General features: G+C 35.7%; 2 protein-coding genes across 2 annotated transcripts; both read right to left on the bottom strand.

The window, feature by feature from the left end:
- Nucleotides 1-37,052: 37,052 nt before the first annotated feature.
- LOC143630754 (geranylgeranyl pyrophosphate synthase, chloroplastic-like) lies at nt 37,053-47,269 on the bottom strand. Its single transcript, XM_077099678.1, has 2 exons — nt 46,610-47,269; nt 37,053-37,466 (listed from the first exon to the last, which is right to left on the bottom strand). The coding sequence occupies exons 1-2, from the start codon at nt 47,267-47,269 to the stop codon at nt 37,053-37,055; spliced, it is 1,074 nt and encodes a 357-aa protein (XP_076955793.1).
- Nucleotides 47,270-56,772: 9,503 nt separating this feature from the next.
- LOC143630749 (G-box-binding factor 1-like) lies at nt 56,773-60,438 on the bottom strand. Its single transcript, XM_077099674.1, has 8 exons — nt 60,355-60,438; nt 60,115-60,266; nt 59,187-59,241; nt 58,636-58,675; nt 58,372-58,538; nt 58,195-58,275; nt 57,579-57,704; nt 56,773-57,078 (listed from the first exon to the last, which is right to left on the bottom strand). The coding sequence occupies exons 1-8, from the start codon at nt 60,436-60,438 to the stop codon at nt 56,992-56,994; spliced, it is 792 nt and encodes a 263-aa protein (XP_076955789.1). The 3' UTR covers nt 56,773-56,991.
- Nucleotides 60,439-72,089: the final 11,651 nt, after the last annotated feature.

Consider the following 72,089-nt stretch of genomic DNA (forward strand, 5'->3'; position numbering starts at 1 on the left):
TACATCTATATATTTGTGTTTCGATTACAATTGTTCATCCTATTATTAATTGTCAATTGAATCAAACTCTCCACATTCATCCACTAAATATTTCAAGAGCGAATACATGTTGTAGATCGATCCTAGATCCGAGCTCGTTTATCACCATTTCACAACTTTCCACACCGGGGCTCGATTCTATCAGTAAATATATCATACACATCTGAGTTAGTTTTGAGCTAGTTTTTATTTAACATTACTCCTAAGTGGCTCATATTTTAATTTTAAAAGGTTTATAAGGTAGAGTGTTAGTTCATGATTTGTTGCCCACAACTGATAGAATAGGCTAGGGGTAGTTTAGTCTTTATCTTTAATGTAAAATGGCTAATTCGCTAAGCATGTTTAGCGAATGAGGTCCATTCATTAGACTAGACGCATTCCGTTGAGTTAGAGAGCTCATTAGTTACTAAAGTGTAGCGAATGAAAGCTCATTTGTTAATGTAATGTCCGTTTACTAAGAGTGTTTAGCGAATGGAGGACATTTGCTATGGGAAACCTCATTCGTTAGGTATGTCTAACGAATGAGAGGCCTCATTTGTTAGATGTGTTTAACGAACGAGTGCTACCTATATATAGGTCTTCCATAAAGAATGTGCATAGAGATCTATGCGGTATTTATTTCTAATGTAACGTTACCATGCCGGATTCTCTGTAGGCTTAATGTATTCATCATGTAATGTTTTCATCAATAAAGTATCGATCAACCTTTAGCATATATCGTCTCGTTTACGAATTGACGTATCCTATTGTGACTAGATCTTTGGCTGTTCATAACGTATTTACAACTGGTATCAGACCAGACGGCTGCTCATGATACGTCAGTTCGTTGTTCTTCGTGTTTGGTTGATGTTTGATCAAAATTTGGAAGATTCAGTGGATGTTATTGTAAATTGATTATTGATTCATGATCATAGATGAAATCCGTAGCTTCCTGTGTAATTTGGTGGTTAATTATGATGATTTTATGATTTCGCCATTAAAGCATATTGAATTTGTAGATTCCGACGAAGAAAACCGTTTTTCACGCGATGTAACTGATTTTTTCGGTGATTCGCGATTTTCCTATGGCTATAGTAACAGCCCATTCGTTGTGAATGCTTAACGTACAACTTCATTCGTTAACATGTTTAACGAATGTGGAATGTTTAACGAATGAGACCTCATTTGTTTACTATTCCAACGAACGAGGGTGTTTAACGTATAAGCTCATTCTTTACTGGGATTAACGAATGAGAATACATATAGTGAATGAGACCCATTCGTTCAATATGTAATGAATGTGGACTGTTTTAACGTATGTGCTCATTCGTTCAGTGGATAATGTATGAAGATACTGTTTAAGCGAATGAGAGTGTCTGGTTAACGAATGTGACCAGTTTAATGTATGAGGATAAAAAACAGAAGAGTATTTTGGAAAAATTTTCTTAAACGAAATTTTTCTGGGATATTCCAAATATGCAGGGCATTCTTCTTGAAAAAATTGGCGACATATTTTTCGCCCGACATTTCACGCGTATTGATGGCCGGGGTGGAACCCGATTTATTTAAAGAGGAAGTTATTAGAGATTTTTGAATATTTGTTCAAGACTTTGCCGAATTTGTCAAGAAAAAATGGGAGATAAAAATTTTCAGGAATTTATTTGGCTGGTATCTTCCTATGTTTGTAAGGGTTTCTTGAAAACATTACTACAATTCGGGTGATAATACATGCTTACCTACGTTTGACTGAGTTCAAGACTGCAATTGCTTTTCAATTGTTGATTGATTCGTTCGAGATTGAAACCTGACTATGTGGGATACGACTGTCTGTCTGGGATACGACTTTCTGATGGACATTGATCCTGACATGTTGGCTACGAGTACTCGGCGGATTACTTCTGTTGAAGGGTAAATGTCACACCCTGCCATGGGAGCAATTGGTACCAATGAAAGCAGCAGAATATTATTAATAAAGATAAGCTACAATGTTTGTACTATGCATTTAAAATAAGGTGTAACTATACAACTATCTCTTCTCTAACACTGCTACAATATGTGTCGGGTTCTACTAATCTCCTTGGCATCTAATCTTCATTGTTCTTGTTCGGCATACGCCTTTATCCTTAGGCATACTCATTACAAGGCTAATCCAAATTGCTATCCACGAGGTACCTGAATACATGCTAAAAAGTGTCAACTAAAAAGTTGGTGAGTCCGTGAGTTTAGCTCACATACACATAAAAGAGTTAATTTATGAAGGCGCGCAAGTTTGCGTGTATGTAAGTTAAAGAATGGTGCACATCAATCAAGTCCATAATCAATCCTGCATTCGATCATAAGCTTCCCGTCGACTTACAACCGAACGGCACCTGTCCCAGATTATTACGCTGCCAAGCAATAATCCAAACGTTAGGTCATATGCCGCAACGTTACGCAGACCTTAGTGTGGCTTACCGGACATAGGGTCACTGTGCGTGGGGTCTCCCAAATAGTACTACCCATACGAGCCATAGGCTCACTCCCTGAGTTATTGATTTTGTAATTTAAAGTGGGACAAAAACATGGCAGAAAACAATTCTTGATAAACATCACACCATAAGTAAAACCAGCATGCATCCAGCCCAAAAGGTTAAAGTAAAAGGGCAGCACGAAACTCACCTCAGTCCGTATGCAATATGCGTAAATGAATGATAATCTATGAGCTTTCAACAATGTGAGACACCACCATGTATGCCTAGTGTGTATATATTAAACAATAGTAAGTAATTTGACAACAACCTAATATTTGTTATTGGCATTGTCGTTCAATTGAGCTCTTCTGGCGTGTTTAAGTATTACGGCTTATTGTCGGTCGTTTAATTGTTATGTTGGGATTTCCCCATGTTAGTTTATTATAGATAAACACTTCATTAAACTAATGCATGTTCTAACATCATCCCCTTGTATTGTGTATCCGTCAATGCTAAATGTTGACCAACGCACTATGTAATAATCAAATAAAGTTTCCTTTTTTAGGAAGGTTCGCACATCTATATGGTTATAGAATTAATATCACATATTATATCACATAATTCACGTACCTTAAGTAAACATTATAATACAAGTTTGTCGAATTTAGACAAAGTTGCCATTTTTAGTGAGTTTGGGTCTCCATCAAGTTTTGGATATCGAACGATCTCAATTTTATTCGACTTTAGTGACATCAATAATTTTCATAATTTTAAAATGAAAAACATAACTTAGTTTTCTCGATGGACGTCAGTGCCAACTATTACCGGTAATGTCGAGTTATAACTAGCTTACATGACCCAACATCATAGTTTTGATGACTCCACAATTTAGCAAACAATATGCAAACGTAATATTATAAGTTATGAAAATTTCAGCAAGTTTCAGATGTACAGTTTAGTCCTCATGCTTTGTTTAAGTAGAAAACCGTAACAATTTTAAGACTAATAACTTAACCGGTTGTTACCATGACAATGTAAAATTAAAATACTAGTTATATAATAAATAACTCACTGAAATATTACAAAAAGCTTTTGTTTTTATAATTGATAAAACTCTTTGTTCACGGTTTAATCATAAACCACGTTTAATTTCCGTTTCTTGCAACATAAGGCAATGCAAGTTAATAAAATATTTTATATAGCTGAAATAAAATAATTTATGTGAAATTTCTATAAGAAAATATTATTTTATATATTGGCACTTTTCAACATCTATTATATGATTTAAAACACAAATATCATGTAACGTGTATCATTTGGTTTTCAAAATAAATTGTTTATAATTATATTTTTTATGATTGAAACTCTTCAAATAATATATGGAAAGTTATAATAAGTTATCTTAAGTTCTAGTTTAAAACCTATAGTTCAAAACAAGATTCGGTTCTAAGACCTGTTAAGCGTTTGGTTAAAGTTAACGGCTAAGTAATTATGTTATCTTTTATTTAAATAAAACATTTTCCAAATAATATTTTGTGTAAAAGTGCATATTGGCGTCTTGTACGTCGCATTTACCTAGAAATTGGCGTCTTGTACGTCGCATGTGTGTATTTGTTTATGGTTTAGTAGGGTTTTTTTTTATAATTGATTTGACTTATTAAAATAATCCTTGTGATCGTTTTCTATTAAATAACTTTGATCACCTTGAAAGTTCGTACAAGTTGAGGTTCATAAAAAAAATTAGACCCGAAAATCAAGGTTGTTACAGTAAAATTCTCGAATGGGTTGATCTTGTTAAAGAATGCAATACGAGTCTTGTCATCGGAATGAAGAATCAGATTGTTCATGATTGACTAATGGAGATTGGATCTCTGTGTCATATGACCAAAACAGTAGTGCATCCAAGCGAATTGGATGCAGAAGATCTTAGAAAGTTGATATTTTGGGAGGAACGTTATCAAGAAAGGGAAAACCAAAGTGAAAGATTTTGAATAATAGGGTCGTTCATCAAGATTTTTGACGAGGTCAGATGTAAAGATATTTTTTCTTTACGGTGCTAACGGATAGCTAATGACTTTCTGTTGATTCTTAAAAGATTGATCCATATCATATGCCAGTTGGATGATCAGGATGATCACCTGGAGACGCTTACTTGAAGGGGAGATCTGATACGAGAAGCTACGAGTTGTTGGTTTGCTTACAAGACTTAGAGTTTTTGTCTGTCTGCACAAGCCTGAGAATCATAAGTCAAGGGGGATTCAAAGTATTACGGCTGATGATTTGCAGTTAAAGTATTGAATGTTAAAGTATTCGTCATTAACGTATTGGAAGTTAACGTATTCGAAGCTAAAGTATTGGAAGATAAAGTATTTGACAGCTACGGAAAAGGGGGAGTCTGTTAGTGCATGATTTGTTGTCCACGGATGATCGACTAGGCTAGGGGTATATTTAGTCTTTATCTTTAATGTAAAATGGCTCATTCTCTAAGCATGTTTAGCGAATGAGGTCCATTTGCTGGACTAGACTCATTCTGTTAAGTTAGAGAGCTCATTCGTTACTACAATGTAACGAATGAAAACTCATTCGTTAATGTAATGCCCATTCGCTAAGAGTGTTTAGCGAATGGAGGGCATTCGCTATGGGAAGTCTCATTTAGGTATGTCTAACGAATGAGAGTCCTTATTCGTTAAATGTGTTTAACGAATGAGTGCTGCCTATATATATATGCCTTCCATAGAGAATGTGCATAGAGATCTGTGCCATATTTTATTCCTAATGTAACGTTACCATGTCCGATTCTCTCTAGGCTTAATGTATTCATCATGTAATGTTTTCATCAATAAAGTATCGATCAACCTTTAACTTATATCATCTCGTTTACGAATTGACGTATCCTATTGCGACCAGATCTTTGGCTCGTCATAACTTATTTAAACGAGCTAATATGGAGTATTTATTTTAAATCTTTTATGTGTAATGATTGGATATTATATATTACTGTTATTATTATCATTTTCAATGTTATTATTCAATTTCAATTTAAAGTTATATGTTTTGTTAATTTAAATAATAAAATTATATTATTTTGATTTGAAATATCCATGTGCACTAAACATTTATTATATGTTGTAATTAGGAATATAGATCATTTTGGATTCTATCGAACGTGGGCCTCTAGATGATATTTAACATATGGGTTTACTAAAAAGATGATGGGCTAGTAATGCACAATTGATGTCACATTATTTTAGAGCATTCTCATTCAACCCCTTATATTATGTGAGGGGTGTTTTTATAATTTAGAGAGTAATTCAGGGTGTTGTGAGTAAAGAGGTTTTATATTTTAGAAAAAGTAGTGATTTTTCTGTATATTTGAAAAGTTACTATTCATCCCCTATAATTTTTTAATATATTTTGAAAGTGGTTATGAGTGAAGGAAAGAGAAAATGTAATGATAAAAGGTATAAAAATTATTTTTGAATTGAAATGGAGAGAGAAAATAAAGTGAGTTTTAATATAATTTTTGGTTTGAAGATAGATGGTGGGATGAGAATACTCTTAGCTTGGATAAAAAGAAAAGCCACATTATTATAAATGGAAGGGATATGTCACGAAGAAAAGGAGGAGCACAGGGCATTTGGCTGACTAGAAGAGTTCAATAGAGAGGAGAATTAACTGAAGCAAGCATGTAGGTTGGTTTCACTAAAAGTCGTCGGACGGAAGAAAATAAAAAAGCAACCATGCACGCACACTCGTCATTTAATCTACTGTTAAGAAAAAGAAAAAAAAAAGAAGCAAGCAGCCAAGCATGCATGGCAATTAATTTAACCATGTTTCCAGGCTAATAGCTCATATATATATTATCTTTGTTTCATTGATTATTATGATTGGTTAAAATGTTAAACTGCCTGAGTTTGGATGAACACTTTTTAGATTCGTTTTATTTTTGGTTTTGAATTATTTATTGATTGGTTTTGCTTTGGTTATGTTTTTATTGTTCTTTGGTCATGATGCTTATGCGTATTTGGTATAAATTTTTGGTCAATTCGCTATTCCTTATGCATCTTTGTGAATGTTTTTCATGTATGAACGCATATTAGGTTGTTTACTGTGTTTACAAGTAGTTTATGGTATATTGTTAACGTATTCCATAGGAGCGGTAATTAAAAGTTAGAGATACCTTATATTCTGCCACTTGAGAGATCGGTAGGTAATTAAGTGTCGTCTGTTTTGGTCTTTTGCGGGTTTGGGTAGTGATTGCACGAGAGTGAGTTACCCTAGATTCCCTTATATTCTTATAGATCCGAATTAAAACCGAATTCAATGAAAATGCCCCTTTACACCTTAGGGTGTTTTGTGATTAGAGAGACCGAGAGGTAATTTTGTCTTTGGGTATCTTAGCATACTTAGGTAAGGTGAGAATAGGAGATGATTTGAGCCATAACCTTTACACGATATTTACGGTTCTTAGGTAGTCTTGGTGAGACTGGGAGGTGATCTAGCTTACTTTAGTTATTCCTTATGTTTCATATTTTAGAATCTTGTTACCCATCATAAATCCAATTTTGTGAGTTTACAAGTTGACTAGTATGAGTGCCTGCCTAGGTAGTTGTCTCCCCTTTTTGAGTTCCAGTCCTATTCGTATCTAGTTTTTGTGTCGTTTTTAGTTTAACTATTTTTTAGTTTATAGTTAATAATTAAAAACACAAAAATCAATTAATCCAGTTTAGTTGAGTCAGAGTCTAGTTAAGGTGTCGCGAGTATCTCGTGGGTTCGATATTCGGACTTCATTAGGCTTTAGTACAGTCGATAGGTACACTTGCCTATCTAGTGGTCTAGCATTAGGAGAGTCTAGGTTTATAAATATAAAACTAGAGTGTCTAGGTTAGGTTAATATTTTATAGATCGCATTTAGAACGTCACTAAGTGAGGGTCGAAGCAGACTGGTTCTACCTATCATCGTAAGGCAAGAACTCTTGAATAGTAAAAACTATTTGCACTTGGGTGGAATTAGGGATGGATGAGTGGTCAAATGTAGACTTACGAGCATATCCTAAAATTATTGTACTTTTGTCCTCAGTGCTCCTTGAAAAAATATTTATCTGCAAACCCTAGGCCCCCAATATTGTTTCAACCAAGTCACTATCCCAGGGGGTAACATATAGACTTTCGGTCTCGCCTGCTATGTGCACTTTGGCATCTTTTCTGCTTTTTGCGCAATATATATATATATATGTACATATATATGTATATATATATATATATATATATGTATATATATATATATATATATATATATATATATATATATATTGTACTTCTAGGTATCTTATCCCCAATAATATAACTACTGTCCAAAGCTCACGTAAAAATTGGGCATGCGGGGCGTCAACACTCCTTATTTACTTTCATAAAACAGAGTGAGGTGCTAACTTAAGTGCATCTAATTCTACAACATCAAAGTTTTCGTATTACGGTGATACTTTTCGCACCGTATTGACTTTCGGCTTTAGTAATCCCAAGATGAGAACCCGCAAAATCTCATGAATTAACTAGGTGTATTAAGGACACTTTCAGAAAACTTTTCAAAACCGGTTGGGTCTATCAATGCATCACAAATTCCGTGTGGTTATGTCTTTTTTTAAATCTTATATATACTACTAGTTTTGAAAAAATATCCTGGTTTTTCTATAGTTTTCTATTATTTAGCAAAAATTCTCATTTCAAGTGATATATATATATATATATATATATATATATATATATATATATTTCTTTTTAACCTCAATTTCTCTCATCCCAACACTTGAGAGAAACATTGTCCTCATTGTTTGTTTTGAAAGTTTAGTAATAATTATAGGAATAAGGTTCCGAATAAGACATTACTATAAACCAATTTTCAATTTACCAAGTTAACTGTCACCAATATAAAAAACAATTCATTAATGTCTTTAACTTCACCAGAAGATTAGGGCGCCACAAAGTCAACCATTTTTTACGAATTCTATCAACATCAACATCCGTAAGAGCGATTCATATTTCCATCGTATCAATAAAGTCGCTTTATCTTTCCTTCCCCTAACCTGAGCAAAATTTTAGAACTAAGCCTCAATTCTATAAAATGATATGTGTTCAAATCAATTTTAAAAAAAATTGAAACAAATGTCCACGTATTCAACCTAGCTATTAACATATAACTGTACACATGCATATTGGCCCACATTCTCGCATAAGATGATATTCAGGCATATATTATCTACTTATAACAATTGAGAGGTTTGGTACCACAGTTCCGTTTAAGAGGGAAAAGCTAACATGCGCCGCACGAATGTTGGTAGTCCACATGCTTCTTCCCCTGCACTCCGCCGCTACACCTCATATTTTGCCTGTCTCCATCTCATCCTAAGAAAAGCCATGGTCAATGTAATTCATGTTTCTCATTTTTCATTAATGATGAACAACCAAATATATAAAACAAGAAGGAAGCAAAAAATAAGGAAATGAATAAATGTTGAGCTTATGATTCGGCCAAAAGAAAGGAAAAGATTGGGCCAAGAATAATAGAGAATATCCCAAAATATATAATGGATATTTTAAATTCCAATACTCCCCCTCAAGTTGGAGCATGTAGATTTCTAGTGCCCAACTTGTCAAGTAAGAACCGAAGTTGTTGAGCGCCCAAGCCTTTTGTGAGTAAATCAGCGATTTGCATTCGAGTATCAATACGTAAGGTTTGAACTTCTTGAGACTCGACTCGTTCGCGGACAAAGTAGCAATCCATTTCTTCGTGTTTGGTTCGTTCATGAAATACGGCGTTTTGAGCGATGTGCCTAGCTGCTTGATTGTCGCAGAATAAGGAGGTCGGTTCACTCAAGATGACGTCTAGCTCCTTGAGGAGCCTTCTCATCCATAAAATTTCACTAACCGTGGAGGCCATAGATCGATATTCCGCTTCTGCAGAGGACCGAGAAACCACAGACTGTTTTTTTGTCTTCCAGGAAACGGGGGCTCCTCCAAGGAGAAGAATGTATCCTGTTCTAGATCTCCTTGTAAAAGGGCATCCGTGCCAATCAGAGTCACAATAAGCGGTGAGATTGCATCCACCATCTCGAGGCAAGAGAATGCCTTGTCCAGCTGTTCCTTTTAAGTAGCATAAGACTCGGTGTGCCGCGTTCATATGGCTCTGTCTAGGGTCAGCCACAAATTGGCTTAGAACATTCACCGAATAAGCAATGTCGGGTCTAGTGGCCTGTAGCTATAGTAGTCTTCCTACCAAGCGGCGGTACCGGTTAGCATCAACTTTAGGTTCTTCACTTCCTTTATCCAACTTTAGGTTTTGTTCAAAAGGGAAAGGACTTGGCTTGCATCCTTGTAACCCACAATCTTCAAGGATATCGAGAACATACTTTCTTTGGCTTAGAACTAGACCTTCTGGCGTACGTGCAACTTCTATACCAAGAAAATACTTTAGGGAACCCAAGTCTTTTATGCTGAAGCGTTTGTTAAGTTTATCCTTTGTATGTTGTATTTTACCCAAGTCATTCCCTACCATAATGACATCATCTACATAGATAAGAGCTGCCACAAAACACTGATTTTTCTGGAAAATGAAGAGAGAATAATCTGCCTTGCTTGAAACCGAGTTCAAGAAGAGATGAGGTGAACTTTTGGTACCAATTACGAGACGCATGTTTTAAGCCATAGATGGATTTGTTCAACCTACAAACTCTCGTGTCATTTTCCTTCACGAATCCTTGTGGCAACTTCATGTAAACTTCTTCATTTAGGTCTCCATGAAGGAAAGCATTATTAACATCAAGTTGATTCATAACCCAATTTTTCTTGATAGCAACAGCTAGAAGCGTTCTAACCGTCACTAATTTTGCGACTGGAGCGAATGTATCATGATAATCGACGCCCTCCATTCACTACCAGAAAACTTGCTCTTTTCCGACGGCGTTTTTTGTAGGAAAATTGTTGGAAAACAGCCTATACCGACAAATTTTCGACAAATACGTGTTGTCGAAAAAACCCTCGTAGGAAAAAACTTTTCCCACAAAATTCTGACAATACTTCCAACAAATTAGAGACAGAATAATGTCTTTGCTAACTTCCGACAACATTTCCACAAAAAGTACTTTTTTTGTTTTTCTTTTAGTTAGCTACAACTTTCCCACAAATAGGTGTTTTTAATATCATTTTTATTTTTTTAATGAAAATGATAATAACATTATTAATACTTTCATTAATAGAAACACAATTAATTAAATTTTGAATTTCCAACCAATCTCCAACAAAAGAAATACATTCTGTTGTTTTAGTACCGACAAATTTTCAACAAAACATTTTATTTTTTTGTTTTTACAGACAAAATTTCCAACAAAAATGTATTTTTATTTTTTTTACCAACGATTTTTCGACAAAAACATATTGCTATTTTTGTTTTCACAGACGAGTTTCCTACAAAAACATATTTTACTCTTTTGTTTTTTCCTGCAATTTTCCTACAAACTGAACTAACAAAAATACAAAATCCAGAAACCATTTTTTTCTGCCAAAAAATGCATATAAAACCCATTAAACCTAAACCTTTTCGATTGCAAACAATGTTTGGTTACAAAAGTACCACAATATTTAACACATGCCAACAGCTAACAAAAAAAACCTAAACTACATAACACATGTCATTCACAAAAATATCTAGATAAAATGTTTTAGTAGAAAGCATACTAAGATTACTTCTTGGCGAATGCTTTTCATCGTTTCTTCAAATTGCTCTTATAATTGTTGCTCCCTTTCCTTTCATTCAGCCGGCTCTCATTTCATTCAGCTAGCTCTCTTTCCATTCGTTTCAAACGATTGTTATTTATTTCAATAGTCTCCTTGGCTATTGATTTAATATTGACTTGATTTTAATCATCATTTTCAATGGAGGCTGTACTTTCTGTGGGCTCAATAGCAATGTGCTCATTAACAGTGGACCTCCCTAGGCTTTCACTTTCATCACATATGGTTTAATTGGTCAAGAGCATCAACTTCCTCATAAATAATAACATCATGTTTGAAAGGGAATTTTTCTTAATAAAATCTAGTGTCCCTAGAAATAATGATTTTGCCACTTTTGATGTCAAGAATTTTGTAACCTTTTGTTCCTTGAGAGTAGCCAACAAACACCCCGGGCCTCCCCCTTTATTCAAATTTGTCTCCTTTGATGTCAGTGTTTCGATAGTACGCCAAATAACCAAAAACCTTCATATTATCATAATTTGGTTTTTGGTCAAATAACAACTTAAAAGGGGTTTTGTTATCAATTACCTTGGATGGCAATCGGTTAATGATGTGGGTGGCGGTCAAGATGCATTCACCCCAAAACCTCTTAGGTAAGTTTGCTTCAAATCTTAGAGACCGAGCAACTTCGAGTAAGTGTCGGTGTTTTCGCTCGACAACTCCATTTTGTTGGGGTGTGTGAGGGCAAGTGGTTTCAAGTAAAACCCCATTTCATTATAAAAATTAATCATATCATTGGATGTGAACCCCCCCCCCCCCCCCCCCCCGGTTGTCACATCTAATTCTCTTTACAAGCCTTCCAAATTGAGTTTTTACCATATTGCAAAAAAACTTCTAACACTTGCTTGCTTCATGTTTGAACTTTAAGAGAAACATCCATGAGGCCCTACTGTAATCATCTACAATAGTTAAAAAGTAACTTGCCCATGAGAAAGATGGAGTCCGGTACTTTCCCCAAATGTCGCAATCCACCAAATCAAAGCAAGCATTTGTCTTTATGAAACTATTTGAAAATGGAAGCCTAATATGTTTGGCCTTGGAACAAGAGTCACAAAGTTTATTTAAGGAAATGCCTTTAAGTAAATCAATTGCAGCAAGCTTATCTTCAAAAACATGTCCTAACCTTTTATGCCAGACATTCCCGACAGTCATCATAGCCCTTCTCCCATCGTTGAACCACCCCATCCGGTAAAGACCTTTCTTACATTTACCCGCACCAATCAAGTTTCTCGTGTGAAGCTTCTGCATGACACAAAAGTCTGGAAAAAACGTCATGGAGCACTGAAGGCTATTAGTTAATCGACTAACCGATAAGAGGTTACATTTAAAACAGGAATATAGAGAACCCCCTTTAGTTTTTCCCCGCCTTCCAGGGTGCATTCGCCTCTTCCCCTTACGGGAATGGCACTTCCATCAGGGATGATGACCGGTGCTTCATTTGAATAAACAATTCTGTTATGGAGGATTGTTTCATCGTGAGTTATGTGTTCCGTGTCCACGACCCATTTGTTAGCAAGGTGTTTTAAGAATAATTGGTACTGTTGTTTTGTCAAACCTGAAGCAGGACTTGTGTAAGAACCAATATTAGCACTCTTTGGTTTCCCTTCAGTCACGTCTCCACGTTTATGTTCTTTTGGTGCAGCTTTATTTTGTCGTTGGCTCTTGCTATTATTGTGTCGACCCGGTAGAACTGTCTTGAACACAGCAGCTCCGGTGGATTTGTTCTTGCTTTCGTTTGTTTCATCACCAGCCATGGTGATGGTCGTTAATTAGGTTTGTGATTTATGTATGAACCGCTCTGATACCATAAGAAAAGCAATGGTTAAAGTAATTCATCTTTCTCATTTTTCATTAATGATGAACAACCAAATATATAAAACAAGAAGGAAGCAAAAATAAGGAAAGGAATAAATGTTAAGCTAATGATTCGGCTAAAAGAAAGGAAATGATTGAGCCAAGAATAACAGAGAATATCCCACAATATATAAGGGATATTTTAAATTCCAATACAGAATGCCTGCAACCTCTACTCACCATCAATCCACATTACCTTCTTGAATGGATAGACAATTAGACACCAGCGGATGCCAGAGATAGATCTGCAACGGTTTTCCCAAGTTCATCACCATAAACCCTGGAAATCGTGCTTACTTTGATTTGCTTTTTGTAGTTGTTATTAATTGATTAGGTTTGCTGAAACTTTTTTAATGCAGTGGAGATGTCGAGATAATTCCTTCTTGATGATTCCAGGTAAGTCCCTAACCTCTGGTCTAATATGTTTTTTATTCTATTAACTTGAAATTAGGGTATCATAATTACATTTATGTTCAGTTTAGCGCTTCATTGATGAACAACAACCTCCGAATCTTTCAATCGCATATCTAGCAGCTAAATGAATCCCTAAAGTTGAAAGCAAAGCTGATTTATCTTTTTATAATACAGCCAGCCTTTTGTGTTTTTTAATTCTGGTCAACTATCAGATTTTGTACACTCCTTAATCATCTTTAATACATGACATGTATTTATTGAAAATGTCATGTGTGTATTCGATTACTGTTTCATTTTTGGGGTTTTGAGACTGTGTTGTTTGCTGTAATTATTGTTCCTTTCTGTCTATAATGCGTCTTTTAGCTGATTCAGTAGCATGGGCTGCAATAAGGGCTGGGTGTCATTATGTTAATAAAAAATGGCTCGTTGTCATTATGTTAACAAATTGGTCCACTACAGAAACGAGACTTCATAAGTTTAGAGACTTGAGAACCGAACAAAAAATAGGGGGACTCAACCGTCTTCGGAAAAGAGATGTGGCTCCATATATTTCAGATGGCTTTTAATTCCCCGGTCGATTGCTTGGATTTATTCTTAGGTTAGCTTTATGTGGTTGTGAATGTAGCCATTTTTTTAAAGTGTGTGCTAATTTTTTGGTTTTAATGGGCTGAAAGTGAATTTGTGGGTTTTCCGTTTTAGTTCTGTAGATTGTTAATATAAGTTTTGATAAACAGTTTGTATTTGTTGACTTTGTTGGCAGCTCATTTTAGGTGGACTTTGAACAGTTGAGGTTAGCCAACTGCAAGTTGTAACAACTCTTATATGTTTCATATTCTTGGTGCATTAAGGTGTATGAAAATTGGCAACAATTAGTGTTCAATCGGCCAAGGATAGCATCGAACATAAGTGGTCAATATCCAATAGTTATCGATAAGCCAACATCGAGTTCATGCCATTAGACCATATCTAGGTTCGACTCTTTAGAGGTTATACATAACCTTAGTCTGACTCGTTAGAGATAAAACATAACATGAATCGGCCCGTTAAGAGATAAGAGAAATGTACCCGGTAAAGATAAAACATAACCCAAATTAGTTGCAGGTTAAACGTAAATCGAGTTCGACCCGTTAGGAAGACTGTACTCGAGTTCGACCCATTAGAGATTAAAATAACCCAGTTTGACCTGTTAGGAACTAAGCATGCCCTTAATCAACCTGTTAAGAGATGAAATATAATCTGAACCGACCCATTAGAGGGAAAAGATATTCTACTTTTTTTGTTTACTATTTAGGCTTTTGAGCTTCTTTTAAATTGTAATGTGTTAGTCGCAGTAAGTTGCGGTGAATAGCGAGTTTTGTATTGCATTTTGTTTTTGGCTTAAAATGTTTGCGTGTTGTAGTGTTGGTTTTTTAAATTATGTATTAATGCTAATGCCACTTATTATCTATATAGTATAAAAAGGAAGTTTGGCGCTTCCTTTGGCGCCGCAGTTCTGATTTAGTTTATTTTGATATTTAGGATTTGCTTTTGGTGGCTTTGGATAAGATTCTTAGGTGGTGGGTTGGCTGAGTATGTTTGTACCAAGTTTTCTGGTCGGTTATTATCTAATTATAACAATTGAGAAGTTTGGCGTCATAGTTCCGCTTAAGAGAGAAAAGCTAACATGCACCGCACCAATGTTGGTAGTCCACATGCTTCTTCTCCTGCACTCCACAGCTACACCAAGCAGGTTTGAGTCCGGTCCCCTGTGGCATATTGTCTAAATTGCTTTTTGGTAAATTGTAATTTTCTTTTCAATATATTATGTATTTTTTTATTAGATTAGCTTAATGGTTAGTTTATGTTTGAAGATTTAAAGTTATGATGTTTCATTATATGATGTAGTTGTTTATGTATAAACTAGAGTTAAGTATATATTTTTTTTGAATCATAGTTGTTAAATTAGAAGATAGGGAGCCTGTTTTCGAAGTTCAGCCATCGTGTCATTGAAAAGTTACAGTTTTGAAGGTTAAGAGGTATTGGTTGACTCATGAAAGTCAAAAGTAAAAAGTGAAAGTTGGATATTGTTAGTTAGTTCATATCGGGTTTTAGCCCATATGTAATTAGATAGTTAGACAAAGCCCATGGACCTATTATTGGATGTAATTAGGGTTTTCTTCTTGTATATATAGGTGTGCTCACCATTGTAGTATTATACATTCAATAAACATCCTTACTTTTACATGGTATCAAAGCTACGACTCTCGATCCAAACCCTAGCCGCCACCTGATCAGAATACAGATCTGAAAAACGAGTTTCGTCTCGCTGCACAAACCCTAGCAGCCGCCACCTCCTGCTCAGTCACAAAATCCTTTTTCGACACATTCCCTACCATCACCGCCACCACCATCGTCACCGGACAGCCCCGTTTTACAATACCTGAAAAACCGCCGCCGCACGCGCCACCGCTGCTCCGCCACTGCCACCCACGCGCAGGCGAGTGACGGCATGTGACCACTGTTCCGACCATCGGATTTTTTTCCAGGTGTCTTATTTTTCACCTCTGAACCTCCATGTGTTGTTCGTTTTTCAATTCGGGCACTTTTACTTTTCTGTCCCAGTTCGTGTGCTCGTTCTCACTCGGTGTTCTAACGTTCAGGTTCAATGGCCAATAAAAAGAATCCTGAAAGTCAGATTGCTCCAGGAATCATCAACTACTCTGCTGTTCTACGCATTCCGTTAAGCTTGACTCCAAAAATTGGGGTTCGTGGAGTCTCTTTGTCCAAAAAGGTCTTACTAGTGTGGACAAAGACGACCATCTCACTAAGCTACCTCCTGATCCGATTTCCCGAGAGTGGCGTATTGATGACAGTGGAATACAAATGGCACTATGGAATGCCATGGAACCGCAAATTCTTACTATTGCCCAAAACTTTTCCACTGTGAAGAAGATGTGGGATCACCTTTCTTCATCCTTTTCAGCTCAAGAGTCTCTATTTCATGCATATTCTATGGTTCAGGCCTATGGCAGAGCTGAACAAGGCGATTCTACTTTCACCAATTACTTTACACGATTTTCTGAACTCCGGGATGAGCTTCGTGCTGTGTATCCACCCACTACTGATTTGCAGGTCCTGGAGGAGCGAAACACCAAGATGGATGTCATAACCTTCATTGCCGGTTTATCACCCAAGTATTCGAGCGATTGACCTTTACTGTTGAGTAACCCTTCGGCTACATCCTCCGTTGAATCAACTTATCACCTGTTACGGGAGATGTATGGTCACGATGCAACTCCTACCGACACATCAGCTATGTATACCTCTACTGGATACGACCCACAAAAAGGGTATTGGACGAGGTAATGGTCTTGTCTGTCACTATTGCAAGGAACCTGGTCACACTAAATGGGATTGCCCAAATCGTCCCCCCTGGAAGCCATCCACCTCCTTGTCCCAAAGCTCACTTGGCCACCACCGGTGACGCTTCAGATCCGGTCGCTACTCCGGCCTACACATTTAGTGAAGAAGACTGTTGTTGACTCCAGCATCTTCTAAACTCTCAGGCGACCGCCCCCACTCCATGCGCCAATACGGCCAATTCAGGTACATTTCCTAGTCTCACTTCATCTTGGGTTATTGATTTAGGTGCTACTCATCACATGACTGGGAACCCTAATATACTTTCCAGCCTACACAAAGTTTCCCACCAGCCAGTTCGACTTGCTGATGGATCTTCTTGCCCGGTTCTTGGCATTGGATCCGTTACCAATTCGTCAAACCTAAACCTCTCTTCTATTTTGTTTGTTCCTAAATTTCCCGATAGCCTTTGTTCCGTGAGCCAACTTACTAAAACAAATAATTGCTCTGCTAAGTTTTATCCTACTCATTCTTCAGGAGCTGGGGACGAACCGGCTGATTGGCACAGGTTTTGAATCAGGAGGCCTCTACCGCTGAACCTTCCCGTCACGTCCTACAGCAAACACTTGCGATTCAAAAGTCAAAGAGGACCACTGCCGGTTAGGTCATCCCTCTACAGCGGTTCTGAGGCAAATGAGACCAGATTTACCACTTTCGTCTTTTAATTTTCATTGTGAGTCGTGTCAACTTGGTAAACACACCAGGCGTCCCTATCCCCCTAGAGTGTCTAATTGAGTCAGTTGTTGCTTTGACCTTTTGCATTCTGATGTATGGGGTCCTTGCCCTACTAAATCTACATTGGGTTTTGAATATTTTGTTACCTTTATTGATGATTATTCTCGTGCTACTTGGGTTTATTTATTAAAATCTCGTAGTGAGGTGTTTCCCACATTTCGTGAATTTAATGCTTATGTTCAAAACCAGTTTAACACATCAATTAAAACTCTACGATCTGATAATGCAAAAGAATATTTTTCCACCGAATTCACCTCATACTTAAACACCCACGGTATTGTTCATGAATCCTCGTGTGCATATACATCCCAACAAAATGGTGTCTCTGAATGCAAGAATCGTCACCTATTAGATGTTGCTCGCACAATCATGTTCCAATCTCGTGTTCCACATCGCTTCTGGGGGGACGCCGTTCTCACTGCCACATATGTGATAAACCGCATGCCCACACCCGTTCTTCATGGTAAAACACCATTTTCTATCCTTTTTCCTACAGGCACTCCATTTCCTCTCGCACCTAAAGTCTTTGGTTGTGTGGCCTATGTTCATGATCATCGTCTGAAGGCCACTAAACTTGACCCCCGAGCTATCCGTTGTGTCTTTCTTAGTTACTCACGGGTTCAAAAGGGATATATGTGCTACAGCCCATCCCTACACCGATACTTTACTAGTGCCGATGTCACTTTTCATGAGTCATGTCCCTACTTTCTCGAGCCTACCACTTCTGTTTCTGACCCTTTCCCCGGCCTTGATCTACCCACCTCTACCTTCATCCCCACCTTTCCCATGCCGAGTATACCAGATTCCCCAGTCTTAACTGCTTCTGATCCTGCTCCCACGAGTCCACCGACAGAACCTCCACCCCTACTCTTCACATATAGTCGTCAACGTCGTAATCAATCGTCACAGCCTCCTGATTCCTAACTGGACCATGATATTTCTTCAGCTCCTAATTCCCAACCGGACCATGATATGTCCTCAGCTCCACCTCCCACTTCTGAGACCAACCTCCCATCACCCATTCCCGAACCCCACTCCTACCCCCACCACACCATACGATCCTCCAGGTGCCCCTTTTCTCGGTATACCTATCGCTTTTCACAAAGAACCTCGACGTTGCACCCGTTACCCGATTCCGGATTAAGTTGCCTATTCGCACCTGTCTCCTGAATCTCATGCCTACACCACTACCCTAGATTCCTACCTAATTCCCAAGAATGTGATGACAGCCCTTGCTCATCCAGGATGGAGGCAAGCTGTGGAGGAGGAAATTGAGGCTCGTAGATCCAATCATACATGGGATCTTGAAACACTTTCTGTAGGGAAGCGTGTTGTTGGTTGTCGTTGGGTATTCACAGTCAAACTGCACCCGGATGGCTCTTTACATCACTTAAAGGCATGATTGGTCGCCAAAGGTTATTCTCAGGCATATGGCATTGATTATGATGAAACATTCTCGCCGGTTGCTAAAATGCCATCTGTCCGTATTTGCATTGCTCTTGCTGCCATTAATCATTGGCCGCTCCACCAGCTTGATGTCAAGAACGCCTTCCTTAATGGTGTTCTTGAGAAGGAGGTGTATATGGAGCAGCCACCAGGGTTCATTGTTGAGGAGGAGCCACGAAAGTTTGCAGACTATGTCGTTCCCTCTATGGTCTTAAACAGTCTCCCAGGGCATGGTTTGGTCGATTCTTGAGTGTTATGGGACAGTTCGGGATGACTCGTAGTGCATATGATCATTCTGTCTTCTTTAGACATCAAAAAGGGAAAAGGATTATTGTAGTTGTTTATGTGGATGACATCATAATCGCTCTCCACAAGGAATACTTCTCTCTCAACGGAAGTATGTCCTTGATATGTTGACTGAATGTGGCTTGCTGGGTTGCAAGCCAGTTGATACCCCAATGCTTCCTACAAAGAAGCTTCTCCCAAAAGAAGGGGATCCGATGAAGGATCCTGAGCGATACAGACGGTTTGTTGGTAAAAATTATTTAATTGTCACACGACCGGATATTTCTTTTTCTGTCAGTGTTCTGAGCCAATTCATGGCTGAACCATACACCAGTCACTGGGATGCTGCTGTTCGTGTCTTAAGATCTCTCAAGGCAACACTAGGCCTTGGCATCCTATATTCTGATTAGGGTCATTGTCGAGTAGGAGCTTTCACGGAAGAAGGAGATGGTCGGATATCAGGTTTCTCAGACGCAGACTGGGCAGATTGTCCAATTTCACGACGATCTACTACCGGGTATTGTGTATTTGTCGGAGGAAATCTTGTATCATGGAAAAGTAATAAACAACACACGGTATCTAGATCTAGCGCAGAATCGGAGTATAGAGCCATGGCAGATGTAACATCGGAGATGACATGGATTCGTCGTCTTCTCATAGAACTTGGAGTTATTTCTAAAGACTTGATGCGGCTATACTGTGATAATCAATCAACCATTCATATAGCCAAGAATCAAGTGTTTCATGAAAGGACAAAACACATTGAGGTTGACTGCCATCTTATCAAAGACCGGGTAGTAGGCACACAAATAGATCCTCCATCCATTCAACCGATTCATATTAAGACAAACTTTCAGCTTGCAGATATTCTCACTAAACCTCTTCGGAAACCTCAAATAGATTTTATTTGTAACAAGTTGGGCATGATCAACATATATGCTCCAACTTGAGGAGGAGTGTTAGTTAGTTCATATCGGGTTTCAGCCCATATGTTAATTAGATAGTTAGACAAAGCCCATGGACCTATTATTGGATGTAATTAGGGTTTTCTTCTTATATATATAGGTGTGCTCACCATTGTAATATTATACATCCAATAAACATCCTTACTTTTACAGATATAAACAGGTCATGGCTAAGAATTTGCAAGCGGGTATAATTGCCTTTGGTCTGAAGGCTATCTGTGAAGTTCAAAGCTTATGGTACGAGTGATAGCAAAAATTATGCGCAAGGACAATTTTGGTATTTATAAAAATCTGAGAATACGAGTTCGTGTGAAATTGAAGTCTGAAAAGGATTATAAAAAACGCTTAAAAAATTACACCGAAATTATGCGTTTAAAAACAACCATTTTCTAAAGTTTCAATTTGTAATAAGATTTGGTTGAATAGTCATAAAGTAAGAGATGTGGTTTCATATGTTAAACAATACATGAAACCGCATCTCTTAATTCATAAATATTCAACAAGATCTAATTATAAAATGTTTTGTTAAACAAATAGTTTTAATGTAATTTTTTATGTTGGTTTTTATTAATTCGTTTCGGACTTTAGTTTCAAACGAACCCGTGTTAAAATTTTTACAAATTCCAGAATTGCCTATGTGCATATTTTTTTGTTGTCGCCCATTCCATAAGCTTCGAACTTCACAGATTGCCTTTACACCAAAGAAAATTATGCCCCCTTGAAAATTATTAACCATGACCCGCTTATATCCAATTTACACTTTTTATTTTGACTTTCAAGAGTCAAACCTCAACCAAAACCTCTTACCCTTAATTACTGTAACTTTTCAATGACACGATGGCTGAAATTTGAATCTATAATTTTGCTTCCCCTTGCGGATGCAACTTATATGAAACATTGCATTTTTTATTTTATTTAAATCTTTTGTAATTTTTTTTTTCTTTTGCGTTGTGCAGGTTGATTGGCGTGGTTCAGGGTGTGTGAAGATCATGACATCATTACCGGCACCATTCTAAGGTAAATCTAAAAAATCGGATTCTTACTGATTTGCAATTCTTACGTTTATGGTCAACCTAATAGCTTTTTCTCTACCTTTTTAAAGTGTGTTTTGTGTTTTAGTACCAATGTATTTACGTTTTTACTTTTTTTAGCTTGTGATCAACATAGTCAATTTAGCAAACATTAATAGGCTGTGGGTTGTAACTAACATGGCTTCTTTGTGTCAACTTTTAATCCAACTAACTTTTAGTGTATGACGACCATATTGTTCTTCAATAACCTGTTTCAATAAGTTTGACCTGCAATCTGAGTTTAACGAACTACAAACCGGAATTAAGGCGTATAAATTTTGTGGGTTAAAGATATGGGTCGTCAGCGATCTATAAATGAAAATATAGTGCATTTTCAAATGAAGTTATCTATATAGTTTAAGAGTTAATAGGTTATAGAAAATGACAAAAATGCACAAATAGTTTACATAAAATGCATACTATGAAACAGTTATAAAATCCTGGTAACAATGATATACTTTGTTTATATTTCTCTACTTAATCATAAACATGATCATGATCATAGTCAAATTATCACAAAATATAACATCTCTTTATATCTATATAGGTACTGTGTGTCAGCAATGATCGAAGACGAATCTGGCAAAACAACACCCGCATCTTTTGACAATAAGAGGTCTGCCCCAAAACAACACTCACACTAGTGGGCGAAATGTGCAAGAATTTCATTAAAAAGCATGGCTACACCAACCCGCCAGCTATCGCCTAGGAATCCAAGAAAAGGACCCGTCCATACACTACAGGTAAAAACATACTTAACATATAAAAATTTATTGAAACGAAACAATCGCAATTTGTGGAAGAAGAATCACTTCTCAACAGGAGGCTAGCAAACACAGAGACTAAACTTACACTCAATACTTACAAACATAAATATTGCAGGCAACATAATATAGCTAAGCTACTAGGGAGCATAATCCACAACATATTCCTGCTGTTGTGATTTATGGGGAGTTTTTTTCCTTTTTCCTTTTTCCTTTTTTTTTCATAGAACATAGTTGGTTTTAGACGAACAAGTGCACGCTTCTTATACATGCATCACTTTAAAAATAAATAAAATGATAACAGCATAAGCATAAACAGGTATAAGCGAGACCAAGAAACCCAGGTACCCAAACTAGGATGCAATGTCAAGGCACCAAGTTTTTGCAACAATGCAGCCAGATAAATCCATACACACAACAAACTTTTGTAACTATCAATAAATCAGGCTGTATTTGGAAATATATAACTCTGTGTAAATAAGAAACTAAACATTGGTAAGAAAATCTTTTTTAAAGAAGTGCCTAAAACCAGTGGTTAAATGCAAACCTACTGCTATAGCTAAGCAAAGTTTTCAAATGCCCAACTAAACAACAAAAAACAACAATCAAAGTACAACAATAACGCAAAGCGCCATAGGAAATACCTAGTTTTATTTAAATGGAATGGTTGTTTGGTTCCAATTACATTTACCACCCTCAATCCGCTAGCATCATAGCATCCTGACCTTTCTTGGTCCTTCGAGCCACGCATGTGGCAGTGTTCCAAGCCCAGTTCACATTTACAGTAACAAATGACATTTAGAAATACGAAAGCAACTTAAATATAAAATTTAATGGATACAGATATGGATGTGTTTATGGATATAAATATATTATAAATAAACATATCAGTAGCGAAAACCAAAAAATTAACTAAAGTCTACTTACCTACGGGAAGTAGTTGTTTCAGAAATAATTTGAATTATTAACTTTTTATTTAAATGCAAGAGCCATGGTGTTACGAGTTACAACCATATTATAAGATCCCAATTAAGCTCGCTAGTACCTGCGCATTCCAGCCTATCGTCTCCCTACCCGTCACATATTGATAAGGACACATGAATTTAGAGAATTATAATAAGTTAAATGTAAAATTAATGGATATATTTAATGGATATATATTTGTTTTTTTTTTTCGAAATAATTTGAATTATTATTATTATTTTTTTGTATTTAAATTAAATAAAGAGGTGTTGGGCAACATTTTCATTATACCACCCTAAGCTTGCTAGTACCATCTCATTCCAGCCATTTAAGGCCCTTCCGTGCTAAGTATGTCGAGGTGTTCCATGCCCCATTCACCTTTGCTGTAACACATGAATTTATAAAATCACCAAATTAACATTAATATATTTTTTAATGAATATCGATATAGATATATCCACCGTATTACGGTGCTTGTTTAAATTTTTCGTAATATTTTCGTTTCTAATACGTGAATGTATTTTTTGGATTTTAGTTTATTTATTGTAAAAAGTTAATAATATACTTGTATTTTGATTAATTTATGTTGAGTTATGTTCATTTTTTAATAAAACGTTGAATGAATTATCTATTTAATTTTAATATTTATTCATTTATGTTCATTTGTTATAATTTACATATTATGTTGTGAAATTTTCATTTTAGTTAAACTTAAAAGAAAAAATAATTGCTAATGTAACTAAATCCATATTGACAAATTAAATCAGAGTTTGATTGTGGGGTTTGTTTTACATTTTACGTTTCTAATATTTATATATTTTTTTGTATTTAAATTTTATTTATTGTAAGGATATTTATAATATTGAACCTATTTTAATTAATTTATGTTTGGTTATTTTATTTTTTTAATGAAATGTTGAATGAATTATCTACTTTCGTTTATGTTCATTTATTATAATTTGGATATTATTTTGTGAAACTTTTCATATAAGTTAAACTTAAAAAAAAAGAAGAATCGCTAATGCAACTAAATCCATATTTAGAAATTAAATTAGAGTTTGAAGGGTTTGTTTTACATTTTACATTTCTAATATTTATTTATTTTTTTGTATTTTAATTTTATGTATTGTAAGGAAATTAATAATATAATTAGGGTTTGATGATTAAAGAGTTTCACAAATAAATGAGACATTAAAATCCGTTTAAATGCTATCTGGGTTTGATGAAACCCATGACCCGCTTATTGTTTTATTATAAAATTGTTTCATAATTATAAATAATGTCTTTTTAAAAAAATCGGATATTAATTTTATAACATATCCCTATTTTATGGATTTTCATATCAAATATTTGGTGAGATTAATTTTTAATATAATGAGATGTTATAACCCGTTTAATGGCTATATAGGTTTGGTGAGACCCATACCCGTGAATTCGGGTCAAATTCATGAGAAACCACCATTTATAAATAAAGCAATCTGGCGGTTTGAGAGAAAATATGGAGGTTTCCGGGGGTTTTATTTTGGTTTTTTGTTTTTAATCGTTTTGCTATTTTTATGTTTTGTAATGATTTTTTTATTTATTAACGTAGCTTTGTTTTAATTTAATACGCATATAATAGTTTGTTACTTTAATTAAATTTATTTAACTTTAAGACTCTTTCAATTGAGATGTTTAAGTTTCTTAGATTTTTAGCGAATGAAAAACGAACACGAATATTCTGATTTTTTTTAAAACGAACAAACATGAACACAAATATTTGTATTATGAAAAGGATCGGTTAATGTAGGTTACGATGATGGTTCATGCATGAGAGGGGAGGTTGACGATAGTGGGTGGTAATCATAAGTAAACCGGTGATGGATATGATAGATCAACGACATGGAATATGTAGATGAGAGAAATTATATTAAGGTTTGATGTTAAAAGTGTTTCACAATTAAATGAGATCTTATAATCTGTTTAAGGGTCATTCGGGTTTGGTGAGACCCATGACCCGTGAAAATTATTGTTTGATGATTAAGGGGTTTCATAAATAATTGAGATGTTATAGCCTGTTTAAGAATTATCCAGGTTTAGTGAGATCCATGACCCGTGAAAATTATTGTTTGATGATGAAAGGTTTTTATAAATAAATGGGATTATATAACCCGTTTAAGGATTATCCGGGTTTGGTAATACCCATACCTGCAAATTCGGATCAAACATATAAGAAGCCACAATTTAGGAATGAAGTAATCTGGTGGCACGAGAGTGGGTGGGGAGCAGCCACATCGCAACACATAGGATTTTTATGTTGGTAATTATATAAATATTTATTTTCATTTGTTATAATTTGGATATTATTTTGTGAAATTTTCATTTAAGTTAATTAAAAGAAAAAAGAATCGCTAATGTAACTAAATCCATATAGAGATATTAAATTAAAGTTTGATTGCATGGTTTGTTTTACATTTTACGTTTTTAATATTTAAATATCTTTTGTATTTTAATTTTATTTATTGTAAGGAAATTAATAATATTGAACCTATTTTGATTAATTTATGTTGGGTTATGTTCTTTTTTTAATGAAACGTTGAATGAATTATCTACATTCGTTTACGTTCATTTGGTATAATTTGGATATTATTTTGTGAAACTTTTCATTTAAGTTAAACTTAAAAGAAAAAAGAATCACTAATGTAACTAAATCCATATTGTGAAATTAAATTAAAGTTTGATTAAGGGTTTGTTTCACATTTTATGTTTCTAATATTTATATATTTTTTTATATTATAATTTTATTTATTGTAAGGAAATTAATAATATAATTAGGGTTTGATGATTAAAGGGTTTCACAAATAAATGAGACGTTATAACCCGTTTAAAAGCTATCAGGGTTTGATGAGATCCATGACCCGCTTATTTATTTTATTATAAAATTGTTTCATAATTATAAATAATGTCCTTTAAAAAAAATCGGATATTAATTTTTAGCATACTTCTATTTTATAAGATTTTCATATCAAATATTTGCTGAGATTAATTTTCAATATAATGAGATGTTATATCCTGTTTAATGGCTATCTGGGTTTGGTGAGACCCATACCCATGAATTCGAGTTAAATGCATGAGAAACCACAATTTACAAATAAAACAATCTGGTGGCTTGAGAGAAAATAGGGAGCTTTACGGGGGTTTTATTTAGGTTTTCAGTTTTTAATCGTTTTGCTATTTTTATATTTTGTAATGATTTTTTTTATTTTTTAATGTAGCTTTGTTTTAATTTAATACGTATATAGTAGTTTGTTACATTAATTACATTTATTTAACGTTAGGACTCTTTCAATTGAGATGTGTAGGTTTCTTAGATTTTTAGCGAACAAACATAAACAAACACGAATATTCTGATTTTTTTTTAAAACGAACAAACATGAACACAAATATTTGTATTATGAAAAGGATCGGTTAATGTAGGTTACGATGGTGGTTGATGCATGAGAGGGGAGGTTGACGATGGTGGGTGGTAATCATAAGTAAATCGGTGATGGAGATGATAGACCGGCGACAGGGAATATGCAAATGAGATGGGTGGTTAATTTAATACGTATATAGTAGTTTGTTACATTAATTACATTTATTTAACGTTAGGACTCTTTCAATTGAGATGTGTAGGTTTCTTAGATTTTTAGCGAACAAACATAAACAAACACGAATATTCTGATTTTTTTTAAAACGAACAAACATGAACACAAATATTTGTATTATGAAAAGGATCGGTTAATGTAGGTTACGATGGTGGTTGATGCATGAGAGGGGAGGTTGACGATGGTGGGTGGCAATCATAAGTAAATCGGTGATGGAGATGATAGACCGGCGACAGGGAATATGCAAATGAAAGAAATTATATTAAGGTTTGATATTAAAAGGGTTTCACAAACAAATGAGATCTTATAACCCATTTAAGGGTCATCCGAGTTTAGTGAGACCCATGACCCGTGAAAATTATTGTCTGATGATTAAGGGGTTTCACAAATAATCGAGATGCTATAACCCGTTTAAGAATTATCCGGGTTTGGTGAAACCCATGACCCGCGAATTTGATGATGAAAGGTTTTATAAATAAATGAGATATTATAACCCGTTTAAAGATTATCCGGGTTTGGTAAGACCCATACCTACGAATTTGGGTCAAACGCATAAGAAGCCACCATTCAGGAATGAAGCAACTTGATGGCCCGAGAGTGGCTGGGGAGCAACCACATCACGACACAAAGGATTTTTATGTAGACAATTATATATATATATATATATATATATATATATATATATATATATATATATAGATCAGTGTCAGAAAGGCAAAAGTTTAGCTGTCTATTACTTATGTACACTTATTTTTTACAATTCATTTAAATTATTAATTCTTTTATTTGAATGTAAGGGCCGTTGGGCTATTGCCACATTAGGGGGGTGTTAGGCCTAGCTTTTATTTTTTAGCTTATGTTTATATTTTAAAGTAGCTTATAGCTTATTTTTTTTATTATTTGATAAGCTCTTTTTAAGTGTTTGGATTAGCTTATATTCTAGAAGTTGATAAGCTCTTAATAAGTTGTTAAATCCACCATTCTTTAATTTGTTATAGTTAGAGGTTGCTTAAATAGTTATTAATCCATCACCATTTGAGGGCAAATGAGTAACTTACACCCTTACAAAAATAAGTTTATTCAAATAAGTTAAAAAACCATCTTCAAATAATTTTTTTTCAAATTAGCTTATATAAGCCTATAAGCATAAGCTTAAAAGACTAAACCAAACACCAAGTTAAGCTTATTTTGTAAAAAAAAAAGCTATAAGATTTGTTAAAAAAGCTAGGTCAAACACCCTCTATACCTCCCTAAGAGCATCAATAACAGGGACCAAGCCCCAAGGTCTGAACACACATGGCATACCACAGACTAAGGATGGTGCGGACGCAACCGATGTGGAGGCGGTGGTTGTGATGCAGGTCCGGACCTGCAACCCTACAACGGACGACAAAGTGGGCCCTTCACAAAAGGCCACATTGAAAAAGATATAACCTTGAACACAAAAGGTTAAGAAATTAGAGTCTTATTTGTTGATTTGTAGATTGAAAGTGGAACATGGATGATTGTTCAAGAGATACCCAGGAAATGAATAGAATGGTTGGCGGTTGTGTGGAATGGAATGTCACACCCCAACCTAAGGCGGAAATGCCGGGGCGTAATCCGATTGCTCAAAGCTCGAAGATACTATCATACATAAAAGGTGACAATATCTATTTAATTATTTTATTGAAAATAAATACACAAAATATCCAAATAGAACAAACAATTTAAATACATAAATGTAAACTCAAATAATGGTTATCTCGTTTATATTCTAAGGTCTAGTCTAAGTGTCCAACTTTAATCTTCAATACAAAGCATCCTGCATATGCGTAGAAAATGGAGTTTATCAACAACACATGTTGAGTGAGATGATCACCAATTTTGACACAACAAATAGTTATATAATAAATAAATAATAAATGATAAGTGTTAAAAGCACAAACCAATCTATGTGGTAATAATCAATCAAACCTTAACAAACCATATATATAACCAAATCATGCTAGTGTGCCAATGGATCGTTGCCAAGCGAATCGGGCATTGATTACAATGACTAAAATTGTCGGTTTACCTTTGCCAAGCGAATCGGGCTCCGGTTACTAAGACGGTCGTATGATCATACTAATGAGAACCCTATACAAGGGGATATGTTGGACCTCTCCAAATGTTGTCAAGTAAACAATTAAACGTGTAGCAATTAACAGATAGCATTCAACTGATATTCACACAATGATTATGTTTGCGAGTTTGTGTATATATATATAGGATAGAAAATATGAATAAGTACGCATATGTCCCCAAAATGTTTGAAAACAGTGTATAAAAAGGGGAATGATCAAACTCACGTTAGATTATTGACAAGCGATTAATAAATGCGATTAACGAGCTATGAATAAGCGAGTCGTCCACTACACGTCAAATTTTATGAACAATTCAGAATCTGAGATTTTTTGGATATGATAATATAAGTAAAAACAAACTTGTGGCCGCTGGAATCAATCCAAACGGACGTTTAGAACTCAAGTTATGTTATATTTAAGATTTAAGCGAGCTGGTACTGACCAGAATCCGAACAGCGAGTCAGAAGTTGGGTTTTGGTCAGTAGCCTTAAAATTTCGTTACAAGAATAAAAGTCTTCTAGACCGAACGTTGAATCTGACCAGAATTATGAGAAAACGTTAAGTCAAACTAGTTGACTATTTTGCCCTTTAACGAGTTTTAAGCGAAATGACCAGTCAACTCCTTTCAACCACCGAAATTGATTGAAGGTTATTGACTAGGGAATATATATGAACGATTTCTATCTTGTAACATCCGGCCCTCGCACCACCAATATTGTCCGCTTTGCCCACGAAAAGCTCACGGATTTGTTTTAGGTTGCCTAGGTGGAGACTTCCCAGGAGGTCACCCATCCTGCTACTACTCCCACCTGAGCACGCTTAACTGGGGAGCTCTCCTCTCGTCCACTACCATTAAGCCCAAAACGCGTTGGTGATTTAAGAGGTGGGGCAATGACTTATGAACCAAGGATCTCTCCTGTCCACAGCCGATGTGGGATTTGCCAAGGGTGTTACAATCACCCCCCCCCCCCCCCCCGTGGACTCATCGTCCTCGATGAGGTTTGCCCCACCATCCATCCAGGATGTGGGATTCATCTAGGGTGTACCTCGCGACACCTCCGGGGACTCACCGTCTTTGATGAGGTTTGCCTCGCCATCCCGAACGGCACAGGAGCGTCTCTGATACCACTTGTAACATCCAGCCCCTCGCACCACCAATATTGTCCGCTTTGCCCACGAAGAGCTCACGGATTTGTTTTTGGTTGCCTAGGTGGAGACTTCCTAGTAGGTCACCCATCCTGCTACTACTCCCACCTGAGCACGCTTAACTGGGGAGCTCTCCTCTCGTCCACTACCATTAAGCCCAAAATGCGTTGGTGATTTAAGAGGTGGGGCAATGACTTATGAACCAACGATCTCTCCTGTCCACAGCCTATGTGGGATTTGCCTAAGGTGTTACACCGCTTGGAACATCCGGCCCCTCGCACCACCAATATTGTCCGCTTTGCCCACGAAGCGCTCACGGATTTGTTTTTGGTTGCGCAGGTGGAGACTTCCCAGAAGGTCACCCATCCTGCTACTACTCCCAACTGAGCATGGTTAACTGTGGAGCTCTCCTCTCTTCCATTACCATTAATCCCAAAACGCGTTGGTGATTTAAGAGGCGGGGTATTTACTTATGAACCAAGGATCTCTCATGTCCACAGCCGATTTGGGATTTGCCTAGGATGTTACAAATACCCCCCCCCCCCTTTGAACTTATCGTCCTTGATGAGGTTTGCTCCACCATCTAACCCAGGATATGGGATTAGCCTAAGGTGTACCTCGCGACACCCCTGGGGACTCACTGTCTCTGATGAAGTTTGCCCCGCCATCGCAACGGCACAGGAGTGGCTCTGATACCACTTGTAACACCCTAGGCAAATCACACATCGGCTGTGGACAGGAGAGATCCTTGGTTCATAAGTAAATGTCCCGCCTCTTAAATCACCAATGCGTTTTGGGCTTAATGGTAGTGGACGAGAGGAGAGCTCCACAGTTAAGCGTGCTCAGGGGGGAATAGTAGCATGATGGGTGACCTCCTGGGAAGTCTCCACCTGGGCAACCAAAAACAAATCTGTGAGCTCTTTGTGGGCAAAGCGGACAATATTAGTGGTGCGAGGGGCCGGATGTTACATGGAACTAGGTTGAACGTTGTATTTTTTTTTCAATTTCATTTTTGCACTTTTTCTTTAATTAATTTATATTATTCATCCTCATTGTTATAGGTTAGCAAAATTTACCCTAGACTTTTACAATGTATATTTTTATTCTCTTTTACACCTATTTTTTTAACTAAATTGAATTCATGTTCCAATAAATAGATGTTAAAAGAATTAAAAATATATAATTAGTTCTATAATTTTCAACACACACATAACATACATCAAAAAAACTAAATTTCTTGTTTTCTTAAATGCTTTATTTTCAAATTTATATTTTTAATGTCTTTTTAAAGGCCGTATATTTAAATGTTGAGTGTATCATTTAAATATATGCAAAATATAGAAACTAAATTTCTTATAAAAGTAATCTAATTAAATATAAATTAATTGTAAAGGTAGGTGATGATGTGATGGTTTGTGGATGTTTGTTGTTATAGAAGAAAATAGAGTTTTTGAGAAAAAGTTTGAAATTTTATGTAACGTAATGTGGCGGTTTATAAAAGTTTGTTATTGTAGATGCTCTAAATCTGCTAGTACCGTCGCATTTCGGCTTTCACTACCATATGCGCCATGTATGTGGCAGTGGTCCACACCACATTCACCTTTGCTACGACACATGAGTTCTTGAATTCAAAAAACAATTACATTACACGTATGTGGCAGTGGTCCACGCAACATTCACCTTTGCTACAACGCATGAGTTAATGAATTAAAAAAACAATTAATTTTTATATAATTTACTATAAAACGATTACAATAAAGTGGCAGGCAAACGGGCAACAAATAGCATCACATTATAAATAAATATCAAGTATGTGGATATAATAAAAAAACAATTAAGTTTTTATAACTTAATAAAAACAATTAAGTTATAAAGTTTAGTGGATATGAATATGTATGTATATATAGATATAAAATTATTTTATATAGTAAAGATGAATGTTGGTGTCAGAAGATCCTGATTGAGCCAAATAGCATCACATTTAGCCAAATTTTTTTTGTTTGTTTTAAGTTTTAATATGTAACGAATTTAATTTTAACCAACTGAACATTAATTTTTGTTTGTTATTTATTTTTTATTTTAACGGATCGAATTAAAGTACATTATAAATAAATATCAAGTAATTATAAACAAAAACTTTATTCAAGTTTACTTACTAGCTAACACTTATCTTTTCAGAATTAATTTAATATTACTTTTTTTATTTAAATGTTAGGACTGTTGGGCGATCACTTTAGAGCACCGTAAGCCCGCTGGATTCATGCATGATGGCCTTTCGTGGCCCTCCGCATCACGTATGTGGGAGTGTTCTACACCCTTTTATCTTTATTACAACAAATGATTTTTTTTTGTTTGATAGGCAAGCTTGAAATAAAACCACATCCGGAAAAAAAAACCTAACCGGGACATGACAAAAATTACATGCTAAGTAACGGGTTTTTGAGCCACGCCACCCAGTTCAAATAAAACTTACAATTACGAGATGATAACCACAAGTACGAAACTGAAACAATCGAATCAAATAGCGTGTTTTTGTTATCATTGGGTTGACAAAAAATAATCTCATTGCAAGCTCACCAAATGGTCCACCATGCCGTATAGATAATCACCTCAATTACATCCTTTATCTTTTTCACCCATCCTGAATAATCCAACCATTCTAAAATACTTTTAGGCCCTTTATCATTCGGAAGAGACACCTCCAACCAATGATCGATAGCATTCCAAATCTTTGAAGCAAGGTGACACCCTCCAAAAATGTGATCCAAAACTTCCACCGAATTCAAACAAATTGGGCATATATTACAACACATGATTTAATTATATATATATATATATATATATATATATTTGTAAAACCAATTTAAATATAAAATTTAGTGGATATAGATATGAATCTATAATATATATAAACCAAAACCCTAAAATCATACGTGTCGCAATATGGTCGCTCCCCCCCTCCTTTTATGGAAGCCACCAGATTGCTTAATTTTTAAATGGAGGCCTCTCATTGATTTAACCCAAATTTATGGGCATGAGTCTTACCAAAATCAGATAGCTCTTAAACGGTTTATAACATCTCATTAAATTAAAAATTAATCTTACCAATTATTTGATGTAAAAATCTTATAAAATAGGGATATACTAAAATTTAATATCCAAATTAAAAATAAAAAGATATTATTTATAATTAATAAACAATTTTATAGTAAAAAACATAAGCGGGTCATGGGTCACCAAATCCAGATAGCTTTTAAACGGGTTATAACATATCAGTTATTTATGAAACTTTTTCATCATCAAACCCTAAGTATATTATTAACTTTCTAACAATAAAGAAAATTAAAATCCAAAAAATAAATATTAAAAACAAAAAATGTAAAACAACCATTCTCTCAAGCCATCATATTGCTTTATTTGTAAATGAAGTTTTCTCAGCATTTGACCCGAATTCACGGGTAAGGTCTCACCAAACCTAGATAGCTTTTAACGGGTTATAACATCTCATTATATTAAAAAATAATCTCATAAAATATTTGATATGAAAATCCTTTAAAATAGGGATATACCAAAAATTAATATCCTATTTTATTTTAAAAAAAAGATATTATCTATAATTAGAAACAATTTTAGAATAAAGAAAATAAACGGGTAATGAGTATCACCAAACCTAGATATCTTTTAAACCAGATTATAACATATCATTTATTTGTAAAACCATTTTATCATCAAACCTCAAGTATATTAATTATTAGCTTTTTTACAATAAATAAAATTAAAATCCAAATATATATATATATATAAATATTAAAAACGAATAATGTAAAACAACCAACGTAATACGGGGGATAAAATCTAGTATGAATATATATATGAATATGAAAATGTATATGTGTGTGGATATATATATTTTTATAAAGAAACATATGATTAGGAAAATGTCAAAAATTAAATTAAAGTCTTACGAATAGCTATTTTTTTAGACATATTTAATAGGTTTAATTATAATCTAAGACCATAGTAATATAATAACCATAAAATATAATATTTTTAATTAATTAAAGATCAAGATGTAAAGTACATAACAAAGATGCTAGATTAAGATTTAAAATATATATAACAACTAGGTTTTATCCCTTGTATTACGTGGGTTGTTTTACATTATTCGTTTTTAATATATATATATATATATATATATATATATGGATTTTAATTTATTTATTGTAAGAAAGTTAATAATTAATATACCTGAGGTTTGATGATAAAATGGTTTCACAAATAAATGATATGTTATAATCCGGTTTAAAAGCTATCTGGGTTTGGTGATACCAATTACCCGTTTATATTATTTATTATAAAATTGTTTCTTAATTATAAATAATATCTTTTTTTAAATAAAATAGGATATTAAAGTTTAGTATTTCCCTATTTTATAAGATTTTCATATCAAATATTTGATAAGATTAATTTTTAATATAATGAGATATTATAACCCGTTTAAGAGCTATCTGAGTTTGGTGAGACCTTTACCCGTGAATTCGAGTCAAATGCATGAGAAGCCTTCATTTACAAATAAAACAATCTGATAGCTTGAGAGAATGGTTGTTTTACATTTTTCGTTTTTTAATATTTATTATTTGGATTTTAATTTTCTTTAGAAAGTTAATAATATACTTACGGTTTGAGGATGAAAGGGTTTCATAAATAAACTAGATTTTATCCCCCGTATTACGGGGGTTGTTTTACATTATTCGATTTTAATATTTATATATGTATATTTGGATTTTAGTTTTATTTATTGTAAGAAAGTTAATAATTAATATACTTGAGGTTTGATGATAAAATGGTTTCACAAATAAATGGTATGCTATAATCCCGTTTAAATGTTATCTGGGTTTGGTGATACCCATTACCCGTTTATTTTATTTATTATAAAATTGTTCATTAATTATAAATAATATCTTTTTCTAAATAAAATATGATATTAATTTTTAGTATATCCATATTTTATAGGATTTTCATATCAAATATATTATTAGATTAATTTTTAATAAAATGAGATGTTATAACCTATTTAAAAGCTATCTGGGTTTGGTGAGATCTTTATTCGTGAATTCGGATCAAATGCATGATGGCTTGAGAGAATGGTTGTTTTACATTTTTCGTTTTTTAATATTTATTTTTTGGATTTTAATTTTCTTTATCATAAGAAAGTTAATAATATACTTAGGGTTTTATGATGAAAGGGTTTCATAAATAAATGATATGTTATAACCCGTTTAAAAACTATCTGGATTTGGTGACCCATGACTCGTTTATGTTTTGTTACTATAAAATTGTTTATTAATTAAAAATAATATATTATTCTTTTTAAATTGGGTATTAAATTTTAGTATATCCCTATTTTATAGGATTTTCATATCAATTAATTGGTAAGATTAATTTTTAATTTAATGAGATGTTATAACCTGTTTAAGAGCTATCGGGTTTTGGTAAGACCCATACCCATGAATTTGGGTTAAATCAATGAGAGGCCTCCATTTAAAAATTAAGCAATCTGGTGGCTTCCATAAAACGGGGGAGCGACCACATCGCGACACGTAGGATTTTAGGGGCTTCGTTTATATATATACTAGATTTTATCCCCTATATTACGGGGGTTGTTTTACATTATTCGTTTTTAATATTTATATATTTATATTTGGATTTTAATTTTATTTATTGTGTTAATAATTAATATACTTGAGGTTTGAGATAAAATGGTTTTACAAATAAATGATATGTTATAATCCGGTTTAAAAGCTATCTAGGTTTGGTGATACCCATTAACCGTTTATTTTTTTTATTATAAAATTGTTTCTTAATTATAAATAATATCTTTTTTTAAAATAAAATAGGATATTAATTTTTAGTATATTTCTATTTTATAGGATTTTCATATCAAATATTTGATAAGATTATTTTTTAATAAATGAGATGTTATAACCTGTTTAAGAGCTATCTGGGTTTGGTGAGACCTTTACCCGTGAATTCGGGTCAAATGCGTAAGAATCCTTCATTTACAAATAAAGCAATCTGATGGCTTGAGAAAATGGTTGTTTTACATTTTTCGTTTTTTAATATTTATTTTTTGGATTTTAATTTTCTTTATTGTAAGAAAGTTAATAATATACTTAGGGTTTGATGATGAAAGGGTTTCATAAATAAATGATATGTTATAACCCGTTTAAAAGCCTTCTGGATTTTGTGATCCATGACCCACTTATGTTTTTTACTATAAAATTGTTTATTAATTTTAAATAATATCTTTTTTTAAATTGGATATTGAATTTTAGTATATCCCTATTTTATAGGATTTTCATATCAAATAAGTGGTAATATTAATTTTTAATTTAATGAGATGTTATAACCCGGTTAAGAGCTATCTGATTTTGGTAAGACCCATACCCATGAATTTGGGTTAAATCAATGAGAGACCTCCATTTAAAAATCAAGAAATCTAGTAACTTCCATAAAAAAGGGGAACGACCACATCATGACACATAGGATTTTTGGGTTTTCTTTTATATATATTATAGATGATATGTATAACCCATTTAAAAGCTATCTGGATTTGGTGACCCATGACCCGCTTATGTTTTTTACTATAAAATTGTTTATTAATTATAAATAATATCGTTTTCTTTTTAAATTGAATATTAAATTTTAGTATATCCCTATTTTATAGGATTTTCATATCAATTAATTGGTAAGATTAATTTTTAATTTAATGAGATGTTATAACCCGTTTAAGAGCTATCTGGTTTTGGTAAGACCCATACCCATAAATTTGGGTTAAATCAATGAGAGGTCTCAATTTAAAAATTAAGTAATCTGGTGGCTTATATAAAATGGGGAGCGACCAAATCGCGAAACGTAGGATTTTAGGGTTTTCATTTATATATATTATAGATAAATCAATTAAACTTTAAAAAATTCAGACAAGGTAGACCGATAACATATTAGACAATTAACTAAAACATGGATTAATTTTGCCTATAAGCAATGTAATTAGCAAGAGCAATTAACGGAGCTGCCTTCTGATGATCAAACCCCAACAATTGTTCTTGTGCTTTCTTTCTTAATTTCTCAGCAAATTCTCTTGATTTTTCAATCCCCAACAACTTTGGATATGTAGCCTTGTCGGACAACAAATCTTTGCCAGCAGTTTTCCCTAACTCCTTAGAGGACATTGTGACATCAAGAATATCATCCACCACCTGAAACAACAGTCCAATCGGTCTCACAAACGTTCCTAGTTTTTCAATTTGTTTGGCGGATCCACCGCCCATAATGGCGCCTAGTACGACCGAGGTTTCAAGTAGAACCGCGGTCTTGTGCATGTGGATAAACTCCAGCTGGTCTAATCCGATATCGACCCCTTGGGAACATATGTCAATCTGTCACACCCGGCCCTGAGCGGCGGAAACAGCCGGGCGCGCACGAGTGGGGATTGATAATTAAGCACGGGCCATTGCAAAACATTCAAAGATTTTCATTGCGCATGAGAAGTTTAGTACAAACACATTACATTGTTCAAAGATTACAAAAAGAAACATCCAAGTATAACACTGAAGATTTCCTCGCCATATCCCCTTGCGCGGCGGGTAACCGTGCGCATCGAGGGGATAAAACCAAAATCTTCCAAAAAGCTTGTTTTAGATGTTCAGCGTGTGGTGCTCTAAGTGTGACTCCATGCGCTACCTAGTTATCTCCTGAAAGACACGTAAAAACATTTGAATCAGTATAAACTGAGTGAGTTCACAAGTTTTAGTAACTTGATAAAATCATTCTGAAACATTTCTGGCAACCTCATTAACATCTGCTTGGTAAAATCGTATTAACACAATTCTGACAATATTCTGATAAAAATCGTTCCGCGGGTTACGCGTGAACAAATTCTGGATACGGTGCTCGTCTATGTAAGTGGCGCAGCCACTACGAGCTAAAATAACGTAAAACCGTCCCGCGAGTTACGCGCAGACGTTTCTGGAAAACTATGCTCGTCTATGCAAAGAGGCATTGCCCCTACGAGCTAAGGATACTGTCCCGCGGGTTACGCGCGAACAATTCTGAGAAACTGTGCTCGTCCATGCAAAGAGGCATTGCCCCTACGAGCTAAGGATACCGTCCCGCGGGTTACGCGCAGACGTTGTGCCGGAAAACAAGGCGCTCGTCCATGCAAAGAGGCGCGACCCCTACGAGCGGGCTCAACCCCATAGTACTGCCCCATGCCAGGCACTCGTCCATGCAAAGAGGTGCGACCCCTACGAGTGGGCGGATCAAACCAGCAGTCCCTACCCTTAGAGTTCCAATGGTAAAGTGATCACTTACTCGAGTTCTAGCGCACATACATTGAAAACCTTAGATAACCGTTTGCATTGCTCATCATGAAACATAACTTAAACACATAATCGCTTGCATAGCTTGTAAGTATACCATGATAAAACATTATTTAAGTACGTGTCCCTCGCCCCGAAAGTAGTTTAAAAACAGTGAAAACAGTGAAAATAGGGGCTGTGAGACTCACCTGTGGTTCTTGTTAAGGGATTAATCGAGATTCGGGTTTTCTTGGTGTTGGCCTCGGAATCGAAGGTCTAGAATACGATTAAATAACAAGTATATATATTAAGATCAAGCAATAGGAGAATATAAGGGTTGGATAGTAGGTCTCAAGGTTATATTCTCGGCTTACCTAGTAACAGGATCGAAGCTGGAAACAACGGATGCTTGGGAAAGGATTAGTGCAAGTTTGTAGTTCTTTGAAGTGTGTTTTGGGTGATAATTTAGGCTACAAATTTATAGGCAAACTCAAGGGAACACAATCCCTTGCTTTAGGGGATTGAAATCTTTTCATATCTAAATGTAATGATGATAAAGTATGGAAGTTATTATTATTTACTTAAGAGTGGAGTGGTGGATAAAAGATTTTGATTTGATTTGGACAGAACATGCAGATCTGGGGTTGGTGAGAATAGGGTGGCTGACAGTTGACTTTTCATGTTACAGTGTGCTTTTTCAGGTACTTTTGTCAGTGTACAGTAAAAAGTGGAAAATCTCTGAAACACGCTACTGTTTCCTTTCGGGCGGGAGTAATCTCCTTAACTGGAGAATAGACCAAGTGTTCTGTGCGTATAACTTGGTGCGCATAGCTTTCTGCGTATAGGACATGTCTTTGCTGCGGGTAGGTGCGTAACCTTCTCGCAGTTAGGGACATTTGAGTTTCATTTGTAGATTCTCCAGGTGGTCTTGGTATTTCAACATAGTGATCAGTCATGTTGAAGTCAATTCCATCTTGGAGCTTCAGACAAACTAGCTCTCAACGTTCCCGCCATGCGGGTAGGTTAGTTCCCTTCCGCACGCGCATAAACGATGTAGGATGCACCCGCCTTAGCATCATGCGGGATGGTCAACTCATAGACAACATAACGTTTGTTACATGAAAACATAAAGCCAAATCATTCACGCATGGCGCATATAACATATGCTCACGCTGGTTCTTAACATGGTGCGCTCGCGCAGGGTGCATATAACAAATGCACGCGCTTAATATTTACAATCACCTATTTATTAGGTTGATTACTTAGCTTATGGGTTTGGGAAATTACCGGTTGTCACATTCTCCCCTCGTTAAAACGAATTTCGTCCCGAAATTTAGGAGACGTTGCTGGCAGAAGCCATGTTCTGAAAGAGGTGTGGGTATTTTGTGCGCATCTGATCTTCTCTTTCCCAAGTGAATTCAGGCCCACGCCTCGAGTTCCATTGAACCTTTACTAACTTGATTTTGCTTCTGCGTAACTTTTGTTCTTTCCAATCGGTTACTGCTATGGGTTCTTCTACGAAGTGCAGCTGTTTGTCAATATGAATTTCTCCCCACGGTAAAATCAACGTTTCGTCAGATAAACACTTCTTGAGGTTGGATACATGAAACGTATCATGAACTCCACTGAGTTCGGCGGGTAGACGGAGTTTATAAGCAACTGGACCGATCCTCTCCAGGATCTCAAATGGTCCAATGTAGCGCGGATTTAGCTTTCCTCGCTTACCGAAACGGGGGACTCCCTTCCATGGAGAGACTTTCAAAAGTACTTTATCCCCCACTTGAAACTCCAACGGTTTCCTTCTCATATCAGCATAACTTTTCTGTCTGTCGCGTGCTGCCTTAAGGCGATCCCTTATCTGAAAAATCTTGTCTGTTGTTTCTTGGATCACTTCTGGACCAGTCATTTGCTTGTCGCCCACTTCAGCCCAACACAGTGGGGATCTACACTTGCGCCCATATAACGCTTCAAACGGCGCTGCCTTGAGGCTTGTGTGATAACTGTTATTGTAAGAAAATTCAACCAACGGAAGGTGGGTATCCCAACTACCTCCAAAATCGATCGCGCACGCGCGCAGCATATCTTCCAATGTCTGGATCGTTCGTTCGCTTTGTCCATCCGTTTGGGGGTGATAAGCCGTACTCATGTCCAGTCGAGTACCTAACCCCTCTTGTAATGATCTCCAAAACCTTGAGGTGAACCGACTATCTCTATCAGAAATGATGGACACTGGGACTCCATGTTTTGAAACTATTTCTCGAATATATAGTCGGGCTAACTTTTCCATTTTATCAGTTTCTTTGATCGGCAGGAAGTGCGCTGACTTAGTTAGCCGATCTACAATAACCCATATCGTGTCGTAACCCCCAGGTGTCCTTGGTAGTTTGGTGATGAAATCCATGGAGATTTGTTCCCACTTCCACATGGGAATTTCTGGCTGTTGAAGTAACCCCGACGGCTTCTGGTATTCGGCCTTTACCTTTGAACACGTCAGGCACTTACTGACATGTGTCGCGATGGCGCCTTTAAGATTGGGCCACCAATACAACATTTTAACATCTTGGTACATCTTGTCTGCGCCAGGATGTACGGAATACCGCGTCTTGTGAGCTTCGTTTAATACCTGCTCGCGCAGTCCTCCCTTGAGAGGGACCCATATGCGGTTGGCAAAATATCGAGTGTTCCCTTTAAGTTCCAAATTCTTAATCATACCCCCAAGGGATTCAGTTTTAACAAACTCTGGTTTCAAGGCTTCTTGCTGAGCGTCTCGGATGCGCGTAGAGAGCTCTGCGTGAATTGTTAGCTTTAGGGCCTTGACCCGTAGTGTTTTTATTCGCTCCTTTCTGCTTAGCGCGTCTGCTACCACATTCGCTTTCCCCGGATGATACTTGATCTCGCAATCATAATCATTCAACAATTCAACCCATCTTCGTTGCCTCATGTTTAAATCCTTCTGATTGAATATATGTTGGAGGCTCTTATGATCCGTAAAGATTACACATTTCGTACCGTAGAGGTAATGGCGCCAAATCTTTAGCGCGAAGACAACCGCTCCAAGTTCTAAATCATGCGTTGTGTAGTTCTTTTCATTGGTCTTGAGTTGGCGCGAGGCATACGCTATAACTTTGTCTCGCTGCATAAGGACACATCCGAGTCCCTGGTGTGAAGCGTCGCAGTAAACGACGATGTCATCCGTCCCCTCTGGTAAAGATAAAATTGGCGCACTACATAACTTCTGTTTCAACGTTTGAAATGCCGCTTCCTGATTCTCGCCCCAAATAAACGCCTTGTCTTTCTGAGTTAGCGCGGTCAGAGGTAGAGCTAACTTGGAGAAGTTCTCAATGAAGCGTCGATAGTAGCCGGCTAGTCCAAGGAATTGCCTTACCTCAGTTGGGGTTTTTGGCGCTTCCCAGTTTTCGATGGCTTTAACCTTAGAAGGATCGACGTGTATTCCTTTCTCGTTTACAACGTGACCGAGAAAGTGAACCTCTCTAAGCCAAAACTCACATTTAGAAAACTTTGCATACAACCTTTCTTTCCTTAACAATTCCAAAATCAACCTCAAGTGTTGCTCATGCTCGGCCTTGGTTCGAGAGTAAATTAGAATATCATCTATAAACACAATCACAAACTTGTCCAAGTATGGTTTGCACACACGGTTCATCAGATCCATGAATATAGCCGGCGCATTAGTTAGCCCGAAAGGCATCACTAAGAACTCATAATGGCCATATCTGGTTCGGAAGGCTGTCTTTGGCGCGTCTTCCTCATGGACCCTAAGTTGGTGGTATCCTGACCGTAGATCTATCTTCGAATAATAACTGGATCCCTGCAACTGGTCAAATAGGTCGTCAATCCTCGGTAAGGGGTACCGATTTTTGACTGTCAGCTTATTCAGCTCCCTGTAGTCAATACACATCCGGAACGAACCATCCTTCTTCTTAACAAACAGTACTGGAGCTCCCCAAGGTGAAAAGCTTGGGCGTATGAAACCCTTATCCAAAAGTTCCTGTAACTGATTGGATAGCTCTTGCATCTCAGATGGAGCTAATCGATAAGGCGCTCGGGCTACTGGCGCAGCTCCTGGGACCAAATCAATTCGAAACTCGATTTGTCGCGGGTGGCGGCAATCCGGGCAGATCTTTAGGAAAAACTTCTGGAAATTCGCGCACTACAGGTAAGTCTTCAATTCTTCGCTCATCTCCCTTCTCTATTACATGCGCCAGGAAGGCGTAGTACCCTTTCCTTAGGCACTTGCGCGCCTTTAGGCACGAAATCAGTTTCGTCGCAACTCCCTTTCTTTCCCCTTGAATCATCAAAGTTTCTCCGTTCAACAGTGGAATCCGAACCTGCTTCTCATGACAAGCAATCTCTGCGAGATTCTCGACCAACCAATCCATACCTACCACAATATCGAAACTTCCCAAATCTATTGGCAACAAGTTTATATTGAACTCATGACCTCCCATGACTAATACACATTGCTCAGTCCTTTCATTCGCGCATAACTGCCTACCATTGGCTAGTTCTATAGTATAAGGTTTGTCTAGCCTACTGGTCGCTAAGCCCAGGGAGTTTTTAAACTTATGGGATATAAAACTTAGGTCAGCGCCAGTATCAAATAAGACAGATGCATAATGACCGTTAAGCAAAAACGTACCGGTTACCACATTCGGCTCTTCCTTTGCTTCACCCGCGCCGATCACAAAAGCTCTCCCGCGAGCTTGGTTTCCTTTCTGTGGGCAATCCCGACTGAAGTGTCCAGGCTTCCCGCATGCGTAGCAGCTGTCGCTCGATCCAGCTTCTCTGATGCGACAATTCATCGCCTTGTGTCCTGGTCTGCCACATTTGGCGCATTCGATTTTTGCGCATTCACCCTCGTGGTGATACTTGCATTTGCTGCACCATGGGCGAGGCCCGCTGTATCCTTTCCTTGATGGTTCCGCGGCTTGAATCGCGTAAACCCTTGTGCTTTCCTGCTTCTTGGGCGGTGGCTGCTTGAAGTCTGACCCTCGGTGGGAGTTCCATTTCCTCTTGGAGTCAGAGGTTCGCTGTTCGTTCAAGCGAGCGGTCAACATACCCGCACGAACCGTATCCCTTGTAAGGGTGATGGCTCGCGCAACCGCCTCGTCAAAGGTCGGAGGTGCGGTGGCGTTGAGCGGGACTCTAACGACAGGAGGTAACCCAAAGATGTACCTCTCGATTTTCTTTTCTTCTGTGTTTGCCATGTCTGGCACCAGCTGGCAAAGCTCGTTGAAACGATTGGTGTAGGCATCGATATCCGTTCCTACCATGGTGTGGTTCCAGAATTCTTGTTGCAAGCTCTGAATTTCTGCGCGAGAGCAGAACTTTCTCATCATCATTTCTTTCAATTCTTCCCAGGTCTTGTGAAGAGCAACTTCTCGCCCCAAAGTCTTTACTTGGAGCTTCCACCAAGACGAAGCTGCTTCTTGGAACATGCAGGTCGCGTAAAGGACCTTCTGGTTTTCACTACATCTGCTGATGGAGAGAACGGTCTCCATCTTGTCAATCCAATTGTAGAGCCCAATGGCTCCTTCGGTGCCTTTGAATGGCCAAGGCCTACAGGCCATGAATGTTTTATAGGAGCATCCTTTGTTCAAGGCTCCTGATTCGGGTTCTGGGGTCTCGTTCTCTTGGCGACCCTGACTAGATTCGGCCTTGCTGGCCTCATGCGTTGCAATCGCCTGCGCGATTATTTCTGCGAGCTCCTCGGGTGTCATGGTAATTCCCTTGGCTCTGGTTGGAGGCATTCTTTTCATAAAAAGAAAATATAACAAACTTAGCGCATGTACTCAGAGCACATAATGTTCTTATCTCTAGACACTGTGACCCGTGTTCCTAAGTGCGTGTGTAATTTTTCTTTTGAAAATATTCTTTTGAAAATATTCTTTGAAAAATATTTCATGCGATTCCCCAAAGGTTATAGTCTAGGTTAAAAACTTCTTTTCCTAGTTCGCTATAACCAGTGCTCTGATACCAATCTGTCACACCCGGCCCTGAGCGGCGGAAACAGCCGGGCGCGCACGAGTGGGGATTGATAATTAAGCACGGGCCATTGCAAAACATTCAAAGATTTTCATTGCGCATGAGAAGTTTAGTACAAACACATTACATTGTTCAAAGATTACAAAAAGAAACATCCAAGTATAACACTGAAGATTTCCTCGCCATATCCCCTTGCGCGGCGGGTAACCGTGCGCATCGAGGGGATAAAACCAAAATCTTCCAAAAAGCTTGTTTTAGATGTTCAGCGTGTGGTGCTCTAAGTGTGACTCCATGCGCTACCTAGTTATCTCCTGAAAGACACGTAAAAACATTTGAATCAGTATAAACTGAGTGAGTTCACAAGTTTTAGTAACTTGATAAAATCATTCTGAAACATTTCTGGCAACCTCATTAACATCTGCTTGGTAAAATCGTATTAACACAATTCTGACAATATTCTGATAAAAATCGTTCCGCGGGTTACGCGTGAACAAATTCTGGATACGGTGCTCGTCTATGTAAGTGGCGCAGCCACTACGAGCTAAAATAACGTAAAACCGTCCCGCGAGTTACGCGCAGACGTTTCTGGAAAACTATGCTCGTCTATGCAAAGAGGCATTGCCCCTACGAGCTAAGGATACTGTCCCGCGGGTTACGCGCGAACAATTCTGAGAAACTGTGCTCGTCCATGCAAAGAGGCATTGCCCCTACGAGCTAAGGATACCGTCCCGCGGGTTACGCGCAGACGTTGTGCCGGAAAACAAGGCGCTCGTCCATGCAAAGAGGCGCGACCCCTACGAGCGGGCTCAACCCCATAGTACTGCCCCATGCCAGGCACTCGTCCATGCAAAGAGGTGCGACCCCTACGAGTGGGCGGATCAAACCAGCAGTCCCTACCCTTAGAGTTCCAATGGTAAAGTGATCACTTACTCGAGTTCTAGCGCACATACATTGAAAACCTTAGATAACCGTTTGCATTGCTCATCATGAAACATAACTTAAACACATAATCGCTTGCATAGCTTGTAAGTATACCATGATAAAACATTATTTAAGTACGTGTCCCTCGCCCCGAAAGCAGTTTAAAAACAGTGAAAACAGTGAAAATAGGGGCTGTGAGACTCACCTGTGGTTCTTGTTAAGGGATTAATCGAGATTCGGGTTTTCTTGGTGTTGGCCTCGGAATCGAAGGTCTAGAATACGATTAAATAACAAGTATATATATTAAGATCAAGCAATAGGAGAATATAAGGGTTGGATAGTAGGTCTCAAGGTTATATTCTCGGCTTACCTAGTAACAGGATCGAAGCTGGAAACAACGGATGCTTGGGAAAGGATTAGTGCAAGTTTGTAGTTCTTTGAAGTGTGTTTTGGGTGATAATTTAGGCTACAAATTTATAGGCAAACTCAAGGGAACACAATCCCTTGCTTTAGGGGATTGAAATCTTTTCATATCTAAATGTAATGATGATAAAGTATGGAAGTTATTATTATTTACTTAAGAGTGGAGTGGTGGATAAAAGATTTTGATTTGATTTGGACAGAACATGCAGATCTGGGGTTGGTGAGAATAGGGTGGCTGACAGTTGACTTTTCATGTTACAGTGTGCTTTTTCAGGTACTTTTGTCAGTGTACAGTAAAAAGTGGAAAATCTCTGAAACACGCTACTGTTTCCTTTCGGGCGGGAGTAATCTCCTTAACTGGAGAATAGACCAAGTGTTCTGTGCGTATAACTTGGTGCGCATAGCTTTCTGCGTATAGGACATGTCTTTGCTGCGGGTAGGTGCGTAACCTTCTCGCAGTTAGGGACATTTGAGTTTCATTTGTAGATTCTCCAGGTGGTCTTGGTATTTCAACATAGTGATCAGTCATGTTGAAGTCAATTCCATCTTGGAGCTTCAGACAAACTAGCTCTCAACGTTCCCGCCATGCGGGTAGGTTAGTTCCCTTCCGCACGCGCATAAACGATGTAGGATGCACCCGCCTTAGCATCATGCGGGATGGTCAACTCATAGACAACATAACGTTTGTTACATGAAAACATAAAGCCAAATCATTCACGCATGGCGCATATAACATATGCTCACGCTGGTTCTTAACATGGTGCGCTCGCGCAGGGTGCATATAACAAATGCACGCGCTTAATATTTACAATCACCTATTTATTAGGTTGATTACTTAGCTTATGGGTTTGGGAAATTACCGGTTGTCACACAATCACCTGACCCCCAACGAGTCCTTCAGACCCGACACACTTGGCGAGTTCAACTACGGCTCGGAGAATCCTTTCTTCTGAAACCCCATTTGTTTCGGTCACCATGTGTTTAAAGGAAAATGAGAGCAACGCGTACCCAGCGAGAACTGCAGTTTTCTCGCCATACACCTTGTGGTTAGTGGGTTTTCCACGACGAAAATCGTCGTTATCCATGCATGGAAGGTCATCATGCACCAATGACATGGTGTGAATCATCTCAACCGCACATGCGGCTGGCATGGCAGTTAACTGGTCGCCTCCCACAAGCTCGCGGGCGGCAATGCACAGTATTGGTTTGACACGTTTGCCGCCTGCGAGAAGGGAGTACCGCATAGACTCATGAATCTTTACGGGGTTTTTGATTGGAATTGCGTTGTCTAGAGCTTGATTCACAACACTAGCTTTTTCTAGCATGTAAGAGTGGAAATCGAACGCCAATTCGAAATGGGTTTGTTTGTTATTGTGTTCAAGTGGGTTTGATTGATGTTCTTTCATCAACGGTGCAGAAATTGATGAGAACGGAGACACAGGAATACATGCGGTAGGCTGAGATTTTCGGGTTGGAGATCGGTTGTTAATGGCGATTCCATTAAACAAAGTTGTGGGATTTACAAGACTCATTTTTATCATAAAATTTGAGTAGTTGATGGAGCTCAGCGCTTGTCAAGTGAAAGTATCCAACAATATTTGTAGATGAATAGTAGATAAGACTTGGAGAGCATTCACAATGGATCCTCCGCCTCTATCTCTTGAATTACTGGAAAATGTTTTATACAGTTAATCAAATGGAAAAATTAAAATAGATATTCCTATGTTTATGTATTATTTTGGTGATTAATTGCTTTGTTTTTATACCAAAGTATGTGATTGACTTGAATATTAGATACTAAATTCGTAATAAAATTACGAATGTGATTGTACAACTCATACAATATACACATTTAATTTCTTTCCATAAGAACTTAAAAAAGAAAAGGGAAAACTTATAACCTTTATCTGTTATATTAGAAAGACATTAATGGTGAGTTAAGTGTCCGGGAAACTTGGAAGCTTTTTCTTATTAAATGAAAAGAGTTAATAACTCACTACATATAACATTAGACATTAATGGGGAGTTAAGTGTCCAGAAAACTTTAGAAGCTTTTATTATTATACTAGGTTAGAGCCCCGTGTTTCAAACAGGTGAAAATATAATAAAAGTAAAACTTGGAAGCATCCTATGTGGAATGCCTACTTAAATGACATGTGAACAACTTAGTTAAATGTCATATAGACAACCTGTGTTGTTTTAATAGTATATTTAGATTAAAAGAGTTAATATCTTACTACATATATAATTAATAGTCGTTCAAACATATGATTATCATTGTAGTTAATGTTATATAATACTAATCAGGATAGAGCCCGTGTGATATACGAGTGATTAAAAAAATACAATAAAAAATTAAATTTAATAATATACATAATAACATACCTTGTGGATTAATAATATATAAATAATGATAAAGAAAATGTTACAATTCATAAATCTCTAAAAAAAATCTTTGAATATAACATTGGATCGTGACCCGTGTGATTAAGTGAAATGTTAAGATCATTATATTTAAACATATTCAAAGGTTAACTTATATTATACTAATAGGATATTAATGAAATTGTATATATATTCATTCATCTAAAATATTTCTAAAACCTATTTATTAAGATTTCCAAATATAACATAATTGATTGACTTAATAAAGTATGAAACTGCTTACATGACATCCTATATGGAGACTTAGAATGATGCCAAAAAATAATTTTACTTTAATAATATAGTTAGATTATCATATAATCTTAGTGTTTTGGTTAAAAATTACCAAAACAACTAAGTGATCAAACTTAGAATGTGAGGTGGTGTGTTCTTCACAAAACTGACAAGTAATTACAGTAAAGTAAATGATTGACACAACATATAGCAAGGAAATCCCTTGATCTTGGTGATGATCTCCGGAAAAAAAAAACCTCGAAAGGAAAAAATTATCTGTCTACCTCAAATTTATTGATGAAAAGAAGATTACAGATTTGAGGGTTGATTGCAATGGCATCTAAGTTACAGTAGTGAGAGTGTTGTGGGTGCAAAAGTGATGAGTTTCTATGCCATGCAGCAATCTCATTATATAGTGAAGGAAAATAATGGGTATCCGAAAATCTAGTCTATTTACTAAGTCTTCAATTTGGGTAGCACTCATAGGATCGTTGTAGATCATTCTTCACGTGCTTTTGACTAATACTTCGTATTTACTGCAAGACTTGGTCTTATAGCCGTTGCATTATTATCCATATGGGCAACCTGCCAGGATATTAATCAAAACAATATAAATAAGGTAACTGCCTCCGAGGATCCCGCCTGATTAATAGGACTTTAACTTGATCATTACTCCTAGCCGTTATGGACCCATTCCACGCGTTTTCCTTTAGTTATTAATGAGTCTTTTTAGTTTACTAAGTCACCAATGTTTACCTGCAAGAATAAGTCAAAGCCAAGATCAAAATACACCGTTAGTCACCAATCGAGGATCCTGCAAGATCAGGGATCCTGAGTCATAAAATTGACCCACAATAATTGTCCCCAAAATTTAACAGTTATTATCACCATTTACAGCTGTTAAATTTTCAAATCGCTATTTGTTGAGGGAACATTCCGCCTTGAGGTCCCTATTACGGAATCCTTAAGTCAAGCTCCCACTTTGTATTATCTTGAAGCCACGTGCACCTTTCCACCATTTCAAATTGCCTGTGAATCTCTTCGAGTTGATGGGGTATGCTTAAGTAACCAATAAGCTACAACCCCCGGTACATTTGGATTGAAAAACATTTTCTAGAATTCGTTGGTTTGTTTGAAAATAATTCGTAAAATGAATTTTCAAGTACCAAAGGTTTGACATATTTTGGAAACAGGTTTAAGTATCCTGTTAGGATACAAGATGCTTTAAAAGTTTTCGTATAAAGATAGGTTTTTGATCAAAATTCAAACATTCATCAAATCCTTGTTTAGAAAAACTTGTATGAAATAAATGGATTATTCTGAAAAATAGATAAATGAATGCCATGAGTTAGTTAATTGACCTTGGTCAAAACTAAAAATCTCAATAGGGTTAAAAGTATACAAATAATAATAACTTGAATAGGTGCACACACAAGATATCAGCAAAGAGTTAAATTATTGTGAACCTTTGATAAGCTTGGTTGTAACTAAACAATTTACTTTTCTTTATTCATGGTGATGCTTGAAAAATCTTAGCTTTAGGTTTAAAACAGCGAATGGTCAAAGTGGAGGGATCCTAAGGTTTTTAGGACACAACCTTGATCATTTCTAATTAAGTTTGAAAAACATTTGATATCCCTGGTGGATAGATTCTGAAGTTTTTAGGACGAAGCCAGGTGATAAATATAATAGTTATCTTTTAGACTTATTTATGTCTATTTACTTTTACATTTATAAAAATGTTGTAATTAATACCTTATTATCATGAAAATGTGCCAGGATCGTTGGACTCGAAATTCACTTAGCTACGAATAAGAACGGTAGCTAATGAGACCAAAATGAATAATGAAGAACCCTAACTACAGCCGGGCAATCAACTATAATTAGTAAGATGCTAAAACAGGAAATGACAAAAGATCAATAAACTCAAAAGATTTCCATTGCATAAATTGATAATCAGTAAGGTACAAGGAAATATTAGGATATGAAGGAATGTTGGCACTGAAATCTATATACTCAGGTGAGTAATGTGTGCAGTGATGTCCCATCAATGTAATCTAGCATTCTATTTATATTGGACCTAACATTCCTTCAGGAAACCATAATCATTAGTAAAAATAGAAAATATGCAAGTGTAAAAGGTCTTTGAGCAGACTATTTCATTACGAGCATTGCTCCTTTAACCTTGTAATCTTTGAGCAGGAAAACATTTAGAATATTTGCAACGTGCAAATATTCCTTTTAAGCAAGCTTCATCTTCTCAAGCATACTACACTTTGCTCGGATACGCTACCACGAGCAAGAAAGTTCTTGCTCGGATCACTTTAGTCGTAACTTAGTTTCTTTGAACAAACCAAGTATGCTCGGGCACTGTAGATTTGCTTGAGACTGAACCTTACTAGGAGTAAAACTTAGATGATTTTCATAAACTCCCTACCAACAAGCTTGTGATCTTCTTTACAGTTTGTCAAGGTGTCATACATTTTCGTATTATGCCGTATGCTGTCACGGTGAGAACCATGGTGGGGTAAGGCTCCATTGGTTTGCTATTGTGCAACAAGGTTTGCTAAGGTGATCCACAACGTCGTACAATGTCAAAATATTTTATATTGTGTTGTATGGTGTTTCAATTGTCATCTAGCATGGTAAAGGGTCGCTGATATCCTAACGTGTTGTATGATAGCCTAAGTAAGTTTATAACTTAGTAAAATGTCCATTGGTGTCATAAGGTGTGGCCGGTAATTCACCCATGGTGTCGTGTGATGCTGCAAGGTTTTTATATAGAGATGTATGGTGTGTCAAGGTGCCCTATGTATGCCGTATGTTGTCCTGATGAGAAGCATGTTGTGGTAAGGCTTCCACTGGTTTGCTACAATGCGACGCGGTTTGCTAAGGTGATCTACAGTGCCGTACGATGTCAAAATATTTTATATTGTGTCGTATGGTGTTCCAAGTGACAGACGGTGAAGTAAGGGGTCGCAAATTTCCTAACGTGTTGTATGATATCCTAAGTAAGCTTATAAATTAATAATGTGTCCAATAGTTTCATATGGTGTCATACAGTTTGGTAATACCCCAACAATGTCGTATGTCGTATGTCGTATGATGTTGTAAGGTTTTTGTATAGAGATGTATGATGTATCAAGGTCCTGTACATTTTCGTATTACGTCATATGTTGTCCTAACGAGAAGCATGGTGTGGTAGGGCATCCATTGCTTTGCTAAGGTAATCCACAGTGTTGAACGATGTCAAAATGTTTCATATTGTGTTGTACGATGTTCCATGTGTCAAACGGCAAGGTAAGGGGGCGCACAATGTCCAAACGTGTTGTATGATATCCTAAGTAATCTTATAATTTAGTAAAGTTTCCAACGGTTTCATATGGTGTCATACGGTTAGGGATCGCAATAAAACCCGAACCCCCCGACGTAATTGGGACGGGTAATACCCGTCCCATTAGGGTATGGGACAGGCATGGGATTAATTTTGTAATTTTTCGCGGGTTTAGGATGGGTATGAGATTTATAATATACCCGGTTACCCGACTCGATTACCCGACAGCTTTGTCCCATTTACCCAATTACATACCCGAGTAACCCAACATAATATTGTTTACATATTTATTTAAAATATATATAAAAGTATTCATAAAAACAATATTGTATTCAATAAAATGCTTGCTGAGAAAGAGTGGAAGCGCCGGTGGTTTTTGGTTAGGGGAAGACCAAATGGTTTTCTTATTAATTTACTCAAGAATGCAACTTAAATGCTGTTTTGTTGTTATTACTGTTTAAGCAAACTACATAATATATAATATCCCATATTTTTAGTTTTTAAATTATGTGTATAGTGAAGTGATTTAGAAATGTTATCTACATCAACGATTAAAACCCGATAAAACCCGACAGGTTTTAGGAGTGGTATACCGATAGGTATTTTTGCTTAACTATCAGGTAAACTCGAAACCTGTCGAGTATACCCGATACCCGACGGGTTTGGGACAGGTTTGGGATGGATTTTACTAACCGGGTATGGGTTTGGGAATGCCTAACCCGTCCCAAACCCGACCCATTTCCATCCCTACATATGGTTTGGTAATGCACCAATGATACGTATAATGTTGTAAGGTTATTCAACAGAGATGCACGGTGTGTCATGGTGTCGTATGTTGTCCTAATGAGAACAATGTTGTGTTAAGGCTTTCATTGGTTTTCTACTGTGCCACACGGGTTGCAAAGGTGATCCACATGATAGTATGATGTCAAAATGTTATATATTGTGTTGTATGGTGTTCCAAGTGACTAACGGTGAGGTAAGGGGCCGCTGATGTCCTAACGTGTTGTATGATAACCAAAGTAAGCTTATAATTTAGTAAATTGTTCTATGGTGTCATAAGGTATCATACTGTTTGGTAATGCACCAACGGTCTCGTATGATGTTGTAAGGTTTTTCTATAGAGATGTTCGGTGTGTCAAGATGTCGTATGTTGTCGATTATGTCGTATGTTATCCTAATGAGAAGAATGGTGTGGTAAGGCTTCCTGTAATATTTCTGGTTTTGTCATATCCGTTTATTGTCGTTTTATTATCGTACGAACATTTTTCGGATCTTAATATTTAATAAGACTTTGCAATTATAAGCTATTAAGTTTCTTTGCATTCACTTTAAGTCCTTCATCTTTTATATATTGTCTATTCATTAGTTATAATAAACAAGTTCCTAAAACGATCAAATTATCAAACTGGAGGGACCATTTCTGCACAAAAGGAAAACATCCCCGCCGGAGGCCGGAGCGCTGCACAACGGCAGGCCCCAAGGCCACCGCGCGGCGCGATGGATGAGCTGCACAGTTAGTTCACAATATCTTGTTTCCTAAACTCGTTTAAGGTATAGAATCTTGCATTTTAGGCACGTTTGAGAGAATTAAGGACCAAGAAACTATAATATAACTGAAATATATATTCTAATTCGTTTACTTCCTGCACAAGATCAAATCTTTTAGATTATTTCAGTGATTCTTTCATTTAATTCGTATTTACTTGCTTAAACGAGCCAAAAAGCCTATAATTAGTTCGGTTTAGCTTTTCCTATATAAACAACCATCAAACACCTGCCACAAAACTTGACAACAACCCTAGACATCACCTCTCAGCCGTCACCCTCTCTGTCTCTCTCAAATCTTTCGGTTTTTGGTGTTTTTGTTGAAGAACCGTTTAGAACTGATTGACTTTGCAAGTTTAAGGACCTTTGACTCGTTATATCTCATCATTATTTCACTTTTCGGGTAAGTTGTAAACTGAGTTTTCATTCATAAACATTCTCTAGTCGATAACCTTCAATCAATTTTTGAGATTGAAGGGTATTGACTGGTCAATTGCTTTAAAACCCGATAAAGGGTAAAAAGTCAACAACTTTGACTTATCGTTTTCTCATACTTCTGGTCGGATTCAACGTTCGATCCAGAAGACTTTTCTTTTCATAATAAAATTTTAATGGTTCTGACCAAAAGCCAACTTCCGACTCGAAGTTCGGATTCTGGTCAGTCTCGATTCGTTTAAACATTAAAATTAACATAACTCGAGCTATACTCATCCGTTTGGACTGATTCCAGCGGCATTAAGTTCGTTTTTACTTATACTTTCATATCGCTAAGTTTCAGGTCCTGTTGATTGTCTTCGTTCGGCGCATTATTCAGAAGCATTCATATTTATTCTTAATAATTTACATATACTCGCTTAATATTTAAGGTGAGTTTTGTCATTCCCCCGTTTTACTTATTTTCAAACGTTTTGGGGGCGTATACGTACTTAAAGTATTTGTATTTATAAATCTTAACATTAGCAAACGTTGTATTGTGTGTGAATTGCTAAACATATTTGCTACTTGCTTACTTGGTTATTTTGCGCATTCGGAGAGGTCTAGCATATTCTCATATAGTCTGATCATACGATCGTCTTGTTTAACCTGCGCCCGATTCGCTTGGCAATGGTTCACTTGACACTTATTTGCTTATTAGTTTGGTTACATTTACCGCTTTACTTATGTTTTGCTATATTTCATTTTATATATATCATTGCAAAACTGATGACTTGCTCACTTAACATTATTGTTGACAAATCTATCTATTTTCTACGTATATGCAGGTTATCGTTTGAATTGAATGATTGAAGTCATGGATTGCTAGTTGAGACCCTAGGCTATTTCAAGAAACAATTTTTAAAATTTTTAAGTTGAATTATTTCTTTGATTATCATGGATTTTGTTATGGATTATTTGGTTTATTCATGGATGTTATATTTGGTATTTAATTAATTAATTATTAGATATTGTCACCACTATTGTATGATAGTTACCTCGAGCTATGAGCAATCATGCTCACGCCTCGGCATTTCCGCCTTAGGTTGGGGTGTGACACTTCCATTGATTTGCTAAAGTGCAACACGTTTTGCTAAGGTGATCCACAATGTTGTACGATGTCAAAATATTTATATTGTGTTGTACGGTGTTCCATGTGTCAAACGGCTAGGTAAGGGATCGCACGATGTCCAAACGTGTTGTATGGTGTACCAAGTAAGAATATAATTTAGTAAATTGTCCACGGTGTTAAACGGTTTGGTAATGCTCAATGGTGTCGTATGATGTTGTAAGGTTTTTCTACCGTCATGTACGGTACGTGAAGGTGATAAGTTGTCGTATTATGTTGTATCTTGTCCTAATGAGAACTATGGCATGGTAATGCTTCCATTGGTTTGCTACAGTGCATCATGGTTTGCTAAGGTTATCCACTGTGTCGTACGTTGTCAAAATATTTTAGATTGTATTGAACGGTGCTCCAAATGCCAAACGACGTGGTAAGGGGTCGCTGATGTCCTAATGTGTTTTATGATAGCCTAAGTAAGCTTATAGTTTAGTAAAGTGTCTTATGGTTTCATATGGTGTCATACGGTTTGATAATGGAGCAACGAAATCACATGATGTTTTAAAGTTTTTCTATAGAGATGTACGGTGTGTCAAGGTGTTGTACGTTGTCGTGTTATGTCGTATGCTGTCCATATGAGAAGTATGGCGTCGTAAGGCTTCCATTTCCTACGGTGTAATACGGTTTGCTAAGGTGATCCATAACGTTGGACACTGTCAAAATATTTTATATTAGGTTGTACGATGTTCTAAGTGTCAAATAGTGTGGTAAGAGGTCGCATGATGTCCTAACGTGACGTATGATAGCATAAGTAAGCTTATAAATTTGTGAAGTGTCCTACGGTTTCATATGGTATTATACGGTTCGGTAATGCACCATTGATGGCATATGATGCAGTAAGGTTTTTTTTATAAAGATGTATGGTGTGTATAGGTGTCGTACGTTATCGTATTATAACGTATGTTGTCCTAATGAGAGCGCATGGTGTGGTAATGCTTTCATAGGTTAGCTAAAGTGCAACACGGTTTACTAAGGTGATCCACAGTGTCGTACGATGCCAAATGTTTTATATTGTTGTACAGTATTCCAAGTGTCAAACGGCGTGGTAAGGGGTCACTCGATGTCCTAACATGATGTATGAAAGCCTAATTAAGCTTAAAATTTAGTAAAGTTTCCTATGATGTCGTAAGGTGTTATACAGTTCGGTAATGCACCAACGGTATCGTATGATGTTGTAAGGTTTATATACAGAGATGTACGGTGTGTCAAGGTGCCGCACATTTTGGTATTATGTCGTATGGCGTCCTAATGAGTAGCATCCTGTGGTAAGGCTTCCATTGGTTTGCTACAGTTCAACACGGTTTGCTAAGGTGATCTACAGTACGATGTCAAAATATTGTATATCGTGTTGTATGGTGTTCCAAGTGACAAATGGTGAGGTAAGGGGTCATAGATGTCCTAATGTGTTGTATGATAGCCTAACTAAGCTTATAGTTTAGTTAAGTGTTCTATGGTTTCATTAGGTGTCATACGGTTCAGTAACGCACCAACGGTGTCGTATGATGTGGTAAGGTTTTTCTAAATATAAAATTTTAGAATTAAAGTGACTTTATTTTCTAAAGCACTCAGTTTCAAATCAGTGAACATTTAAAAGTCATATGTTCATCGTCTTATTTCTAATTAAAAATGGTTCTAGTATTTCATCTAGCTGTGAAGTCTAATATACAAACCTTAACCTTAAAATTGTAAAAAGTTCTTGTTGGCTTCGATATATGTTCTCTTTAGTCCTTGAATCCTTACAAGCTTATCAAATAAGATAGCTTTTGCATCATCAAGGTAGCCTAACAGTTTTTATATATCAAAAGGATATGCTAAATACGATTAACTTCAAATGCTAGAGCATTAATGGTAATTTTTTACTCGAATTTAAAACATAACGCAAAACATTTCATTACAGACAAACACAAAGTCCATGTATTTGAAGTATAGATGGATAAGAAAAAAGGTTGCAGTTGCAGGTATATATGCCAATACCACCAAGGATTAAGCCACAACAACATATAAGTTCCCGCAATCAATCCTAACCGTCGGTTTTCCCATACTCACTAGGTAAAGGTAAGATTTTCTCCTAATTTTATAACTCCAGTTACTAACTTGTTTAGCTATGCATCCTATACTCAATTGTTACCTTCATCAACCCTAGATTCAAGAGGAGCATTGAGGTTTAATACTGCCTCCGGACCACAAACCCTAGTTAATTCGTCCTGTTCAACCAACACGTTCATGTTAATTTTTGAATGAGCAGCATGTACTATACAAAAATTTACATGAATGCGTACCACAACAAAATTGAAGTAGAGCAATAGATATTACGCTACTTTAAAACTGTAGAGCAATAATAATTACTCCAAAGTAATTTTACAAATATTGCTCTAGAGTAATTACTCTATTTTACAAAACTTACTCTAGATATAAATATCACTATAACTGTATATAGCAATAACTACACATGTATATATATGAAAGAAAAACAATTTTGGGACGAGCTTGGAAATTTACTTGCCATTCAAGCTCAAGTTTTAGACACAGAGCTGGAAATGAGTAAACGTCAAGCTCTCGAGTATAAACGAGCTGAGCTTGAACATAAGTAAGCTCGGCTTCACTCGACTCGTTTAAGCCCGTAGTTACCCCAATCCACCCATTTTGTAACTTAAACTTTTAAGTATTAATAATGAAAAGAAGAAAAATTAGAGTTGATGTAAACCTTTATTGAAGTATTTTCAGAAGTAAGCTTCTCGCATTCCTCGGAGAGCCTCTGCAGCTCATCTCTGAGGGAATGATTCTCATTGCTTAGTGCTTCTACTCTCGCTTGTAGCTCTTCACACTCAGCCTAACATACACGATTGGAAGTAAGAAATATAGATAACTCAATGATAAATAAAGTATCTTCCTTTCTATTTTATTGATAATCTTTGTACACAACACGATATTCACGGGTTTGGGTTTAGTCTACAAGGGTTGGGTAAGTTTTAGATCGAGCCTGTGAACACATTTAGCAAAACTGGTCAACTAGGCTGGTTTGCGGGTTGACCCATTAATTAAAAAGTGCTTTATAATTTGAACGTACTTGTCTTATATGCATTTGTATTCTTTTGGTTGTAAATTTGTAACTCTGGAGTACTAATATGCAAAAAAAATAACAGGTCAAACGAGTATCCGTGTCAGATTCATGTGTTAGACATGATTTTTGGGTTTGTGTCAAATTTTTTGGTTCAAGGTTTAACCCATAGAACATAGCCTGTTTAGCATCCTAGTTTCTAATATTCACAAGATAATATTAGGATGCCAGCTAATTATACAGTTGAATGAGTGCAAGATACCTGCTTGCGCAATCTTGATCTCCTAGCCGACTCTCGATTAGACTGCTTCCTTTTTTGTCTCTTTATCTCCCGTTCATCCTGCTAATATCATAAATTGTATCTGATTCATATTTTCATTGACTTATCCTGTATGAAAATTATCAAATGAAAGAAAATTATCAAGTAAACTTATAGAACCTGAACCCACTGATCAGGCATCATTGGTGGTGGCCTCATTTTCATGGTTCCGGTTCCAGCAGATGGGTTCCACAAGTCCATCCCCATGTTCAGATTGGAAACCACAGGGTTTCCAGGTACCGGCGGTTGAATATTTGGCCCAACATTGTTGTTATTCTGTGCATTAGCTGAACACAAATGAAGATTATGATTTTTAACTTTTAACCACTGAGTCATATAATTAGAGATGGAAAAAGGTGAAAGTGTGTGTAATTTATTAATTACCATCCGCAAGCATCTGATTGAAGCTTCCTTTCTTGCCTCCCTAATTTTATCAATATACAAGGAAACATAAGAGATTAAAAGTTAACAACAAATATTCGAAAGCTTCATACTACCATGAAAAGAGGGCATTTTAGCCATTTCAAATGCACTTAAATGAAAAAATTAACACCCATCCATTTCAAGGGCCATCTCTGTTACGTTTTCAAACTATTCGTGACCATATATGTACTTTCTTAAAGTTAAGGACCATACTTGATGGGAATACCACAGGACCATTCGTGTAATTAACTCTATTTACTATTCTATTTCTTTACGCTTTGTTTTTATTTTAAAATAAGGGATAAAAAGGTAATTTTACACCCGCTAAACAAAAAAAGTAAACCTGCATCCATTTTAGAGACCAATGGTGTTACGTTCATGCAAGCAGTTGGTGTAAAGTTGTAACATTTGAAACCTGGGGACTAAAGTTGAAATATGGCCAAACCACAAAAGCTATCCGTGTAATTAATTCTATATTTTAACATTTATATCAAGCGTTAAAAAAAACTTACATTTTGGTCATTTTCCTCACTTCCATCTGATGAACCATCACTCCCACTTTCAGCACTGTTTGTTTCAAAAAGTACAGTCAGCAAGGCACAACAAAAATAAAAACAGAGGGTCCTTAACTTGTTTTGTTAGGGGTCGTTTTGGGTCGGTTATGAGCTACACTGAACCAAAGTACTGAAAATTCGGTTTTTAGGTTTTCAAAAACCATCCGCTTTTTTTCCCAACGGGAACAGTTAGGACCGTTAGGTTTCGGTGTTTTAAGTTTTACCATCCAGGCTTGAAAATTTTGGGCAAAACAAAAAGCCCAAAAATCATGAATTTAGGCCTAAAACTTTGGTCCTAAATTGTTTTTTCTTAATAACATAGTAATTCATAATCACACATTCGGACTTATAATTTTTTATCTGCACCATTCATTAACTTCTTATAAACTACTTAAAATTGCTTTTTTGATTTGGTTCAATTCTAAACTATTCTATTTTTTCAGTCTTTAGTTGATGGAAAAACAAAACCATATCAAAACATCAGTTTCTTAAAAATATAAAAAAAGCCGTCAGTATTTTATAGAGTTGTGTTAATTCGATTCCGTTATGTTGATTATTTCAGTTACGGTTCGTTTTTTTAATTGATTATTTGGTTGATGCAAAACCGAAACCGAATCAAGAAATCAGTTGTTTTTTTTAACAAAACCAAACCGTTTGTTATTTACTCGGTTCGTTTATATCAGTTCAGTTGCATTGGTTATTTCGGTTTCGTGCACACGCCATACCTTTTGCCTTGTCAGTAAATGACAAAGAAGTGTAGCTAAAACTTTTTATTTGACCCATTTGAGATTAAACATGCCCCAGTTCGACCCGTTAACAATTAAATGGAATAAAAAAAATCTAACTTCAACAAATGATGAAACTAATTATACGAGTGACTACAAACCTTTGGGTGGCACCATCATTCCCTGAACTTGATGCAGCCTTCCCAGCCTCTCCGGTTCTGACATTTCCGTTACCTGAATTACTCTTTGACTTTTTGTTTGATGACTTTTCCTTCGCCTCGGTTTCTGCATTTGGCGGTGCAGTACCTGGGGTCTGTAAGGATAATGATACGAGAGAAAATTTGGTTATATTTACACACAAGCAGTGGCATATATCTGCATGTGTATAGATACAAGCACACTCGATCAAACGAGAAGCTACACGCACACTCACTAATCAAAACTATGAAAACCTGAGGTGAGCTCTCCTCTTCCCCGTCCCCCATGAAAGAAAGATTGTTGTGGTATCACTATAACTAGACCAAAAGAATGAATGAATGAATGAATGAGATCTGGCTGTCCTTCAAGTAGAATCCAATTCATTATCCAGCAGCAACATTAGCGAAACAAATTAAAGTGAAAGCGAGACACACGGGTGAAAAGCATGGTTCAATTATCCATACAACTCGCCGGAGAAGAACACCGGAGTTGATGGATGGGATACAGCTGTTAAAGGGGGACTGGATGCATAGCAATGACGAGGCAAACCTTTGCTTTGCTTCATCCCGTATTAAATTGATTTCACACATAATAATAATAATAATAATAATTACTCAACAAATTTATATTTTCGATTTTATTGCTAACGTAACTAAAACCCTCCAAATTAGCGTCTTCTGTCCGATTTTACCATCCGAATAAATATTTTTCTTAATATGGTAATTTTAAAAATAATAAGTTATTGGTCCCTAGCGTTTACCTAAAGTAACAAGGTTGAATGCTAAGGTTTAAAAGTCACAAATATAGGCACTAAAGTTTTAATTTTTTTAGCAATGTTAGTTACTAACTTTAACTTACGTTAAATGTTAACAGAAAGTGCAAAAAAGATTACGGCATTATTGTCATTACACATTCTCGCTATATTATTTTGTATATTTTTTCTTAGGAATATTTTAAAATTTCATATTCTGATTAGTATGGCAACTAGTGATTTACCCGTGCGTTACGCGATGAATTCGGTAGGCAAAATCAGGCATTGCAGTTGTGAGTCAACGTGAATTATGTCTGAATTAATTACGTTTGTCACGGTAACAAAACTAAACCTAAAAAATAAATTCATCTTATTAACATACTTAATAAAGAAAGGTTGCGCTCGTGTAGCGTATTATTTTTAAAATTATCATATTTAAAACAATATTTATTCGGCCAATAAAACCAGATATTGCGTTACAATTGCGAGTTGGCGCATTTCTGGTGGATATTGGTTTCGCTAGTAAATATACCTTAAGAAAACCCAAAATATAAATTTGTTGAATCAACATACAAAAAGATTAACATACAAAAAAAAATTAAAATATTTAAAATGATGTTTATTCGGTAGGTAAAAATCAGGTGTTGGTAAAATCCGAGTCTTGAAGCCTGGGCATTGGTAAACCTGAGCGTTACGACAACGAGTTGACCCAAATTTCGTTAACTTTTAACGGAAGTTAAAGACAATTCTAAGATTATTAAAAAATTAAAACTTTAGTACCAGTACATGCAACTTATAAACCTTCGTACCCAACTTTTTTGGTTGGAGGTAATGGAATGAAGGAGGAATGGAATGGGAGAAGGAATGGAATGGACAAAGGAATGAAATTGATCTTTACCATTCCTTTGTCTTGTTTGGTTAACCTATAGGAATGAAATCAATTATTAATTTTTATTGTTTGGTATCCAAAAAATAGTAGAAATGAAACAGAAATATTAAAAACACTCTTATCTCAAAATACTTTTTAACCACAAACAAAAAAAAAACCTACAATGGTGACGGTGGTAGCTCCGGCGACAAAAATAGTGGTGGCGGTGGTGGTGGTGTCGGCGGAGTTGGTGGTGGTGCCTATGGTGGTGGTGGTGGTGGTTGTTAGGTGGTGGTGGTGGTGTTGGTGAGAAAGTAGGGTGAATGAGGAATGGAATGAAAAAAAAGAAGGGGGTGGGAAGGAACGATTTTGATGGAATGGGATTCCATGTGTAATGGATGATTCCATTCCCTTGAGCAACCAAACACCACTTTTTTCATTCCCACGTAATGAATCATTCATTCATACTGTCATTCATGCATACCAAACGCTACCTTAGAGAAACGCCATATACTAACTTTTGAATTGTGTCTAGTTTTTAATAATAATTTTGTCCAAGGTTCACGTGATAAGATTTCATTTTTGATCCCCTAACTATTGGAAATTACACCATAGGCCTAGAACGTTGTACCCAAGTAACATTAAGGGTATGTTTGGTTAGAGGTAATGGAATGAAGGTGGAATGGAATGAGAGAAGGAATGGAATGGACTCTGGAATGAAATGTATAATTACATTTCTTTGTCTTGTTTGGTTAACATATGAGAATAAAATGAATTATTACCTTATGTTGTTTGGTATCCAAAAAAAATTGTGGGAATGAAATAGAAATAATAAAAACACTAATATCTCAAAATACTTTTTACAAATAAAAAATAAAAAAAAAAACACCTACAAGGCGATGGTGGTAGCTACGGCAATGAAAATGGTGGTGGTGGTCAGGCGGCACGGTTGGCGGTGGTAGAATTGGTAGTGATGGCAATGGTAGTATAATTTGGTGGTGGTGGTGGTGGTCAGACAACGACATTGGTGGTGGCGGTGATGGTTAGGTAGCGGCGGTGACAATGGTTGCGATGGTTACGACGACGTTGTTGGCAGCGGCGGTGACGGTGGTAACGCTGGTGGTAAGGTAGGGTGGCGGTGGTGGCGGCGGGAGGTAGTGGTGGTGCCGATGGCAGTTGTGGTAGTTGTTGTTAGGTGGTGGTGTTGTTGAGAAAGTATGGTGAAGGAGAAATGGAATGAAAAAAAAGAAGGGGGGTAGGAATGAATGGTTTTGATGGAATTGGATTCCATGTATAATGGATGATTCTATTCCCTTAAGCAACCAAACACCACTTTTTTTATTCCCACGCAATGAATCATTCTATTCCCACTGTCATTCCTGCATACCAAACGCTACCTAAAGGTTTATGACATGGATCTAAGTTATCTTTTGATTTTCTATACTACGTAATAAAAAAAAATACAAGTATCGGCTTGTTACTCTCATATTAAATCTCACTATTTTTAATAATTTATTATAATATTTACAATTCCTAAAACTTTTACATCAAAAATTGTAAATTTAATATTTACTTCCTAACTCTTTTATAAAATATTTAAAATTTATAATTATTTTTTATTGTATAAAAAAAGATGTTATTCAATATGTGGCATTTTCCCTATATAAAAATAAAAATAATATTGATTTCATCTCATATCAGTTAGTATCTGTAATAATTCAAAACAAACATATCTTTTCTCTATAAACAGCATACATGTGCGCATACACATACACACTTGTTTGAGTCCCGTCTACTACACATGTATATAACAAAAATATTTTTTTTAAGGGCCCAAAGTGCAAACTAATTATAGAAATCAATGTAGGTTTACAAAATAATAAGATAACTTATAAATTGTGTTATTGGATTATATCGAAACAGAAGGCAAACGGGCAATAAGCTGCGCCGCTACCCCTTTTTGAATCGCAAAACCCAATCTATCAACCTCCTGCTTAGTAATACCTATTATATTTCTGCTTATTAATCATTAATAGATTTAAAAATTACTGTTTTAATGGCTTCACGTTCTTCAGCTGTAATTGATATATCGACTAAACTATAACGTGGATTCACCTACCTTTTTGTTGAGACACTTCATTTAGAGTGGTTTTTCATGTAATAAACAAGCATGAAGGTTTGTTTACTACTAGTGCATTGGGGTAGGAATGACTAGGAGTCTATGTTGTGATATCAATACTTTTGTTGCATGTTTACTAACCTTTGTTTCATTATGTTAAGACTATTTGTTGTTGGTATTTGATGTGATGATCACATGGATTTACACATTGGGTTACTTTTGTAAGACCAAGTTGACAATGTTTTTATGCTTTGATGTCCACATTTCATCTACTGTGATTTATTATCGATCGCCACGTCCCATTTCCCTAGGACCGAGGTGTGGCAATATTAACATTCATTTAACCGTGTTGAAGTATAGATTATCCAACAATTTATTTATATATAAAAAAAATAGGATGCTACAAATGCAACATAAATACATGTAGCAAAGAGGAAATAGCATATAACACACAACAAATAACGCATAACACAAACAAAATATAACATCATAACACAAGAAAAAAAACGAAAAAAAATATTTAGCCGATAACAAACTGATGGATTTTATAAAACTAAATTTTTAACTAATAAAGCTATAAAAAAACTAACTAAAATGATGAAAGGACAAGAAAGTACATGAGCAGACAAAGAACATATTTTTGGCTTTATAAATGAGACGAATAAAATATCACCTGGGTATAACTTATTCTAACATGCGACCGACTATATTAATAAAATTAGTTCGAGTACACCAACACGAAAATCAAATAGACTTTAGATAGACTTTAGTTACGGAGATATAACACCTCGACCAATGACGGAATATGTCAAGGCGAAACAATTTTTCATTGCATGCAACACTAAATAAAGTGACAATATTGATAACAAAGCATCAATCCAAAACAAATAATCCAAAACAAACAATTCTTCAAGTCTGATTTATTAAATAAAACCCTATAGTCCGTTATATGTGTTCTTCGTGTCTTCATCTTAACATGTAGCATGTAGAAAATATATGTCTACATAAGGTTGATGAACAATCATATGTTTTATTATATAATATTTATGAAAACACTACGAATCAAATATCACATGGTCAATATCTAACATAATCTAATGGAAAGAAATAAATGAAAACTCTCGTTCGCTCTTGACATAAAAGTCGATCTACTAAAGAATGTAGGTTCGTTTTAAGGACCATCCCACTATAGTGCTTGCGTATGCGTACCATCTAACAACCTTTGGGTGAAAGCAAGATTGGGAAAAGCGTTACCTTGGCTTGAAATCCTATTTTTGAATCTTGGACGCTTATCGGCTATAGAAATTATGATGGAACCGGGATCTAAGATACGACACCCCCAGACAACCTAGTGGATACCTGATCCTTCTTCGGGTCTGACCTAAAAGGAAACTGTAAGGGACGTATGACGCATGCAAGTTGGTTGGATTGCCTCTCAGTCTCTCTAATTGCATACGCCCAGGAGTGTAAGGGACGTAGGGAGTAAACTAATGATGCTAAAGAAAAATACTCTAGATAGCAAAAATAAAAAAGACCACAACGAGAAAATTCACTCTCGTGCATAGAAGCTTCCCCCAAACCTCTCTGTCTCAAGATAGGTAGAACACTTAATTCCTTTATGCTGTCAAACAATTGTTCCTACGGATTATGTCACCTATAAATCATAAATGAGTTACAAACATATAGTAGGTAACCTAATATGCATCTAAACATGAAAGACATTCACAAAGACGCATATGGAACGATTGAATAAGTGTAAATCAATACTAAGCATGAATATTCATCTAATTAAACATCGATGAGTTGATTACAATAGTGTTAGTCTAACACAAATCACCAATAAACCGATAAACAATCCGAAGTTCAACAAATATTCATTCAAAACCTATGTAACTAGGGAGGTTTAGCCTAGAATCATGTTCAAACACAATAAAATAAAACGTAATAATCGAAATCATGGTCTTAAGTAATCTGATTACACAATCTAAATCAAAGAACATGAACCAGGAACTCTATTAATGCACGAACTGCAGTTAAATTAAACGTGCTGCTTATTCTATGTATCTCTCCTTGAGTGAATAGAAGCTTCCCCCAAATAAATCCTCTTCGAGTCAAGTTTCTTGCTTCTGTCTTATTGTCATCGCTATCAAATTAATTTGTGCAAAAAACAAAACTCTTTTTATGATAAATGACCTTTTAAAACCAAGTTTGTTAACACCCCTTACGTAGCCTCCAAGTTGTTAAACCCTTTGTGTCATTTAGTGTAGGAAAATTAGATTTTAATAATCCAAACTATCAACTATCAGCCAATATCAATCTCAACTAACATTCTAACTATTAGCAATCCCAACTTTTAACTTTATTACCAATAACAGTCCCACACTAACGGATCATTAACTGTGTTTATTTTTAATTACACAAATACTCTCCGCTGTTTATGTCACACCCCGAAAACCTTAATATAAACAGCGGAAGACTTTGACTAAGTCGTTCGGGTTGTGACAGATGCCGTTTAGCCAATCATAACAAAGCAATTATTTTCAAACAAAAAGTTAGACTTTTATTCAAAGATAAAAGTTACACGTGCCATAGACACGACTTTTATTACATATCCCAGTTTTACTTTACATATTCAAACACCACACCGCTATTCTCTCACTCGACACGAAGCCATCACTTACCTGAAAGACATATTAAAAATGTTTGTCAATATGAATGTTGGTGAGTTCTCGTTTAAAAACAAATTTATATAAAAACCATGTATAATAGTTTTCAACTATTACATCTCAAATTCTCACCGTTCAACGACGATGGAATCAATTTTTTTTATGAAAACATAACATTTTATTTCTTAAACAAATCGTATTAGTTGTAAACGAGTAAAAAATACAACACGTGTATGACTATCAAAATGATAACTCGAAACCTACCAAACTCAAAATATTCCCACTTTTAACCCAACGCAACTGGAAGTGAGGGCCGTCACCCTGATAGATCTACCAATATTTCTATGCCCTTACTAATTCGATTAACAGTTATTTAGTCAAATTGACTTATCCCACTTTAACACGGTTTGTAAATTAAAATGTGTTTAATTTAAATATGCCTTTCACCCAAAAACATTTGTAAATTATTTTAAAAAAAATGGATTTAAGAGAAACTCACAATTTGTAGCTCGTTTAGTGTTTGTCCAAAAAGACTCGTGTCCTATCATTATATAGTACACTTATATTAAATGTATCCTTTAAGTTGTTTTTACAACTTAAATATTTCACACAACTTTCTAGTTTCTTTTAGTAGTTCGGTTTCAAAATGACTTGTTGGCGACTTTTTATTTCGTTTATGCTAAATCTAGATTATCACACAAGCATTCAATCATTTAATACTCCTATCTTATATATCTATTTGTCTAATAATTAAAAGATAAACAATTAACATCAATTAATGATTATCCTATTTAGCATATACTAATAATTATATTATTTTAGTAATATTTGCTTTTTATAAAAATAGAGTTTTAGTTGCTTGAATAATTTAACATTATAAGTTTTATTCATTGTTATGATTATGATGTTGTTTTGTCGGTTTTTGTTGGTTTTGGTCGGTTCTAGTCGGTTTCGCATTTAATGGTGAACCGGTTAACTTTTTGTGAAATTTTATATTCTAAATTTTTGAAGACACTTGTTATATAAAACAGTTAAGTTTTTATAAGTTCATTTATAAAAATATTTTATTTTTCATTTTAGTTATTATTTTCTTAAAATGACAAATTTTAACGTTTACGTGTCGGTTTTCGCGACACGAACCGTCTAGGATCAAGTATTACTATCTTGTCCTCCTTTTGTACATTAACTTATATTTTGTACAAATATTTTATGACTTTAGGGCTGTTCTAAAACAGTCCTAAATGTCGTGTCGGTTTGCATTTAAAAGTCGATTTTTCGACCGTCAAAGTTACCGACAAGCAAACTAAGCCAAATGAATCATACCACACATTTGATGCACCAAATATGTATATCCTAACTTATAATTCATTGTTATTTCCAGGTTTGATTATATAACACAAAGATACAAGTTTAATCAATTTACTAGCTAATGTGCTCAAACCGTAATTTACTAGTTATAACAATGTGATTCAGTCATTTAATACTAAGCAAGTAGCACCTATAAAACAAACTTTTATTCCTATTTGTTGAACTATGTCATCATGTATTTCATTCAATTGCATATTGTTCAAGTATCATATCACTATTCAATCAACTAGAGATGTACTAAATGTTTAACAATTAAAGTTTCTATCTATAGTAAGTATTCATTATATATTTCTACAAAAATTCAACAAATACTATCATTGTGTCTTCTATCATAATCATAATCAATATTCAACAATCTCTCAAGTTCATGTATGCTAAGCATCCATTGTCAAAAATCAAAATCAACTATGCACTTATCAAAAAGTTTCCATTATTAGTAATATTCAAAAATCTACAATAATCTAACTTAGAATATTGTCTTAGAACTAGAAAGTTATGAAATTCTAGTATAAAACCTATCATCAATATCAATTTCCAAGTTACATTAACATTTTTAACAAGCTACAATTTATCCAAAGTATTCAAATAAGCCCCAATTTGCAAGTTTCAATCTATGAATAATCATTTATCAATATTCATGACCATCAAATAGTTCAAAGATTTAAGTCATCATCATTCTTCATCTATTTCCACTTAAAATAACCTATGTAATCAACTATTATCAATTATTAACATTTCATATTATGACTACTTCAAGCAACCATTGTCAAAATTTGAACATTAGTTAAATCAAAATCCATTTTAACATCAAAACTCACTTATTTTTCAACATCAAAATAACCCATGTAATTCCTAAATCCCCAAATCAAGTAAGATTATCATCCAATTCAAGTGTGATAACCAATTTCAATAATCCAAGCAAGCTTATTAACATGAGTGTCTGCATGTATGGGAATGTTTAACACTCCTCGCGCGCACACACACACACACGGCTCATTCACGCACACACACACACACACACATGAGTTCACAAATTTTTGTTTCTAAGGTTGATTCTAACCTATTTGAGTGAAACACTACCTAATCAAACTTGATTAAACCAAAATCCACTATATATCTTACCTTGGATTTTTGAAGAAATTAAGGAGATGATGAGAAAAGATCTTGTGTGTGGGTGTTTTGATGATTTTCCTAGCTTCCTAGCCTTGATTCTTGCTACCTTCAAGCTTAATCTTCCATAGTTGAGTGTGCTCTTGATTTCTAGTTTTGAGTATTATTAGAAAATGGTAATGGTGAATGAGGGTGTGGTTTTGGCGTGGGTTTTATGGAGAGGAAGGGGAAGAGTAGGTTTGTGATGTGTAGTTTAGATTTGAAAGGTGGGTTGTGTTGGTGTAACACCCCGGCTAAAGCGGAAACGCTTGAGTGTGACGTACATATTGCTCAAACACACGTGACACTATTTGGTGACCATAATAACATTATTTCATTTAAATCATCATGTAACACAAGTTTATCAAATAATACAAATTGTAGACAAATAAATATACGAAACGATAATTTGTTCTTTGAATATCCTATAAACATGCTATGTGTATTCTAACTTTCATCCTTGTATCTCTATACATGTAGCATATGTATAAAATAAAGTCAGCTAAGAACATAGCTAGTGAGAATCCCACGGTGGTTTGATATAATATGTAAAAATTATACAATTCCATGAAATTTGTGAAATGAGCACATAAGGGTTCTTTACCCTTGATGCAATGGACCTGAGTGTAAAAAACAAACGAAGGTCCTTTCCAGTTGGGGCTACCAACGTACTCGGATATGAGGTCCCTTTTCCACTCGATACAACTGGACCTGAGTGTAAAGGGGGGCGTATGATCATATATTGAGGCAACCATTTGAAATCCACGTATATAACAAATAAGCAAGTAAGCACACAAGTCCATGATATGAATTGTAGTTTGTAAGCAAAATTGTAAATATTGAGGTTTGATAGGATACATATACTATCCCCAAAGATATGAAAACGTTTAAAAAGGGGGGGTGTGAGAAACTCACCTTAAGAGTTGATAAGATATAAATAACCGAATGCGTTGTAAAGATTGTAAGCGACGAACAAACCGAAAGCGTCACAAAAGCCGAATTGAACGATCCGCACTAGCTAAGATAAATAAATACGAGACTCAATCGATAATCTAGCGGGGTCATTTATCGTATAAACTTATGTTGAGAGTTAGTTAATATTTTATTAGTTTTATGGCTTTTGATTATATTAATATTTATATTTTAACGGTAACTTGGTTTTTATTATGATATAATTATTTTTGGCAAAGAAATGAGGCATGCACGTTCGAAAAATTTGAACTAAGGTTTATGAATCAAAATTATAATTAATGGTTTCACAAAATGATTTTTAACAAATTAAAGTTTACGTTTAAGATTAATGAATGATTTTTAATTATGATTTAAAAAAACAAAAATTAAGTTTCTAAGTGTAAAAAAGACGAAATATATTTTATACTAAATTTATAAAATTTTTATTTAGTTTATAATGATTTTTATAATTTTATTATGATTTTTAATTGATTATAATTAATTAGTAAAGAATAATTAATTTTAACAAAACTGATATTAAAAAAATAAGATTCTGACCATGGTTTCAAACCTGGGTCTCTATGCTATAACTACAGAGTGTTAACCAGCTGATCCAGAGATAACATTCGTTAAAGACATAGTTTTAATACATTAATATACTATTAGTTTTAAATATATATTAACTAATAATAAAAACAATTAAAATGGTAACAAGCCATCGTTTTAGCCATTGGACCATTCGTGCTATTCGTGTAAAACATGAGAAAGGTTAAATATAATAAATGTTTCAGGATCATCTTCCTCATCAAAACCCTAGGGTTTCAATTGAGAAATCCGATCCATGTACGAAGGAATAAACTTATGGGTTTTGTTTCACGTAAGATCGCGAATTATAAACATATAAAGATTACCTCTATTGATGCCGGAATGAGGGAGAACGAGCAAGGCCGGAAAACGATCGAAAATTTATTGATTCGGGCTTTCTAAGTGTTATATTATGTTAATTGATGATGAGTGTGTGCTTAGGCTTACATGGACGACCTATTTATACTATAAATTGGGTTAGAAACGAGTTAATTATAATGATTTGATCGCGGCTTAAAGTCCGGCGGTGATTTCGGAATTAAACAACGCCTTAGGACGTTATAAAGCAATTAATATTTTGATTAACGTTTATTATCGAAGATAAAAATGGTTATACTAATTTATTTGGTCAAACGCGGAAGTTACGGAGTGGTTTGGGCTTCGCCGGAGACAAATTCCGGTAGCGGGAATCATGGGGCCGGAAAAACGGGATGGTACATAAGGGCTGGGTGAGTTTCAAAGTTAATTTTTATATATTTTCACTTCAGGTCCCTGATGTCTCATGATGTTTTCAAAATGAAATCAAAATAAATTTACATTGATAACCCTCAAGTTTCAAGTTATATTATGTTAGAAATTAAAGTGTAATTACATATTAAACCTTGACTTTGAGTTTGAAATAAAATTTACCAATTGGATCCCGAACTTTGAAATGTGCTATAAACGCAAGAAATTAATAAACATGGATGCTTATTATAGCTGCGATTCGTTTATTCTCGGAAGTTCGTTAACTAAACAAAAAGAAACAAACGAGCGATAGACGAAAATTCTCGTGCATATTAAATTACGATGAATGTTAAAACAAAAGCATAACAAAACGGGCTGATTTAATGAACACGAATACGATCCCATTACAAGTAAAAATAACAAATACGAATCCAAATTCAGTTAACGTTTAACGGAAGTCACATAAATACACGAAGAGAACTTAAGGAATATATATTTATACATATATATATTTATAAATATATTTATAAACAAAAACCAAAAATTCAAAATGGGTCGGGTTTTAGAGTTTGAAAAGTAACGAATGTTACAGGATTCACAACTTTTAGAAATTTCGTTCCGAAATTAAAATAAAAATAAATTTTTAAAAGAAACTAATACAATGAGTTTGTTAAAAGTTTTAACAATTTTATATGTGCATAATTAAATAAAAACAATAACGTCAATCTTTGAATAACCCGAAAAGATGCCACAAA

Source organism: Bidens hawaiensis, unplaced genomic scaffold, assembly GCF_021521415.1.
Source record: "Bidens hawaiensis isolate Kalapana, Puna unplaced genomic scaffold, B.hawaiensis_p1.1 tig00005806_1, whole genome shotgun sequence".
Classification (NCBI taxonomy): Eukaryota; Viridiplantae; Streptophyta; class Magnoliopsida; order Asterales; family Asteraceae; genus Bidens; species Bidens hawaiensis.

Coding starts and splice junctions, on each gene's coding strand:
- LOC143630754 (XM_077099678.1), bottom strand. CDS start 47,269: ATGAGTCTTGTAAATCCCACAACTTTGTTTAATGGAATCGCCATTAAC. Junction 37,467..46,609: donor TCGTTGGGGGTCAGGTGATT/GTGTGACAACCG, acceptor CGGGTGTGACAG/ATTGACATATGTTCCCAAGG.
- LOC143630749 (XM_077099674.1), bottom strand. CDS start 60,438: ATGGGGGACGGGGAAGAGGAGAGCTCACCTCAGGTTTTCATAGTTTTG. Junction 60,267..60,354: donor GTAGCTTCTCGTTTGATCGA/GTGTGCTTGTAT, acceptor TTATCCTTACAG/ACCCCAGGTACTGCACCGCC. Junction 59,242..60,114: donor AATGATGGTGCCACCCAAAG/GTTTGTAGTCAC, acceptor TGAAACAAACAG/TGCTGAAAGTGGGAGTGATG.